Genomic DNA, 65,338 nt, shown 5'->3' on the forward strand with positions numbered 1-65,338 from the left:
GGGAGTTGACGCTGGGGCCGGGGCTGGGGCAAGGTTCCTCCATCCTGGCTGAACACCGTGGTTTACTGCAGTAACCAGGCCGTATCTGGGGAAACCAGTTTGTCTTGCCAAGAAAATCCAGCAGTGAAGCTGGGAGAAATGCATGCTAAGTAGGACACCGCCTTAACTCTGCCCAGCAGAGTTACCCGATGGCTACGTTTGGACAGTCCTGTTCAGAAGGGAAAATGGTGGAGTTGAGGCTGGTGATTTCTACTTGAATTTCTCTCGACTTCCAGCATTTTCAAGCGTTTGAACTGAAGAATCTGATACTTGAAAATGCCTTTTAGGAAACTAAAGTGCATGGAAAAAAAAAGATAGACCTTCATCAGATTGCTATGTGACTGCCAGCATGGCTATTATTTAAAAAAAAAAACAGCAACCAAAACCCCCTTCTAACCACAGGAAAGGTGTAAACCCAGCCACACAGTCCAGAACACATTAGGAAATGCATTCCTCTGTAACTTTCTCTGTTAGTGCTTGCCTGGCTACATAAAGTTTAAATATGCTGAAGGGGGCACCTTACACTTGGGCGAAGGAAAGCATTGCTATGTGCCTTTACCATAGCTCCATGCAGGAGCAGGTGTCATGCCTCTTTTCCCACAGAAATGACCAATACTACTGCATGTGGTATTGAATGGAGCTTGTAGAAAGCTCTTTTTATAATTTCTTCATAAAAGTAAATAAAAACAGATGGATCTGGACAGGCTGGATTGATGGGCCAAGGCCAATTGTATGAGGTTCAACAAGGCCAAGTGCCAGGTTCTGCACTTGGGTCACAACAACCTCATGCAACGCTACAGGCTTGGGGAAGAGTGGCTGGAAAGCTGCCCAGAGGAAAAGGACCTGGAGGTGTTGGATGACAGCCGGCTGAACATGAGCTGGCAGTGTGCCCAGGTGGCCAAGGAGGCCAACGGCATCCTGGCTTGTATCAGAAATAACGTGGCCAGCAGGACTAGGGAAGTGGTCGTGCCCCTGTACTGGCACTGGTGAGGCTGCACCTTGAATACTGTGTTCAGTTTTGAAAGACAAGAAAGACATTGAGTTGCTGGAGCGTGTCCAAAGAAGAGCAACAAAACTAGTGAAGGGTCTGAAGAACAAGTCTTATGAGGAGCGGCTGAGGGAACTGGGGTTGCTTAGCCTGGAGAAAAGGAGGCTGAGGGGAGACCTTATTGCTCTCTACAACTACCTGAAAGGAGATTGTAGCAAGCTGGGTGTCGGTCTCTTCTCCCACGTAACTAGCGATAGGACAAGAGGAAATGGCCTCAAGTTGCACAAGGGGAGGTTTAGATTGAATATTAGGAAAAATTTCTTCACCAAAAGGGTTATCAAGCAGGAACAGGCCTGGAACAGGCTGCCCAGGGAAGTGGTTGAGTCACCATCCCTGGAGGTATTTAAAAGATGTGTAGACCTGGCGCTTAGGGACGTGGTTTAGTGGGACTTGGCAGTGTTAGGTTTACAGTTGAACTCGATGTTCTTAAAGGTCTTTTCCAACCTAAATGATTCTATGATTCTGTGATCTATGTTTTGCCCCTGCAAGCCCCACAGTAGTTAAGAATATATAAAACCTGACTCTGCCTGAAATGCTCCCTTCCCCTACAGCGCTCAATGGGACATTATATCCACATCTTGAGGGCACAGTATTCTTATTTGTATTTTTTCTGGCCAACTCAAAGGTAGGAAGAAAAGCAGAATCATTTTATTTTCTATTTAATCAACTCTGTTAGGAGGAAAAAAGGATTGGTTTTCAGCATTTATAATACAGATGTGTCCAAAACAATATCAGAGAAAGATCAGAAGAATGGAGAAGCCATTTATAAACATGCTGTAGTAGAGCATACCTATGAAAGCAGCTGAGAGTAGTTTGTTTTGCTCTGAGGTTCTGGTTTCTTTACTTTTGTGTTTGTTTTACTTTACGTGCTTTGTGGCAGGATTATTCAGATAAGACTGACATTCCTGTTCACGAAAATAGAACAGTGTGTTTATTTCCAACATTAACTGTGTGACCCTTAGCTGTCCCCACAGGCTTGTAATATTCCTTAAATCTGCTCGCCTTACAATTGTACCGACTTTACTCTCGCTATTTGAGTGAAACATCACCATTGACATTATTTTGTTATTTTACATTGAACAAGTATCTCGGTCTAAGATCTAAGCATTAGTAATAACTTCAGAAGTACCTCAATGACTTGTAGGGTTAACGCCTACTCTTAAAAGTCATACAGTTTTAAGGCAACTGAAGGCATTTGAAAGTTGTGTTGCCTTATGCTAAATAATAATAATAATGTCTTGCTCTTATTTAGCACAACAACAGTCAGTTCCAGTGCTGAGCATCTGAAACTGCTGGGGCTTGGGGAACTGCTCAGATGGCATGCGAGACCTGTGGCACTCAGGGAGCGAGAAGGCAGCACATTCTGGTGCTGTATCCATCTTGTACAAGTCTATCCAAAACAGAGTTAACATTCAGTAATTAGCACAGTTAGAGATATGTGAGTGTTCACACAAATGAAAAGCAGAACATAGGCAGTTCTCATGTGCTCCCCTTGTACCTGTCTTTCAGTTTGAAATATATGCCACCTAACCTGGTTGCTTTGAACTAAATTTAAAAAAGGGAAAAAGTGCTTCAAATGGCTATGAGTGCTAAAACCTGTATGGAGAGCAGGGCAGAATGAAAAGAAGGAAATCTCTTTCAAGATCCTTTTGCCCCCAAGGTGTTAACATACAGCAGTCCCCTTCCCCTTATCCTTTTCCTTTATTTTTTTCCATGTAAAAAAGAGAGACATGATGTAGGATATTCCAAATGAATTCAAAGAGATAAACAAAAAGAACAATCTTTTCATATTTCGAAGGATTTGCAGTGTTTCCCTAAATAACGTGGACCTGTTCTAATCACTGGAAGCTTATTCCAGACCTTGGTTTCCTCAGACTTTAGACTGGACGTTGTGATCTGCACTGCTCAAGAGGTAAGCAGCTGCCCCACTTGTTGGTAGACTGAAGTTTGGTCTTTAGCATACCCATGGCCCAATACATTAACTGCTTTGAATGTCAAACTTAAAAAGTCTTAATAGGCTCTAGAACCTGACCTGGAGCCAGGACAAAGAGCTTTTATAAGAACATTTAGACAAGAGTCCAAAAGTCATTATCTACCCTACAGAATAACTAGAAGGTCAGATGTGGGACCAAATAATTTATACAGAAAAATACAAGATTCAAGTCTACAGCTTATATTACCTGCAGTTAGTAAGGTTAATATATCATTATGGTTTTTCCAATCTTAAAAACAGATCAGCCAAAGCTTCTATGGAAAGTTTTGTTGAAGCAAAACTTAAATATTAGTATTTCATAGAAGGCTCTATTATGAAAGCTTATTTATGCCATTATTTAGAAATCTACCTGCTAGCAGAGGAAGGATAAGTATTTCAAAGAATCATATGGGATTTTAACATAAATCTTGTCAAAATTAAAGACAATTTTATTGTTAAATCTTTTCAAAACATGGCAGTACAGAAGCCTAAGTGTCCAATTTCCATAAGAAAGCTTACTTTTTCTCTTAGCTGTTTCCTAGTTTTGTTTCTGTAGGCAGGAAGCCTTCTCCTGAACTGTAATTGGAGCCATTACACAGACAGTGTTTTGTATTAATTATCACAAGCAAGAGGATAAAATGGGGATATGACCACACTCTACAAAGAGCATGAATTTCTTATCAGCCTTGTTATTGCCAGCTTCTGAATCTGAGCACCTGCTTGTCCCTCCTAACTGAAAAGGATGAATTTTAGCCAATATACAAGTCTGAGAGCAATGAAGTGGCCTAGTTCATTATGGGGCTCATTTCTGTGCTTTTCACCTATGTACTGATGCTCTCCTGCATTTGGGAATAAAAAGCCTGACAATTTAAGACTTCTTTGAAACAATGAGTCACTTAAACAGCAACTGTGAGAAAATGTGAGAGAAACAGCCCTGCAGACACCCAGGTCAGTGAAGAAGGAGGGGGAGGAGGTGCTCCAGGTGCCGGATCAGAGATTCCCCTGCAGCCTGTGGTGAAGACCATGGTGAGGCAGGCTGTCCCCCTGCAGCCCATGGCAGTTATTGGTGGAGCAGATATCCACCTGTAGCCCGTGGAGGACCCCATGCTGGAACAGGTGGATGTGCCCTGAAGCCCGTGGAGACCCCATGCCAGAGCACGCTCCTGGCAGGAGCTGCGGCCTGTGGAGAGGAGTCTGTGCTGGAGCAGGTTTTCTGGCAGGACCTATTGCCTGTGGGAGACCCATGCTGAAGCTCTCCATTCCTGAAGGACTGCATGTTGTGGAAGGGACCCATGCTGGAGCAGTTCGTGCAGAACTGCAGCCCGTGGGAAGAACCCACGTTGTAGTAGTTTGTGAAGGATTGTCTCCCATGGGTGGGACCCCACACAGGAGCAGGGGAACAGTGTGAGGAGAAAAGAGTGACAGAGATGAAGTGTTACGAACTGACTACAACCCCCATTCCCCATCTCCCTGCCCTGCTCGGTGGGGAGGAGGTAGAGATGCTGGGATTGAAATTGAGCCTGCGAATAAGGGGGGTGGGAGAGAATGTGGTTTTAGTTTTGTTTTTGTTTCTCACTACCTCTATTTTTAATTGGCAATAAAAGAAGTTTAGAGTCTGTTTTGCCCGTGACAATAATTGGTGAGCGATCTCCCTGTCCTCAATGAGATAAGGAGCTTTTTTGTGTATTTTCTCCCCCTGTCCTGCTGAGGAGAGGAAGTGAGAGAGCGGCTGGGTGGGCACCTGGCAGCCAATCAAGGCCAACTCACCACAGAACTATACTGTTCACCCATTTCCAGATGTAAATCTAACAGATATATTGTACAATCTTGGAGAGGACAGATCTGCAAAGTGTTATGCAAAGGATGTTCTCTTTCTACCACTACCACATGCTTTACAGTGCAAATTCTCCAACAAGGGTTTCTCCCCCACACTACGTACCTCATTTTCGACCAAATCAGTTTGTTTTCCTGCATGATGATCATTCTAGTCATTTTGTTATTTACACATGAAAATAAAATTTTTAAAAGTAAATAATTCTGAATGTGAAATTCAGCCCTGCTGGCAATAGCATAGGCTCTGCAATCACAGTTAAGATGCAATAAGTTATCTTTTGTGTTTTTTTTCCTGAGATGTGTTCAGCTCAAAACCTGACATTTCTAAACCCACGGTCCCTTTTCATCATCTTAGAGAGGCAGTAAAACAAGTTTGATTAAAACCAAACTTAAAAAAATACATCATGGTTCAAGGAAAAGATTTTATTTTAGGGCTAACAAGTTGATAATAAATAAAGGAATATAATAATGTAATAACAGATGTTCTCATGCACTTAACACATACAATAACACTGGCTTACACTGCTGTTTCGACAAATTGAGAAGAGGTATTTGGCAATATTATAAGTTTGAATAGGTTACAGATTATAGAAGAAGAAATTCTTTCCAATGTTTTTACATTTCTTTTATACAAATTCAAATAAATATTAATACATCTGTTTTTCCTCAGATTTTGTGTTCACTTTTAACATGCCCGATAACTAAGCCACAGTAATATACAACTGCCAAGAAAGAGTATTTATGAATTATACTTATTAATATTCCTAAAAATGTATCATATTTATGTCATATTGTGCAAGCTCTTTAGGTAAAATTAGATTTTAGGAAAAATTGCAGAAAATTTAAACTCATTAAAACATATCCAGTGCAAAGGCCAGTCTAGTCCACACATTATGGTACTGTAATGTAAGCCAATATAATTTAAATAATAAAACATGCCTATATGATTCAGAGGAAGCTGAATATGTTTTATGTTTTAAAGATCTGACATCTAATATGCAGATTCTGCAATATCAGACATTTTTCAAATCTTCGTGAGATGGCAAAATAACGTTAAGACTTTATAAGTAGGCTTTTTTTGTTCTTTTTAGGATAACTCACATTAACAGTACTACAGTGGCCAAAAAAGACAAACTATTATAATAAAAATCAATCTGATTAAAAAATTAAATATTCCAATTAACACTGAAAAAGTGTTTGTAATCATTATTTACAATTCATCAATGATACCAGTGTATAACTCCACACAGTCAAAGTATACCACTTTCCAAGCAGATACCAATCCTTGTATCCCCATTCAAACATTCGATAGTAGTATGTTGTTTATGCGCAACATATTAGTTTAAAGAAGGAGATCGATCTGTGGTCCAGAGCAATTCTATATATGGCCATTTGGTTTGCAAGCAGCGTTTTACAGGAGTGTCGTCGGTCTGTAGCATTGGTTCTTCAAAACCCATAACAACTGCTGTGCCTTCTACGTACATGACCTGTCAAAATAAATCCAATTATGTCAGTCTATGTTTGTTTAAAAACTGTAATATGAGATGATTTTTTTTTTTACTACAAAAATCAAATCCATGAAGTTTTATATACTTTTTTTTTTTTAAATGAAATGAGGTATGAAATTGAAAAAAACTAATCTCTTAGACTCAAGTGCCTGAAAACCCTGATCAGGCCATATTCATTTGACTGTTTACTTCAATAGACAGTAATGGCCAAAACTGGGGGAAAAAAATCTAGGAAATGCAATGCAAGATTTCTGTGACAATAGATCTTCTACTACTGTTGCAATTGCAAAGTTTGATATTGTTATTTTTGTAAGGACAGCATTCCTTAGACTTAACTTTATGGAACTAATTTCCCATAACATGGAACTTCTGTTGCTAATCAGCTCTATTCATAAAACAATATTTAAAATGGTATAAGCAGAATCCTTTGAAAACAAAAATTTATTTAAATTTTCTTGATTATGTATATATGTTCAATAGTAAAGATAAATGCATCTTTAAATGCTTTTGCCTACATTTTGGGATATAAAACTGCTGGAGATTTCACAGGGGTAATTTTAAGGACCTAACTCCAAGCTATTCTGAAGACTGAGTATATACATTTTCTCAAAGAGTCTTCTTACCTGAAGTTATTTTTGTTCCCTATGTCTATTAATGCCTTATACTCTTCTACCCTAAATGCTAATTCAGGAACTAACTTAGAAGCAGTCACAGCGTGTCATGTATACCCCTCCTTCCAAGAGAGCTGAAAATGAAACAGGTCATTTTTGTCCCCCACTACGTGGTTCCAAAAAATATTGATTTCTGATGCAGGTCTGGAGTACTAAAATATTTCAAAAAAAAAATCCAAACATCTCAACGTACACGTAGGGTTACTTATAGAAGTTGCAGTTTGTCCATGTTACATCTCCATTGTCCTTTACAGTTCAGATTCTCATGGGAAAGTATGAGAAGTGCTCCATTCAAAAGGCATAGCTTAAGAGATACGGTCTAGCCAACCGATCCAGTATACTAGCTAAAATTTGACCAGGAGCACAAAGCAGTTTCCAATTCCAAATGTATAATTTTGGAAGAAGATTATCGAAATAATCGTTTTTAAAAAGTCTGTTTCAAGTTAAAGTATTTTGCCTCTAACTATCATCAGTTTTACAATTTAACACAGGGAGTCAGTTCTGCATATTAATTGTTAGTAAGGCTAGATTTATGTTTCTTAAATGTTACCTTTTCGTTATAGTTAGATTGCTTCAGTCCATTGTAATGGTAAACAGTGAATGACTCTGAAACCCTAGAGTCCTAGTAGAAAGAAGACAGTTAATTTCATGTAACGTATACAACACTGTGCCTTGATAGTCTCCTCTCTTTACAATGAAACAGATGCATTTAAACAGGAAGGCTCAAGGAAATTGTAAAAAAAGCACAATTTCTTTTAGGTGACATCATCTTGAAGATTTCGTTCATTTTACCTTTCTCATAAGAAATAATAAAAAGATGTCGGTAAATTAATGGGTAACGCCCCCAAGAGCATGTCATGATTTTCTGTGTTCATCTGGTCACTTTAAGCTACAACTTCAGCAGTGAGCATGTAGAAACTGTCCTAATTTTTCAAGTCAGACACCTTACGAAGTAGCCACATTTGCGCGTATTTATGACTGTTTGGATGCTACTAAATTAAATATTTACTAAGGACCAGATCCGATCTCCAACCTTCCATTTGAGAGCTAAAAGGTTATTTATGCCCATGCCTGCCTAACAGTAAACTAATTGTGAAGACACCTGTTCAGCTGAGGCCTAACAGCAGATGTACTGCAGTTGTCAACCTTTACCACTCCAGGTGTTTAAATGCTTTAGTCCTGAAAGGACTGAAGAGCTTTGCATTTCACTGAATCAGTAAACACAAATCAGATGTAATATAATCTCTTTTATGCCTACTGGACCAGGCTCCAAACAAAAGCTTACCCTTTTTTTAAATACATGGAGGTAAAGGCTGGAATTAGAAGAGATCTGCTGAGGTTACAGTACATCTATCAGATTATGAAAAGCCCTCATTCATTTTTCTCCTCTTAAATGATTCAAAACCATTATCTCTGTATGGGTCTCACAGCAACCCAGGCTATTCAGTGGAGGGAGGGTGGTGAAAAGGAAGGTAAGTGGTAACTCTACTTACAGAAGTTGCTTCACAGAAATGAATAAAATCAAGTTTTGCTGGGAAGGAAAGAGGACACTTGTCCTTTTCCCTGAGGAAGGTATGCTCAGCCTGAAGGAAAAGAAGTTCTGCTTTCCAGTTCACATGGTTGTTAAGAATTTTGTGCAGTAATTGTTTCCCAAAAAAAGGGCTACCGGGGAATTCAGGAATCCCCCTCTCCAGGTGACTGCCCTAAGCACTAAAGAGTCAGGCTTGCTGTCTCAGGCTGAATGATCTTTGAATATTTTTCTTCTAAGCCAACAGCTTTGAAAAGGAAAGCTGAGATCCCATCCTGCTTTTGAGATGGAGCTTAGTACTTTCTAGGAGAGTAAGAATGGGAGTTTAAATATTCTCAGAAAAGAAGGAATCAAATCTGGATCTCCTGAGCACTAAGTGATCAAATATTGTATAAAGGGGAACATCAACAATTCCAACCATCACTGGCATCTGCTATTTCCTCACCGTATTTTAAAGACAGACATTCATCTTCATTTCTGCAGAATTTCACTTTCAGAAAGAATTCTGAATGAGGTGTCGATATGGGGAAGGGCTCCTGCTATCTGATCCACAGAGCACAGACAGATTGGACAACGTGTGTGTGCCCTCACCATTCATCCAGTAACTGGTACTGGCAGGTCCCAGTCCAAAATGTGCTGATTGTTCAGACTGTACCCTTAAGGCAGGAACTTCCCATGTTTTATACTGGAGACAGCGAAGGTTCAACAGCACAGGCAAAACTGAGTGGTGGGGAATCACGTGCAGCAAGGAATTAGTACTTGACGGACAGGCATTGACTTGGGGGCTCCAACTTTACAGCAGGTAAAGAGTTCCTCCACCAACTCTCTAGGTGACCAAGGCGGAGATCTGCCCATGACTCCACTATGCTTCCTTCTCCAGCTGCCCTTCTTCAGTCAGTGATGCCCTTCAGCAACAGGCAACAGAGGCAGCAGCCACATACGATGGCCATTTTCTCCTCCGGCTACCTATGGCCCGCAGTACTGGACAGTTTAGGCACAGCCAATTATGCAGGCTTTCTGAACTTCATTCTAAGCATCTGGGGCCTAAAATTATGCAGTGGAATCTTCCAGATTTGCAAGTGTAATATAATTCTAAGAAACAAGATTAAATTGTATTCAATTGTAAAGATATTTCCACTTCTGGATATACAAATGAAAGGAAGAAGAAACAGTTGGCAAATACACAATGCAGATGTAATTCTGTAAATCCAGAGAAAATGAACACTCTAACTCCTTCTTTTTCCTCTAGATGATGAATCACCACTTAATGATGTGTTCGGTCCCTACCATCTTTGGCAGTGCAGTTCTAGTGTCTGCTGAATGACCAGATTGTTTCATAGTACAGAATACTACACCCAAACAGTGCTGCACAACCCTTAAAAAAAAGAGTCTTGCTGAAGGCATTTTAAAAATATTAGTTTCACATTTCCTTGGTTGTAAAAATTAAGCCATATAGTTTCAATGACATGTTAAGCCACAAAAGCCTCTGAAGAAGTACTCCTGTCAGCCCTTCTCTTGCCTCACCAGCCTATCTTTCTGTCACTGGGGAAACCCTCTCTCTTCTGCCAATACAAGCATTTGCATGCCATGGAACAAGTCTCCATAAACCTGCAAAGAGAGCTCTCATTCGGACCAGTTCCGTTCTGGTTTACCACATATCTGTACAAAGAGGTTCCTGGTGGCAGGAGGGAGGCAGCAGGAGGGCAGGAAAATGGGACCCAGGGCAAAGGGAGAAGAGGACAGCAGTGCTAGGTTAACACATGCTTCACAGTGGTGGTGCTGTCTTAATGAAGATATGGAACAGATTAAGAGTTTGAAAATAATTTTCCATTACCTATCTGACTTCCACATATGCTAAACATAACCCTATCATGACTTTTTGTTAAACTGTCAAAAATTTTACATTAGTAGAGATACACATAAAAATAGTTTTAAATATATTTGTAACCTTTTCCCATTTGCTAGTGATTACAGCAGACATTTGTAGTACTGATAGAAACAGTATGGTCATTTATTCTCAGAAAAACCAAACTCAGATGAACTTTCTGAGTCGGGAACCAGTTCAATTTCATATGCAAAACGATTATATATTTCCTAAAGTTAATTTTAGAACTTGTCGCTACAATGGAGTTTCCTTCCAGTGTAAAGCTGACAAAATCATGGACACCTTATGCAAAATGGAAGTCTACAGTTTGTTGTGTAATACAAGAAGTTATTTGCTGGTCAGCTGTGTCAAATGAATGCAATACTTACTAAAAATAGCTCTGTGATATTGATGGAAGTGTTTAATGAATCTCAGAGCCAAGCAGAATGGACAATGCTCTGCAGCAATAAAGCTATATTGGATTACCTGCTCAGGGAAAAATTCTTGCAGAAAGGGACCCAGTAATATGATGCCCAGGCCTTCTGGGTCTAATTTGGTCTTCATGAGGTTTACACTATGACAAAAACATTGAATATAAAAGTATGAGTAAGACATTTTTATTCTTGCATGACTAAGTTATGCTGTGCTACCACAGTACTGGCTGCCAAGTATAGCAATACTATTCTATTTTTAATCGTAAGGGACAACTGCACCAGAATGGCATGCAAGTTGCCAAAACATGGTTATTTTTAAATAAAAGTAATCTGTTATTTTAAATTAAATAAATGATAATTCTGAAGGACCACCATATTTGGTAAAATAATTTGAAACCCATATAATCTAAAACCAGGTTTACAGCCCAAAAGGCGTTTTGCTGTCTTGTAAGCATTCTTGAACTTAGATAAATAAAAGTCATCTTTTAAATACAGCTCCGTAACTGCCAAACAACCTGTTTTTAAATGGAGATTTGAAAAGCCTTCAAGATTTTCTAAGTACACTGAAATAAAATTAAGTTTAACAGATACATTTCTTGTTTACATCACGTCCTTGATATCAAAGAAGCCGAAAACAATAAATAATGAAAATATTAACAATGCTAATCTGAAAGCCTTATTATATGAATATGGTATAATTTCAGGTCACTACAAATGAATGTCAATTATAACTTTGTATTTCTATTTAAGCAATAAATTTCTACAGGCATCAGATCACTTAAACATTTATTTGCATCTACCTATCCTTTTGCCTAAGTTACAAGTTGTACCGTACACAAGAATGTCCTCATTGGGTCAAATCAACAGAGCGTCTTGCCCAGTATCCTGTTTCTGACATTGGTCAGTAGTGGATGCTTTAGATAGAGTACAACAGGGCAAACATACAGTGATATCCTTAGTTTACCCTCCCCAATTCCAGCAGTCTGCTGCTCAAAGACATCTTCAGTGAGAGGCAGTATCTAAAACACAAAGATATATATTTTTTCTTTCCATGCACGTGCCTAATTGGCTTTGAACCCATATACAGTTGTGGCATTTAAAAAACTCCACTCACAAAATTAAAATTAAACTATGGATTCTGGGAATAAGTATCTCCTGTTTGAACCTGTCACCTGATAATTCAGTCTGATGACACCTCATTTTTGTATTGTGAGAAGCAATAAAAATCATTCCCTACCTATTATGAAAGTCCTGATTTTAGAGACCTCTCTCACATGCCAATGGTTGTCTCTCTTTTCCAAGTCGAACAGTCCCAACCTACTTCTTCCTTGTACTAATGCCATTCTGTACCTTCAAGTAGCCTTGTTGCCTTCCTGATAGCTTTCTACAATGTTCTTTTTTAAGATGGAGTGAAACGTCATGCATTTATACAATGGCATAATTCCTAGAAATCCCACTCCGTATGTCTGTCTATCACTGAGTATCAGTTTAAATCTAAGATCTGTTTCCTGAATGGTAATACCTAGTTCACAGCCCAACAATGTGTATGTAAAATCAAGATTGTTTTATCCCATGTGCAATCAATCTACATTTACTGTATTGAGACTTCTCTGTGACCCCCCAGTAACTTCTGCTGCTGTTCCACACCATTTTTAATATCTTGAATGCTTTTGTATCAGCAGCTAACTGTCATATTAACCCCTACCTTCAAATCCTCACCGGTGCCATGACAAACTTCACAGATCTAACACAAATTCCTGTAAAATTCCTCTAATGATCTCCCTTCATTAAGAAAAAATGACATTTTTATCCTTTGATCAGTTATTTATCTACAAGAAAACCTTCCTTCTTATCCCATGTTTACACATAAAACATTTACATGTGAATTTTCCCCAGATTGGCCTTCAATTCCTTTTCTAAGTAATGCTGTCCATTTGTCACCTTCTCATTCTGGTACTGTCTGGTACCAGGACAGTTTACAGTAGTATGTAACTTAAAATAGTTCAGCAATTTCATTCTGATGTTTCTTCAGAATTTTGGGGTTTTTACTTATCTTGACACTTCAGACTCTTAGTTACTCTGACCACCCATAAAAAGGCTTAAGTGTGGAAACCTCCCTGGAATCTTCCGCAGTGAAAATGAGAACTAATCCCTGTTGTCTTCCTCAGTGAATAGGAAGAGGAATTCACTACACTCTTCTTACTGACTTCGAACACTTTTTAATATTGGCCATCACCTATCAGAACTATAGACCTCTTGCAGGTCTCCTGGTTCTGATGGGCGTAAAAAAATACTATTAACTTTTGTTTTATAACTTTGCGGATTAGTCATGAGAAGATTTTAACTCTGCTTTATTCTCTGTTTACATTTAATGCTCCATAAATGTAGATTCTTCCCTATTTTTTTCATGTAGGCACTACATTTTCCTTTCAGAAGACACAGTCTTAGCTTCTCATAGCTGCCTCTTTTTACCACCTGCGCTTTTAACCACCTAGTTCTCTTTTGTTGGCGGCTACAGGCAGAAGGTGTCTTTCTAAGCTCTTCTTGATCATTGTTGCATGTAAGATTTTATCCTTTTGGCTACCACTTATGCGTCTTCATTTTTAAGTAGCTTCCTTTCTTGGTCCTAACATAGTACTAGTAGTAAATTATTTGGCTTCTTTTTTTTTCTGCCTCAATACACACAAACTACGCTATGCAATTCTTAAGAGAGTGGCTCTGTTAAGGCCCTTGGAAGAGGAATTTTAAAATTCATGAAACTGAATGTAATATCCTATAAAATACGTTAATTTAATATCTAAAAAAAAAATTTCACTACTCAAGTGAAACTACAACCGAGGATTTGCAAGATACTGGACTTTAATTCTTCTATTGCTCGTTCTTACTGCTCTCAAAGTACAAAATTTAAGATATTTCAGAAGCTGTCTGAAACCTGCTCAAATTCTTGAAATGCTGTAACAGAGTTCTAAAAACATTGTGTTTGTAAATAGAACCAAGGCAGATTTAAGTAAAGATAATTTTGAAAATGCACTTAAAATTATGTAATAAAATTAAACAAGCTATATACTCACTAATGAAATACAAGAACTGTTTAAAAATGCAGAGCCATACTAAGTTTTTAAGTATGGTCAGTGTACAAAATTAAATCAATTAAGCAGGAGAGGAGATTTAATAAAAATTGATTGCTGTATGTTTCAACTGAGGCTTTTTCATTCAGCAAATAGCTGACGCTGTTCAACATTACTGATATTACAGCAGAGCTACCAAAATAAGTGTGCGTATCTGCTTCAGTCACTTCAGTGTGAAGTCTAGCATCTTAACTAAAGAGGTTCTGAATGTTGGGGTGATGATACTGATGGCCTTTGTACTGTTAGGGCTGAGAAGTGTGTGGGGACAAAAGCCTCCAGCACTGGTCAAATAGGCAGATATGATAAAGTGTTTTAAACCAGCTAAACCTAGATTGACAGATGTACTCAAATCGGTGCCCTAAAGAGTATCAGATGGTTTTTAGAAACAAACGGACAAAACAAACAAGAGAGCTGGGTTCTCAGATGTATTTACTAAAAGACTAGAAAATTTTACTAAAATCACATGCAATGGTGTTCAGTACTGAAATGGCTAATCCACCTTGTTAATTCATGTCTGCTCTGCAAAGTTTTCCCCTCTATAATTCTTAAACTCTAAGCAGGTCTGACCGTTATTCATCTTGAGATTCTGAGAAGCTTAAAGCCTTGGATTAGATGATCACAAATAATTTCCATTTAGTTCTGGAACTAAAAAGTGTAAGTAGTACACTTGGAAACAATGCCTTTAATTTTACTTAAAAACAAACAAACAAAAGCCAACCAGAAAAGCCCGCATGGAGTTTGAAATGTGTTATTTTTACTTGTATTCCACATTAAGTAGACAGGACATCTAGAACCAAAACAGAGTAGGTCCTCAAGACAGTAATATTAGACAACATTTTTATTTAAGAAGAGATGTTTCAAGACTGAATATCCCATGGTTTGATCATGGCTTTTCAACATAGCAGACCTTCTGACTGGCTCTTCCTACATCAATTTATATTCGTTGTGCTATGCACAATAAAATAGGCCAGGGCTATGCCACAAACACCCTGAAGGCCAAAGAGCCAAATGGAAAAACTGCTGAATGTAGAGAGAGGATTTCTGCAGATTTATTGAGGCAGCAGAACAAAAAGGCCAAAAAAAAGCTTCTCAGACCTATTAAACTAAGGCTTTTTTTTTTTTCCCCTTTAAAAAAAAACTTTTGCAGATTTCACCATTTATTGACATGATATGAATGCTAGCCTTTTTGTTTTGTATTTTCTTTGGTTTTAGTTTCCTGTGTGTCTTTCGATTTCAATTTTCACTCCTATTCCCCACAGAGAACAGCTCAGTAAACTTTGTTGCACTTTGCAACATTTGAAAGGACAGAAAGTGGCAACAATCGAATTTCAGATGGCTGTGGTAAGTAAACCTGCAGTCTCCACAGCCATTCTACAGAAACAACTGATTTAGACCCCAATAAACTAGACCATATGCTTACGAAAATGGAGAGCCATCTTTTGGAGATGTAAAAAAGTTCAAGCACATAGCTCTCCTTTCCAGGTTAAGCATTTAGTGGCAAAACATGGTAAGCTTTGACACCGAAGGTTAACTGCTGCCAGTGAATATTAGTCCTGTCTGTCCACGTAAGATCTAAAATAAATTGCCTTTTTCATTTGATAGTTTTATCTCTAATCCTAGGAATCAAGGTGTCACTTCTGGAAACAAATGACAATTATAAACACTACAAGGTACTGAGTGTTGGTGGAAACAAAAGTGTAACTGAAGCAGTTTCAGCTTCAAACTCTGTAGACAGATCCAGTGGTAATCCAATGCTAATCTGCCTCCAAGTACCTTGGTTGTTTGGCTCTTTTGTCACAGAGTTTCACCCTTGTTAACATACAGAAATATATTCACAACTATCTCCTCAATATATAGTAATGTAGTAGGTTTGAGGGGTTTTTTTGGCTTCTAGTTATCACTACCAAAGTTAGAGACATTTTAATTTGAATTCCTCCCATTTAATTTAAAGCTGACTGAAACACTTCAAAATAATTATGCCCAGAATGCACGCTAGAAAAAAATTTAGAAAAAACCCCAAATTATAATTGATATGTGGTTAATTGAATCCAGGAAAAAACCCTGAATTGTAATTAATTAATAATAGATTATAATTAATATGTGGTTAATTGATACTTCTAGAGTATTTAAAGTTCATTATACTTACTATTCAGGATCTGAAACAAGGTCCAGAGCCTTCATTACATCTTCTAGCAGAGTGTCAGGTATAAAACCATTATCTGAAGAAGTACCAAAGCTTCTCATCAGGAAAAGAAACAAAATGCTTTCCAGGAGTACAAATTTTATTCAAAAATACAAATAACTGCGTATCTTTATTTCTAAAATTTGCAAACAAATGGTGGGGTTCTAGAAGGAACACAGTTTTCAAACACTTCTCTCCCACTTTAAAAAAAACGAGGAGTGCAATACAGAAACTGCGGGTTTATCATTCATATACTTAGAAGCTTAATACTTGCTAAGAATTCAATCTCTTTATAGCAATCTCCATTTGATACCACGGAACAATAACTGTACATTTTTTCCCTTTTGATTAGCTAAAATAATACCTGAATGTTAGACATCCTCTGTTTTCCAAAACATAAGAAAATTTTCAGTGTATGCCTCATACATTCAAGAACAAAATTTCATGAGGAATGCAATCATAGTGGAGCAGTTATTTTATGAAAATGTAATATAAGAGAAACCAAATTATATTTATATCAAATTTAAATTTAGATTTAGATTTAATTTTAGATTTAGACTAGATATAAGGAAGAAATTTTTTACAATGAGGGTGGTGAAACACTGGAACAGGTTGCCCAGAGAGGGGCCCCATCCCTGGAAACATTCAAGGTCAGGTTGGACGGGGCTCTGAGCAACCTGATCTAGTTGAAGATGTCCCTGCCCACGGCAGGGGGGTTGGACTAGATGACCTTTAAAGGTTCCTTCCAACCCAAACTATTCTATGATTCTATGATTCTGTATTTAAGCTTTATGTTAACTACAAACAACATTACAAGGTTAAAAAGCTTATGCTCCAAGAACTCTACTTCCTACTGCACAATGTTGTATTCAACTTCCCTTACAGCAGAATTCTCAGAAAATTTCTTCATGTTACTTGTAGATTGACTACTGTATTGAAAACTTCTTGTCTTAAGTACTAAGTATTTCACTCCTCTGTTAATCAGCTCAGGTGTAAACAGCATATTACCCTGGCATGGAAAGGACAATGGATTTGAAAGTGCAGTATTTGGAACAAATTTTAGAAAATAATGGTCCTATTTTTTAAGAGATACCCTACACAATGCAGTATTCATTACTATTTGGAATTTGTCTCTACTGAGTGAGTACATTTCAATTATAAAATCTTATTTCAGCAAGAAGTACAGTCCTTACCCTCAGGGTCATATGTCTGGAAAACCCTTCTAGCTTGTTCTGAAGGCGCTTCAGGAGCAACAAGGGCCATATCCTTAGGGAAAAAAAAAAGAAAAAAAAAAAGAAGAAAACTTTCAGAATATTCTTAATTCAGATACAGATTACTAAGGAAATATTAGCCATACTACACAGGTTTGGACCTTAAATTAATGAAAATTTAAATACAAAAGAAAAATTACAGTAATTTGGCAATATTGCTGATAGTGACGTAAAACCATCAAGAAAAAAGTGAAATTGGTAAGCTATTCATGAGAAACGAAAGGTGGCAAAAAGGGTAAGAAACACACCTATTCAAGACACCCTTTAGTTTAAAAAGATACAAAGACTTGATGTTCAAATAGAACACGAAACTCCAAAATAGTGCTCCAAAAACTGCTCGCTAGGAGTACTTAAATCCTACATCTCCTCTTGCAAATTTATGATCACCTATGTTGTTTTTCACATAGAAAGGAAAATGAAAAACTTGCTCAAAGGGAAACACTGCATTTCACAATACCCCCTCTATAGTTTTTCTTCCTGTCAAAGTGAAAATGTAATGTTACCTGCTATGCTATGAACAGTAAACACAAACCCTCAGAAATAGCAGCATTGACATTACTCTGAATACCCTGGGAAACACGCTTTTGTTCATATTGTATTAAGTAAATTGATATGTTACAAATCAAAAAGTTACCTTAAACTGTTTCATAAAGTAGATATAATTTTTTAATTTCCAGTTCATTTCAACTTTGCTTTCTGAAGATGACAGATTTTCTTGAAAGAGAAAATCACGTTAACATCCTCTCATTATACCTGCATGTGCCAACAGTGAACTTTGGTCTAAACTGTACAAGTCTGTATTACTTCATTTGAAGGAAGGCACAGAACGAAATCAGAAAATGTAGAATTAAAAGATGCATAGTGACCTACTGTTCTTTTATCAGGTTAAGAAAACTGCTTCAAGAAAAGAACAGAAACAAATCATACATTTGACCAGCACTCCACTCTTAACCAGTTTCTCTTAATTGCTGACTCCAAATCAGTCAAGAATTCTAAGTATACACCTAACGGCATCCAGCATACACTTAAAAACTTTCCTGAATGAAAGCCAACTGCCTAGGACACACAAACAGGGATAACATGGAACACAACATACACTTAAAAATAACAGGCAACAGTTTTACTTTGAACACATGAATGATACAACTATTACTGGCATAAGGTGCATACAGTGGAGGTTACAGAGCTCCCCTCATTTCCACATACAGGAGAGACAAATATTTGATCTCATACAGGATTGTATTAGACAAAAAGCTGGGAGGAGACATCTGCCCTGTCTTCCATGGCTCTAGATCACCAGCCCATTATACTTTCACTCCTAAGGGCTACTCCATTGCCACTTGAGCACAATGCAAACATCTACATTACCAAGCGATGCCGCACATGGAGTGAAGGATTGGGGTTCAATTTGCTGTGATGTATTAAGGGGCATCCACATCACATCTTTACTGGCAATGAAGTTTGTGCCAGACGTCAGTGTCCACACTGCAGGCGAGGCACTCTGAAAGGCCTCCCAATGTGCAACTTCAAGTGTTGGCTCCACCAGGAGAGAAACAGCTTTCAGCACATCTCTTGGACACTTAATTGTATGCAGCAGGATTCCAAGTAGAGATGCAACACAAATTTGCACCAAAAAGAAGCTCTCCAACATGCTAAATCACTAATGTAGATGGATCTGGTGAATCACGTCTGCTGGAATTCTCCTAGTTCCTGAGACGCAATAGACTTACCAGGACTAAATTGCTTCTGGCTCTGGCCTACTGCCTCCCTTGCAGCACAAGTGCCCCCTTTCACTGTGACTGGACTGCAGAGCCCATCTTTAGGTCAGAAGCAGGCCTGCCTGCAGATAAACTAGAACTCTATGCCTCCCATACTATGTGACTTCTCCAATCACCCTGTACCCAGGTACTCCAAGTGAGAAAGCGTACAGAAGAAACTAATTTGGGAGAAGTCCCTTTGTCCTTCTAGTCTCTCCTAGTGAGAACAACTTGTAAATTGCTTGCTTAATATACTGGAAATATAAAACCTAGATTTTTATATTAATTCAGTATCATAATAATGTAATTTTGAGGATCCATAAATATGACGAATTTGGAACAAACCCACTATTTAATGAAAAATATTCCAGTGATTTTATAAATGAATGATAACTATTACACTTACAGAAAATCAATGCTTTAACAGTGTATCTTCATGTTAAGTTCTAAACTTTTTTTAAAGTACTTTGCAGACAAAGAGACCATACTGCTTTAATAACATCTATATCTCAACACAGTTAGTTTAATGATGCCAAACGATGTATGAAGATGTGCAATTGTTGAGTATATACTGTTATAATGGGTAGCACTTACGTGATTATATAAAGTAATGCAATCATCAGGCACAGCGAACATGGGTTTACAAAGGAAAGTCCTGTTTAACTAATTTGATCTCCTTCTATGATAAGGTCACCTGCCTAGTGGATGAAGGGAAGGCGGTGGATGTAGTTTTTCTGGATTTTAGTAAGGCTTTTGATACTGTCCCTCAGAGCATCCTTCTGGACAAGTTGTCCAACTATGGGATGAGGGGGTTCATGGTGCGCTGGGTGAAGAACTGGCTGAAGGGCAGAGCTCACAGGGTTGTAGTGAATGGGGCTACATCTGGCTGGCGGCCAGTCACCAGCGGTGTTCCTCAGAGCTCAATTCTAGGGCCAGTTCTGCTCAATATATTTATCAGCGATCTGGATGCAGGAGTTGAGTCCACCATCAGCAAGCTTGCTCGTGATACCAAACTGGGAGGTGCTGTTGACTCTCTTGAGGGACAGAAGGCCTTGCAGAAGGATCTAGATAGATTGGAGCATTGGGCTGTGACTAATGGGATGAAATTTAACAAGTCCAAATGCCAGATTCTACACCTAGGACGGAATAATGCCAGGCACAAGTATAAATGGGGAGAGGAGTGGCTGGAGAGCAGCCCTGCAGAAAGGGATCTGCTGGGTTGCATCAAACACAGCATAACCAGCCGGTCAAAAGAGGGGATTATCCCGCTGTATTCAGCACTGGTGTGGCCTCACCTTGAGTACTTTGTGAAGTTCTGGGCCCCACAATTTAAGAAGGATGTGAAGGTCCTTGAATGTGTCCAGAGGAGGGCAACAAAGCTGGTGGGTGAAAAGGCTGGAAGGAATGTCCTATGAGGAGCGGCTGAGGACTTTGGGCTTGTCTAGTTTGGAGAAAAGGAGGCTGAGGGAAGACCTCATTGCTCTCTACAGCTTCCTGTAGGGAGGGGGGGGGAGTGGAGAGGGAGGTGCTGATCTCTTCTCCCTGGTATCCAGTGATAGGATGCGTGGAAATGGTTCAAAGCGGTGTCAGGGGAGATTTAGACTGGACATTCGGAAGCATTTCTTTACCGAGAGAGTAGTCAAACACTGGAACAGGCTCCCTAGAGAGGTGGTCGATGCCAGAAGGCTGTCAGTGTTTAAGAGCCATTTGGACAATGCCCTTAGTACCATGCTTTAACTTGGTCAGCCCTGAATTGGTCAGTCAGTTGGACTAGATGATCATTGTAGGTCCCTTCCAACTGAAACAGTCTATTCTATTCTATACATACACTGTAAAATTTGATAATATGTGACCAACTCTTAAATAATTTGGAATACTCCAGAATTGGAAAAGTTTCATTTTTGGGGGTCAGTATTACAAAACATGTTAAGCAGGAGTAGATTTCACTATCAGTGAATTACAGTACACTATTGCAATTAGTTCTCAGCTTAAAATAGATGATGCCATAGTATATACAGCTTATTAACAACAAAATGACCGGTGATCTCTATATTCATGATTTAACTCTAAAGAGGGGATATTTTTATGGTAGATTCTTGTTAATGAATTAGCAGCTCATGGACGCAGTGTAACAAGGGAGAACTCTTTGAAATTTCCATGGTTTTGAAGGATATCACCAAAGTAACTTCCAACTGCACAGACATATTATTTCAAATGCAAACTACATAGTTCTACTTTGGTTTATGAGTATGCAGTTCTTTCCATAAAATCTTAATGTAATCCACAAATAAAGACTATCATTTGTGTTGCCCTCCCTCCCCCCAAATTATCTTGTTAATGTTGTACTTTCCACAGTTTCATATGACGCAAAACAGATTTTAAAAAATAAGTCTCCTGCAACTACCAACATTTTTTTTTCCTAATAGTCCAATTGCAAATAGCGTGTATTTCTGTTGGCATTTTAATTTTCCAGGTCCTTAAGTAATTTCAGTGCATGTGTATATGGGAAGAACTTAAGAGAATAAGTCACCGAATGCATTACTCAATACTGAAAATTCTCCATGTCTTTTAACTGAACTTTTAAATATGGTAAAGCTTCCCAGTTATTACATATTAACACTTTCTATTCATTAAATGTGATTTACTGATGCTGTAAGGAATTCATTTCAGGAAGAAACTTAGAAAAGTTACCTGCCTTGGACAGATGACTGAAAAAAACCCCCCTTTTATCTTCAAAATAGTTCTAACCTTTCACTGAGACTGTTATCCTATACATAGTTAAAAATGCAAGCTTTTAATCCTGTATATACAAATCCCATGCACCCCCTAACTTAGCATGTCATTCATTTCCAGTATCCAGAAAACTTTACAAGTTCAACTAGTCCATATATTTGTATCTAGGGAAAAAAAAAGTAACATACCTCCTTCATGCACCAAAGCTGAAAACGTGACAAACATCTAACAAAAACGTAGTTCAGCTGCCCAAGCCGATATTTCAATATATGTGCCAAAATATATCCCCCACCCCAGCCTTATGAATTGTATTTTGATGTATCCCATGCATTGAAAGTTCCATATAAGGGAATCCCATTAACAGTTAATTATAATAATTTTTTCCAATACCAAGTACAACATGTCCCAAAAATCATGTTTCACTCCTTGGCTCTTGTGATACACAAACAAGTCATTTTATGTTACTTTGAAAAGTTATTCTCATCAGTAGTACCAGCTATTTTAAGATCCCATGTTTACCCTCAGAGGCAAAAAATATTCTTCATAAGTTTTAATGAAAACATTCCAGAAGTTTTCATTCTACAAATCAAGAGCAAATGGCTAAGCTACGCTGACATCCTGGCTATGAATTTTTACAAAGATCCCGCCCTGAAAGACCTGTTGCCCTTGAAAATGAAATCTGTTCACATGCGGACTGCTTTACAGTTCTACACTACCACTGTTGAGTGATATGTGGAAGAATTATGTACTGTAGTACTAACTTTCTTCTTAAAATTTTGCCTAAAGACAATAGAGAAACACTGATAATTTATCAACGATTTAACTTGCTATAATTTAATCAGTTCTGCAATAATGAAGATTATTTAATACAGTCTTGTATTACAGATAAAAGTGTGTATTTTTCAATGCTATAATCAGTGGCTTTCAAGCCAGCAACTTTTCCAAAATGGATTCCTAAGAAAACAAGGTTGATGGGATCTCTGAAACCGACTCCCATTTCTCTAGCTGATTTCTGAATCCATTGTCCAATTTCATTTTTATTTGACAGAGGGAGTGGAATCTCACAATAGGTTGTTGAAACTGGAAGCCAGGCAGGAAGGAAACGTGCAGGTTTGTGTGCCCACCGAGGGAAGGCAGAACCCTGCTGTGAATCACTGTGTTCAGCAATAGGTAGACAACCATTCAAACACCACAGGCACAAGCCCAGACTTGTGACTGCGTGCCTGGCTGTTGTTGGGTGGACCATCGCAGGAGATAAGTGGTGGGTTACTGTAGCAGGTATTTGCATGTGTGGGAGAGGGAGAAAAGAGAGGTGCAAGGCAGAAAGTTAAGAAAGGGTCTAGGAGACAAGCTGCTGGAAGACAGGCTTCAGATGGTTTGCTCTTTCATAACATGCTTTGACTTAGAAGCGCTTCCGTATGTAGTTTTACATTAACATGACTTAAAGTAGTTGTACTGTTTCACTAACTACCCAGGGGAGCAACCTTAGATTTCTTCAAAGAACATTGCTTTATTAAGGTTCACATCAGTTTTGGGGGCTTCAGAGATGGCAAAACATTTGGTGAAGACAGTTCTGACAGATGTTGGGGAGGGAGGTGGCAGGAAGAGACCAGACCAGAAATCCAAAAATCATTTCATAGAAGCATAGGTCCAACAAAGAGTAGAATAATGGGCTGACTCAGTATAGACTTTCGCTTATCTCTTTACTCAATTGAAGTGGATATTCGAAAATAATTGCAGTTGATGTGGAAGGAACAGATTGCCGGGCAAACTAAGATGAAATTTTGATCTACCTAGGAGGGTGGAAAAGAGCCTACACATTCCTATTATTTATGCTGGAGAGGAACAGAAGTCCTCATCCAATGACAGCCATCAACAATCCAGTGTTGTGAAGATTTTTGAGTCTGGAGGGATCAGATAGTTTAATCACAGTTCCTGGTCCAGATGTAATGGTGGGGACTCTGGTCAACTTACTGAGGTCCTGACAACAAAAGTGCCCCAGCCATGTCAAAACCACTAGAATCCTGTTCTGTTTTACTCTCAGTGGGACTCAAGGGACAAGTTGAACTGGGTGGAATACAACATCTGTCTCTTCAACCATGCATGCCATGAGAAACACAACTAAGAAAGAAGTGGCAGTTTTTAACAGTATGGGAAGTAAAAAGATAAAACTCAGATCAATCCTAATACTGTGAGACTACCCAAGCAATACCTGATGCATGATGTAGAAGCAAGAATGTCATTCACTTAATCTCACTGTGGAGTTGGTTCAAAAAGAAATGTGATTTTAAATGTCAGTAAGGTTCTTTTGGAGATTATCTTTCGAAAGAGAAAAGACACTTCATACAGTCCTACTGATGTACTATGTAACTGTATCATTATCATTTAGATGCATAGGTCTTTCACACATGATCAGAATGCATTTCAAACTGGATAGTGCTCTAAAATAAGAATGTGAAGCTTCAGTTCCTCCTGTGGCTGTAATCCATTTGCAACGAATCTCCAGATCCACAAGATTCACATCCAATGTCAGTACCCCAGAGGACAGAGACACCCAGAGAAGGTTTCTTCTTCAAATGGTTAAGGGATCCTGATACCAAAGCCAAAACTGCTGAAATGCTCTTCACAGCCTGAGACATAACAACCCACTTAACTGAGGGAGAATAGACTGAATGCAGCTTTATTTGGAGGCAAGGAGTGTAAGTGTCATACATAGCACCACATATACGAATGAGGTTATGTGTCCTTAAGGTGTCAGATACTGATTTACTTGCAGAGACTGGCTAGGAAGTGAACCAAAGAATAAAATTTAACATAGACTGGTATCAGTTCACAAGTAGGAAAGCTATCATCATTACAGAAGTAAAAATAGGTTCAAAGTCTTGCAGTGATATAAAATTTAATTGTTGATTCTCACTGAGATTGAGAAGATTAAACAGAACCTGGGCATTGCTTGAAATTAAATAACAGCTTTCTTTTAGGTCCTCCTAGGAGCTAAAATCAAGGAAAGAGGGAGAGTCCTTAAGATCTGAAATGGGAGGCCGCTATTACCATCATACAAAGATGGACAGGTATGGAAAGGCCATAGATCTTGTTTCCTCTTGGGCACCACTGAATAGATGTTGAGATTGCTGAGGTATGCAGTTATTGGTTCTAAAAATACTCACCAACATAGCATCTACTGTCCATTTAGGCAAACTATTGTGAAGAGTCCCTGAAAAGGGACAGAGTTGGAGAATTATGCTGTGGCAACAAAGCAAATCAAATCCTAGAGTCCTCACCTGTAACGTCCATACTAAAGAATTTGATGTTATTTGACATAAATGTAGTTTGAAAGATTACCAATCTGGCTCTGAACAGAGAGATGGCCAATGAAGACTAGTTCAAGACTCCCACTTGTGTTCAGGGATATCATCTGCACCAATAGTTTGGAAGTGCCACTGCCCATAGTTGTTGCAGTGATGGAAGTATCCTCTATAGACTGCTTACAATGCTTTTCTTGTGCTGGCTGGTGGAATATGAGATTGCTCTGTGGCATATTATCTTCTATGAGAGAAGGCATTAAAAAATGTCAAACAACTGGAAAATATCCACAGAATACTTGAAGGAGTAAAAGATTTTCCTGCTCGAGAGCTGTATACGGAGGAAGTGAAGGAAAGGTCCTTGACTTAGCTGTCACTATACAAGAGCTCTGCAGCCACGACTGTTTCCACTTCAGAATAGCAGATGTCAAAGATCATATACTGTATCCTCCTCAGCCTTGAAGAGCCAAAAGAAAAACCTTTCCTTGAACGAGAGAGGGAAAAGACACAAAAGGAAGCATACCACTCCCAAGGCAGCAGAGTTCTTATCAAAGGTCAGAAAATAAAATACAGGCCTTGTAATTCAGACTGGTAAAAGATGACACAGTTTATCTGAAAGTGTTCATCAAGGGGTAGAGGTGGTGGTGGAGGAGAAATATTCACAGTAAGCAATTTGTTTCAACAAGGTGGTTGAAAGGAAGCAAACTGGCTCTAGTTGCACTCTGCCTTGTGAATAAGAGTGAAAGGATTGCATTTACTCTACAGTACCTGCAGTACCTTGCTGGTACTGCAAACGGAAGAGAGTTCTCAATAGGGCAGAAAGAAAAGTTACATATAGACAACTACTTCAAATCCTTTTTCACCTTCACCCATACTACCCAGACAGAAAAGGGAGCCTACTTCACCCATGGGTGGGGTGAGGCTGTGGAGGAAAAGCAAGCACAAACCAAAGAGCAAGAATTAATTACAGAGAAATCTACAGTGAGCACACTGTCAGCCTACCCAGCTGGAAAGCAGTGCTTCTAACATGCACTCAACTAAGTTATGGAAACCACAATATATGCTCCATTCCTGTGGGAGAGAATGGTTTAATGAGACAGCCAACAAAAAAAGCCACAGCATTGCAGTTTTTCAAAAACAAGAGAAACCCAAACTACAGTGAATACACGTTTAACAGTAACTTTGCCACAGATGTTGGTGTTTTAGTTCAAAACATTACAAGAAGGCAACAATTCACTTGTTGACACACAAAAAAAAAAGAGCTTCTTCACCATGTTCCCTGCTTTGAAGGACACATTACAAGAGATTACTGTAAAACAATAAAGATTAGGTATATAGTCTTTTTTTTTTTATTCACAGTTACTACTTGTTTTGCTTATCATCACAGAGCAAAGTCTTTGTTTCGAAAGCAAAAATACATTACTGGAATTACAGACCAGGAGTCAGCAAATTTGGATTTCCAGGAATTCTTTTCTAATTACTAAATTACATATTACCCTCCAGCCACAAGTTTAATCTGAAAGGGCAGCTTTTCAAATTACCTGTTGTCTGCTATATTCAGACAGCTTTTTCTTTTTTTTTTGGAGGACAGAATACAGTGCTACACAAAAGCCAAACTTTATTCCCAAGACAAACCAAACTGGAAGTGGGCAAATTCCATGGTTTATGACTTCCCAAAACGTCACAATATCATTCAAGATGAATGGTAGCTTCTATTATCATGCTACTTTTTTTCTACTTAAAAAAATTAATATCTGTATTAAATACTATTTCTATATCTAATACTATTTCAGCCTATAGACATGAAACGTTTGCTATACAAACCATGGTGAGCATTAACATATTAACTCTAATTGGCAATTACAATAATGAGGTGGGAAATGAACAAGTCTAACAGGAACATTCGATAGCAAAGTTCAAAGCCAGTGAAGATGTACTGCAGAAGTTCAAATCTTCCTAAATACAGTTTGCACAGTACTGAAAGCTGCACTAAATGTTGGAAACCAGCTTCAAGTGTTCAGTTTCTCACTTAAACCATATAATTCTCTCTTGGGATGATGAAAACCCTCTGGTTTGCTTCAATTCAGAAGGATGAAATGTTTTTGAAAATGGATCAGATTAATTATTTTATAACTCAAATACAACAAAAATGTTTCTAAGGGACAATTATTAGCCTGGTTAATTATTCTAACAGTAATATCTTATGGCTTTATATGTGAAATGTATGAGCTCTATGAAGTAGTTAAGAACACAATATATTGATAATGCCATGTAGTCCACTGTTATTTTGTACTGTTAAGTAGTATTTTAGGGAATCTTTATATGCACATGGGTTGATACATGTATGAAGAAAATACTACATATTCACAAACTTTACACATTTTCACATATTATAGAAACAGTATCACCTTTTATGTTCATATTTGAATTTGGTATTTCAGGTAGCTAATTCCAGTAGTAGCAGAATAGAGCAATTAGCTTATATGAAAACCAGTATGTTTATTCCTTTAATTAATACAAAACTTGTGATATTTTTCTCCTTAAAGCTGTATTATACAGTAAAGCCCATCTCACATCACACCAATTACATTCATTTTCTTAATTATGCAGAGGCAGTCACTGAACCTTTTTTTCTAAGTACATCCACACTGTCTCAGTATTTCCATACCAAAGTGACTTTAACTTATTCAAGTCTTAGACTGACAGCTTTGGCACCCCTCCGTAACACAAAACAGTTATTTTTAAAGTACATATATAAATGTATATGCATATAAAGATTCCCTAAACTATCAATCGGTAGACCAAAATGGCATTGGACTCCCTATAATATAAATTAAAATGAGAAAATATATTAATATATTTCATACCCTTCTTAAGTAAAACAAACCAACACTGGAAAAAATGCACTTAAATACTGAAATGAAGTTACTTCAGTTTTAGAAACAAATATATTATTCAGATAGTTAATCAAATGCGACTTCTGATGTTATATAAGGGGTGAAATAAAAATAGAAAATTAAGGTATTGTCTTAAATATCACTAAACATGCTTCACCTCTGCTAGGAAGAGTTAAAAGCTTCCTCCACCATAGACAGTCCCCCCCCGCCCCGCCTTTTTTTGTATTTTTTTCCTCCGTCCACATTTAGACTTTCAATTCATTCACTCATTCACATATCCTAACCTGAAAGTAGAGCTGCCTTATCAAAAGACGTCAAAGATGTTATTCTGTACACAACAAAGTTGCTATCGGTATGAAAGGAGACAATAAAGGGATGAAAAACTCATTTTTGAATGCTTCTCAAAAAGTGGTTAGAAATGGATTGCTAAGGGTATTTGTGATTGTACTTGTAAAGGATGAAATCAGACGCTGTATACGGATTCACTCTAATGCTCCCAAGGATTCAACAGCTGTCACATGCATTAAAGTTCTGTGGATCAAACAACAGCTAAACTGATTTCAGCCAGGTTCCTGCCATTTATAAAATTACCTAAAGTCTCCTGGAAACATACAGACTCTTTACACAAGTTCAGTCTGCCATGTCATATGTTTATTAGGCAGTTGGAGAGTTTTGCAAAAAGCAGAGTTTGGCATAAAGTTCCAGAACAAGACTACAACCGTTACTATTTTAAAGAACATTTTTATTATTGAAGCATATGTTGTCATGTTGGCAGTCTCGTTTAGTGTTTCTAGTTCCCTGCATCTATCCCAGTACGGTTTGGGAACATGGAAATAAAGCAGGCTGAACAGAGAGTAAAAAAAAGTCATCTTCCAATTCCTTAGGATACATGGTGCCCTGTTCAGAAAGAACATCTGGTCTTCAGACATTTTGGAGAAAAAAAATGCAGAGCGAACAAAAATGGCCACAAAGTAATTTCCTTGTTGTTTAGCCCAAGAAAACTTCACTTTAAAATATCTTTAATAGGCATTCAATAACTGTATTTAAAATTATTTCATAAGCTCTGTAAGACATTTATGACTTCAGGACATTTTTCTTCTTCAGGAAGAAAAATTCTAAGGGGAAGAAAGAATCTGAGGAATCAGTCTAGAACATGTATTTATAACAGGCGAGCACAGATTAACAGCCATTCATATAGATTCATTTTCTCAAACAGAAGACACGATGGGTGTACCATCAGTTCATATGCTAATTCTGGAACTGCCATTTGGTCACATAGTGAATACAAGATTTCCAATTCTAAGTCTCACTAAAAATGGGTAAAATAATACTCCCAATATCATTATCTGGTAAACAATTTCTGCAGTTAGTAGGCTGTAATTAGAAGATAAGATAAAATAAAAAGGAAGGTGGCTTGTAGAGCAAAGAATGAATGGTGTGAGCCTGGCACTATCACAGTTAATGATTTCTACCTATTACCTCATATAAGGATACATGGAATATGGGGAGAAGTTGTTCATTCTACTTACCTGTCACGTCTCTTCATTGTGATACTACAAGCATATTAAATTTCATATTTTGGAAGACAATGGGTTAGATTTTGGGACTCATAAAAAAAATTGTGTGGAAATGACTCAATAAAATTTCTCTTTTAAAATTCCATTTTTGGAATGATTCCATGAAGATAACCCCTGACTACGAATATACTATTTGCTGTCCTAAATTGGTTTATTTACTGACCTGCATTGGTTTAGAAACTTTGACAATCATGCATATTTACTTGTTGAAAAAGCATGGAAACTAAACTCAGCTTTTTTCCTCCTCCATAGGCTGAGGCTGCATCTTATGACTGGAAAAGCATCTTTTACCTCTGCCTTATCTCTTTCATAAATACAGTCATGCCAAAGCCTCATGCGAACACTGGAGCATACCATTGCATTTATATACTTTCTGGAAAGGAGCATTCTACTGCATGAAACTAACACCCTTCTTTCCATTCTTCACTTGATGCCAGAATAACTATTAATAAAACTAATATTTTCTTCCTAATTGTTTGCATACTATTCAATGATTTGTAAACCAGCAGGAAATGAAAGCGCACTAAATTTATCTAAGTCAAAGCTTTTGGGCTAAGACTTTAGAAGGTATTTACGGGAATAGAAGAGAAGTTTATGCCTCTCCCCTCCATCTACTCACAAATACTGAATGAACTACAAATTGATTAGGGTGTAATAATACCTGTTCCACTATCAAGAGTGCTCAAATAAAAAGGATAGTTTTATTATTTTGGGGAAATTTGAAAAATATCCAAATACATGCAGAAAGCTAAAGTGTAAAATAATTTTGAACACTAAAAAGCCAAGGTATAAACATCCAAACAAGAAAAGGGCTTTTAAAGCAGAGTTGTATTTTTCAGGCCAAGATCTACTGTGAGCTAACAATTAACACATACATAACTTGGAAGCCATCAGACACCAGAAGGATTCTAAGTTGTGCTGTATAATATTCAGTAGCAATGACCCAACAGAAGGAAGGGGTCTGTAATCAATTACACAAAGACATATATGTAAAAAATACCTGATTTCAGAATATTACCAGCAGGCTGGAATAGCTGCAAACATAGCATGTGCCAAATGGACAATCAAGACAGCAACTGGTAAGCGTTAATGCATTGAGTGAGGTGGATATGCTTTGAGACCAGCAGAAAAGAAAAAAAGTAATGCAACATATGAGAGCACATTATATTAAAAAAGGTGTGCTTAAGAAAACTTCAGGTCAGTAATCACTGGGTGGCTGTATCCCAATGCATTGCTATGTGAGCAATAGCATAAACAACACTCCACTATTTAATATAGCTGAAAACAGAACTAAAGTGATAATTGTGGCAGAATTGAGTAGGACTTGTACCTGGAACAGCCAGTGCACCTGAATAGTGGAAGAAGCAAATGATGGAGGAAAAAGCCATAAGCATTTTGTTTTTCACTTCGTTTGGAATTAGGAATAACGATTTTTTAATGCAACACGTTTCTGTACATATAAATTTGATTGATATTTAAAAACTGCAATACTATTAAAAACTCCATCAATTTATTAATCATATTCTAATAATGAGCCAGGATGCCTATTCCTCCAAATTTGAAAAACGCAGCATCTACCCGTCATGTGATGACTCAGGCCCAATATCTTCACTATTGTATCAAATATAGCTGGAACCAACATTGGTTTCACACCTAAAGGGGATACAGAATGATACAATGATGTTCTCAGCCCTTGTTTCTATGCAGTATGTTGACTTTCAGAATTTACTCGATACAGTGACTTATAAATTATACAGTTGCATTTAGCAATGTCTTTGATGCATTTACTATTTGCAAGCCACTCTGCATACACTACCAAAAAGAAAGAAAAAACTAAAACGTGTTTCTTTAAAACTCAGCCTTTCATTTGATAGGCTAACATACATACAAACTAGATGTTGCTCATACCCTCCTTCCTGAAACAGGAGGCTATAAATCCTTCTAGATGCTAATAAATACTCTTATGGGGTAGGATCCCATTACCCATCCAGTCCCCAATTTCAGTTTACATATGAAAGACATTCATTCTAATATGAGGAAAAGGAAAAAATACTCCTCAGGACTCCTCTGCCTACAAATGTACAGTAAATGAGCCACCATTTCATACTGCTTTGTGCATTTTTCACAACAGGTGTTTTACACGTTCACCACTACAATCTATTCCACTAAAAATATTGCTATCTAACTTTCAGAATCAATGTATCATTTAAGTTATAGTCAAAATATTGTTTCATGGAGATGACATTAGTATCAAATATGTTCCCATAGTCTGCTAATCCTTAAAAATCAGGCAAAAATTTGTTTCTTAACCAGCTGAAATGCAAACTCAGCAAACGGAAAGTAAATGGAGTATATGCTTTGAAGGGAACTAGGAAGTTGGAAAACTGAATAAATAGATGACTACTAAAATATCTTTTCTTCCTAACTGTAGTTAAAAGAGAGTTGAAATGATTAAGGAATACAATTTTTCTAAAAATGGTTAATGTGATATTCGTGGTCATTACTTAAGCATATTTTCTTTGTAAGTTTTCCAATTTGGAAGTGCTCCTACAGTATATTAAATTGAGAGCGTAGCAGTTCATGGGAAATTCCTTCAGTTTTCATTTGTGGATCTAGAAAAGTTTCTCTTCATTGCTCTGCCTTTCCTTCCTTCCTTCTTTCATCCCTCCTTCCTTCGTTTCAAAGGGCATCTCATGCAACAAGTGATAGGGTTTTATTTTGAATTTTTAGATCTAAATTTTGCTGGATCAAAAGTTCCTGTTGGAACTGCTAGAACTACTCCTCCTGCCCCATTTTACAAGTTTTCATCTAGGCTTGGAAACAGCATGCAAGGAACCAGTACAAAGTCATTCTCTCATCTACCTCAGCACAAAACAGTATCAAAACGTGTAACGTTTCAGGAGAAAGAATTCAGTGACACAAAAATTGGAACAACTCAAACAAACACATGAAAAGTGATATAATCTAAGCAGCCCTACTCTCAACTACTTCATATATAAAAACTGAATCTTCCCCTCTGAAAGAAAACAGATGGATGGGAAGTCTTTTCCCAAAAGGAAGTAATTTGCTGATTTGCTTAGGGGCATATACAATTACATTTCATGGTTTGTATCAGCCAACCATGAACGATGTTCTTAAATGATCACTGTGAAAGCTGTATATAATGGGATGAATGTTAAAAATTTTCTAAAACTTTAGAGAACGTATAGATATGACTAAATGGCTGAAATTAGTCAGAGAATTGGGGTAAACACAGTGAATACAATTCTTCTACGATGGTAAATCCCAAATATTTGGGTAGATTAATATTCAGAGTCTTACATCTCTGAGTTTAATGACCTCTACGTTACAATTTCTGTATCTCAACTCTAAGAACAAATAATGCAAAACCTCATGACTGAGTTACCTCTTTATGATCTGAGCCGTAAGTCCTTGTAATTGCTACTCATTATTATGGGATGCACAGCACTTCCGGCAAGAGCAATACAAGCATTACAGGACCTTGACCTAATTCCTAAATGTTCTCACTTCAGAATTTTTGCCACAAATTGTCAAAAGGCCTACCACTGCCCAAAGATTCATTTCTCCCGTGTCCAAAGACATCAACTTCTTTACCACCCAACCTAAGGAACTGGAAGACCACCCAGAATGCTCTTTAATACTTTTCACATGCAATTTCCTCAACATATATGAGTATAATATTGTACTCCAGTCTTGATAAAAGTCAATCATATGACCTTAGATTCCATGGTTATGGCTTTCTCTTCCTAGCTCCACATTTTTAGTTACTGTACTAGGCTAAAAAAAATAAAATCTGTATACCTGGATCTCCATTTCAAGGCTTCTTTATAATTGTGTGGCAAGGACTCAGACCACACTCCATCCTTCTAATAATACCTGAAAGACCCCAAAATCCTGAGTAACTAGAGTCCTACCTGACTCTGGAAGATGGAGTGATGATCCCGTATCACCAACCCTAAAATCAGAAAATCCAAGTCAGGCCCACTAAAATCCTGAAAACTTTAGCACAGTCTTTTGACTCTCTTTGATTTAGGATGTAATTATGTATGTCGTAATCAGAGTGTTTCCAGTGTACTGCATTAGAATATGATTTGGCCTCTGTAACATCTATTACTGGATTTCTTATGGCACAATGATCCATGATTCCTAACCTTCTAGCTCTGCAGATCAGCCCTACCTGCCTACCACAGACATGTACACCTCAATCTACCCACTCAACCTTTCTGTTGTCCTCTGCATATCTCTGCTCTTCTTGGAAGCCCAGAGTTCTCAAAGACATTTTGTAGGCCTGAAAGGATGTCCGGGAGGCGGCAAAACCAGAATTAGTTCTTTATCTCCTGGATTGGAGAGGGCATACTTGGCTTCTTCACAACCTTTTGTTCTTTCCCAAACCTTGTGCAAGACATGAAAAAGAACATGTCCTGTAGAAAGTTGGTATAGCCACTCTGAGGAGCTTTGGTTTCTCCACTATTTAAAAATTATTTTAGTACAGTTGAAGCACAGACCATCAAAAACTAAGAGGAGACAGAAACATCTGATTTTTCCTTGCAGCTATCACAGTTGGCTGCTCATTCCAACAATGTGGGAAACGGGAAAATAAAAGGAGACACAAATGTTTCTCCTGAGCAAAGCCAAAAATCATGATGGCCAAAGTTTCTCATGAAAGCTACCTCCATTTAAAGCCAAAACTATATTTCTAATGAAAAAATTAAGAAATAGAAACACAGAGACTTCATAAATGACAGTGCTCCAGATTGGTTATCTTTAGAGAAAATAAAGCCACCATGACTTTGGGTAAACTGATGTCATGAACTTGTTTCATTAAAAACAAATATGCCACCAAACACTGTTGCATCACATATAAAGTCTGTTTTACTACAATGAAAAGTTTAGACAAAATCTAGAAGTTACTTGGATAAATGCTGGTGTTTCACAGTTACGCTCTGTGATCTTGCAAAGCTAGAATAGGGTGGATACCTTACAGAAGTATTTTATTTTGAGGTGCCCCCTGCCAACTATGAGACCATTATTTTCAAGAAACTTGGCCTCTCTGCTAGGAAACTTATTTGGACAAAGCAACCTTTATGCACTACTGCATTATTCGGAACAATTTAAATTCATTTAGCAATAGCATTTACACTATGAAGCTTAAACCAACCAGTAGAGTAACTTCAAATCTCTTTGGAGGCCCACAGATCCCACAGGAAACACCCTGCTCTAACATTCATTTGAAAAAGGGGTCTCTTCCTGCAGAAAGGACTCTTAAATTAACAGCTAATGGAAATATTTGAAGATTCACTGCTGATTTAGCCAGGTCAGAGCTATTGTAAAGAACGGAGCAGCATTTGTCTCCCTGCTCTTAATCATCACACAGAAAATTTAAACCCCACTTTAGCCCAGAAGTTATTTCTGCAGTTGCCTCACACATCTATACCCTTTCTACGAGATATCCAATCAGACTGTCTCAACGAGAACCAATTCCACTTACTCATGGAAACTAAAGACTCTGAAATCACATGCTCTGTAACCATTTCCTGAAGTGGAATTCTTCAAAATCTGATTTTGATTTCTTCTCTGAAGAAGAAAGACTTTTTCAAAATCTGATTACCTGCATTCACTGGTCATGAGAGCAAAAAACAAAAGAAGGGCGTAGATATTTTTCACTACCTTCCCAAAGTAGAAGAGCTCCTAAGTTAAAGGATAAGTATAATTTATTTGGATATACATAGGTTACTTTTGCAGAGACCAGAGTTGTTAACACTAGTAATGGTTGAATTTTTACACATGCATCCTATTTTCTTTCATGGCCATTGACATTCGCTGTTGGTGTTCTGAGATTAAATACTGCACCCAGAAACACTCCCTCTTAGCCCAGTTCTGGTAAACACCACTGACCAAAATTCAGGATCTCCTATAGCAGTGTCAGTGTTTGCTCAGGTGTCCCTCTGTTGAACTTTGATCAAAAAGATTGTTTAGGAAGAGAAGTGGATGTTCTTTCTTCTGAGAGACAATACTATCAAGGATGCTGAAGAAAGCCCCTGAGAATATGTAGAACAGGTTACACTGATCAAAGTTAGAAAAATAAAAAAACGTAATCCGAAACCATAAGTACAGTCCCAACACAGCAAAACAGGCACACTTTCCTTGAAAAGCAGTAATTTGTAACTTATTCAGATGTCTCAGCCAGGAGTTTCGTCTGCTTATCTGATTCTTCAAGTCTAGAAATGCTACAATGCTGTAATTGAAAATGGATAGCCGATTCTGTTGCGGCCTGTGTGCTCCAAGATCTGGGAACAGACTAAGGAAGTTTTTGAAAAACTTACACAGCTCTGAAGTGTCTCCATGGACAGTTTCAATCACCTGAAGTCACCAGACAGACACTCATTCCATGCTGCCTTTTCACTTTCAAAGAGTCTGAATTCAAACTTCCAGACCATGTGAGTTTGCATGCCAGCAGATAGTATTTAGAAAGCAGCTTGTTCTTCCTTGTTTGTTCTTCCTATTGTTTGCACTGAAACATTTTCTTGTTATGTTTCACGTAACATTTCACCCTGTTGGTATTCTTTTATACAGTGTCTGACCACACTCTGACATTCCTAAAAGTTCTGAATCATCTCAGCTTGTCATAACTCCCTATGTTACGAGTATCATAAAAATAACCAAGAACTGACCATGCAGCATTTGATCCAAAGCATCACAGCCTTATCCCTACATTAAGTAATTTAGAGCTGCCCCTCATTTTCTCTTTTCACTACAATAATAATAATAAAAAAAAGACTGTAACTCTAAAGTTGATTTTTAGAGGACATTTACAATACTGTCTGTTTGCATCAGCACAATCTGACTAGAGCATGCAGGGATACTTAGTGTGTCAGATGAAAGCTTCCTTGTTTATTTTTTTTGGCCTGAGGCCATTTGAAAGTTGTCTTGTTCACTGAAAGCAAGGGAGGGAAGGGAGAGGCAGAAATGACGGCTGCTTGGATTTAATTGCCTACGAAGAATCTACATACTCACTTTTCCAGGGAAAATCCACCTTGCGAAGTCCAATGACCACTAGGAGTAATAGCCACTCTTATTTTTTCAGTAAATGTTGAATTTGGATTGCTTAGCATAAACAAACTTTCTGGTCTTAAACACACACAATTGTAATTGATAGAAAGAAAATATGCTGGTATTAATTACGGTTCCCTGCTAACATTTGCCCCCCGCCCCCCCAACTATTCACACTATTATGATACACATAAGTATCAGAGTTCTGAAAAATTAACTATTTAGGTAATACAAATGTTCGTATGTCCTTTCCAACTTCATTACATACTCATCTGCAGAACAAGCTGTAGTATTTTTGCTCAATACAGCCTAGCTTAGAAATTAAAATATGGAAGATGTGAGGTGAAGCTTCATTTCAGATGTTTCCAGATTCTATTTTCTTTCATCTAGAAGGAACGCTTCCACTGAAGTGGGTGATAGCAGATCAAAACATTGTGATGAGTATTCTCATGTTTCCATGTTTTGCATAGGAGATTATCCACTGCATTTCAACTTGTTGTGTCTGCATGGTTGCCTCCAAAATATCTAACTGTAAATAACTACTTGGCTAGTGACAGGTCAGCTAAGTCCCAGGAAGAAAAACTACTGATATTTTATATTCTCTTCAATAAAATGTGGTTCAGTCAAAATTGCTGTTTTAAGGAAGAAATTATTTCTTAAGTAATTTATTTCTACCTCCAATTCCTTGTAGTAAAATGAGGTTAATAATATTTCTGTACATACCAAATCAGTTTTGACAATCAAGATGTGGAAATGAAGACCATGCAGATAGAATAAAATCTCTATTATTTTAGTAATGGGGAAAACCGCTGACCCACTTGTAGACTTTTGTTAAAACTACGAATTGACTCAGCTGTCACTATTTAAGGCTATTTCATGCAGCAGTAGTTACAAGAGAACTTAAGCCCAATTACATGCTTTAGTTCATTTTTTTATTTTCACTTTAAGCTGTAAGTGTGATCTTCAGCCCAAAGATGCTGCGCTGCATTTTGTTCATTCATTAAAATCCACTGAAAATGTAGAAAGTTTTAGAATGGCAGCTATGGACAGATTTATTTATTTTAGAAAGTATGACTGAAAAACATTTCTCTGAAGGTCACAGCTACAGCAGAATGGTCCACACTTAGAGTAATGCAAATATATTCTGGCAGACAGCAATAGATGTCTATAGTATTTAATTCAAAATGTTCTGAGATAGAAAAGTAAGGTGAATGATTTTTCATTCCACAGTTAAGAGGACGTTTATTGCTGTACTCCACATCAAATGTAAAAATCTGAGTGAAGCACCTGAGTATTAAAGAACAGCAGCCAACTTTCTTTCAGTAGGGTGGTATGCAGAATTTGAGTATGAGAAATTCGAGAAAAGTCCCCAATAGCAATGAAGATTCTGTCCCATTCAGTAATTTCCCCACACTACTTGTCCATAGTGCCAGTATCCTAGGAAGATTGCTTTTTTCTAGGTTTCTAGGCCCAATTAGTCAGCTATATGACAAAAGTGACTGCTATTCTGCTTAATAATTGCCTAATGCTCTTCTATTTAAACATAAGGGTTTAGGCTCCTGTAAATCATATACAGCTTGAAAGACTTAAAGCTGTATTTGTTTTTTTCAAACTTAATCAGCACTGCTTTTGGCTCCACAGTCCATTTTCCTCTTTCCATTCTGAAGATTTCTTTCTGATGTAACCAAACTCACTGTCAAGCTAGAAGTTACATCCTTACATCCTCAGTATCAAGCACCATCATCTAGATGATGACACACACTACTTTAACAACTTGCTGACTAGTCATTGGCAATGAATTCAAGTTTCTTCCTGTAGTTTTTGGCATGTAGCTTCAATTGATAAAAAAACTGATTGCTGACACAATTCATATTTCCACGGTAGCTGACACCTCTGCTCCACCTGAAATGCTCACAAACCTTTACTTTAGAAAGGGTGAGGTCAGACATGCAAAGCACATATTCAAGGACTCTTGGAACTTTAACACACCTTCAGCTCCTACTTCTTTTCATCAAAAAACTTCTAGGACATTCTTTGCCAAGCCTATGTTGCTTCCCTTTCCTGCTTTTTAGTTCCTAAGTTATTAATCACAAGCTGAAGCTTTCCACAGCCTAAGCGGAGTTCAGTGAAGAAAGAGGAACCAAACTGTATTGGAGGCACCAGATGTTGATGCCCAGTTACTTTAAACCCAGCAAACAGCCCTCAACATCCTAAAAGAAAGAGCATTAGAACTGGATTTCTATCTGGAAATGGTCACAGTAAACACAAAATATTAGAAAGTGTAGTAACATTCTGGACAGGTACACTTGACTTGTATAACAGAGTGATTATGCCTATTTGCATCAGACTGCTATCTATACGACAAGGTACTGACTTTAATGGTATAATTCAGAAAAACTGTACATAAAATTTCAAAATTGAAATCAAAAAACTTTACTAGGAAAGACTGTTTGGGGAGAGAGTAAGGCAGAAAACAAACATTCAAAGGAGGATAAGGATTTTTCTATTACCATGGAGTAGGGAAGAAAGAGCATTTATCAGACACAAGGAATTCAGGGAAGTTCTAGTATAGCATTTACACCAGAATCTGCAAAAAAAATATTCAATGCGCAACATAGACTAATTAATTTAAAGGATTTTTTAATTTAAGTTTAAAAGTAAAGAAATACTGCTACACATAAACTTCCAATGTATTGCAGGGGTTTGTTTGTTTGTTTTTATAAAAAAAAAAATCTTAGTTTTTGTGTCCTCTTTTTAAAGATTAGGCCAAAGTTTTTCTTACGGAAATTCAACAGCTCAAGAAATTATGGCTTTAACTTTGTCATATGTTCTAGTACTTATTTTCAAGATTTATACCTAAAATATTAATTTATTTGTTACATATTAAGTACAGAAAATTTCATTCCTAATAAGCGTTAATAAATATACTAGTAAGTACCATTTAAAGTTTCGATAAATATTTTTAATCAGAAACAAGTGTTCTATAGAAATAAAAAAAAAGTAAGGAAAACAACTTACAAACTTCAACTAAAGAAATAGAAATTGTCTCCTCAGAAAATTTGGTCTAAGATTTTAAACTAAGAACCACCTCAAAAGCGTTTTATATGTTCCACAGATTACAATACTATCTGATAGAATAAATATAAGGAATTATCATAACAGTCCTGATATCTACTTTTAATCTAGAAGAAAAAACTATGGTTATAGATTAAAAATTGTGAAAGTACTGTCAGAGAGATTAAACGACTAACAGGCACCTACACATAACTATTTCCTTTTTATATCTCTCTTGCACTATAGAAATTTAAGACAGTACTTATCCCAATTATGGTGTTCTAAAGCTTACCCTTCCCCCAGCTCAATAAATTAAGCTAGAACCGAAAGACTTCACTAAAATTTATGAGATATCATTAAACCATTTGAACAACTCTGCCTTCAAGGGAAGGCTTAATTAAAAGGTTTGGTGACTACATTTTTACATTAAAGCCACATGAAACTCACACTGCAGCAAGATCTGAACTTTGAATTATGTGGTGTTTATCTGCCTGAGGTTACCAAAAATGGTATCTAACATACCTTGGCAAAAAAGACTGTGAGGTGTGTTTCACTGCCAAGTATCCAAATGGGAAATTTTGGAGATTTCAAATAGGAGCCAACCTAAAAAGGTACAACAAAATCAGAAACACAAAGCAAACCCAGAAAACTCATCTAGTCGGTGATCAAGTTAATGACAATTCAGTTAGTGAAGTCCCAACTGCCCTGAAAACTAATATAAAATGTTCAATTAAAATGACAAAACAGTGTAAAATACTTACATTCTAATTTTGATCACTGATTCCTGTTTGACGTGGTAAACAACATAGCTTATGATAATTAACTGAAATAAGACATCAGTGAGAAAGTGATATCAACAATATCCCCTATTTCAAACTTGGAGACATGCTTCAAACACTGCACACGAGTAAGTACTCCTATGCTTAACAATACTATAATGAGCTAAATGAGGTAGAAGTCTACTTGACTTATTAGCTGGTTTTGGACGAATCAATTCAGAGTTGACATTTGTTTAATAAATGAAGGGATAGTTAGTTACAGTCAATACACCAACGTTCTGCAAACTACATAATCCTCTTTAACCCTAAGTTAAATTAAAGAAATTCAATAGAGATTGAAAAGGAAGCAAAGAACAACCAAGAAGCCTTTTGAAATTAAAAGTATTAATGCTGTTTCAAAAGTCGTGTTTGTAAAGTACAAAATTTCTCAAATAAAAACCTTAAATCCAGAAATTCTGTGTCACAAGAGGAAGAAACAATATGGACTAGGTTGCACTTCAGTTACTTTCAAGATGTTCACAGATAAAAACATAAAGTAACTTTTAGGTCTTGAATATATTATATTCAGAATATATTTACTTAATAGTAGTTTTACCATTTTTATTTAAGGCTATTTATTTTAAATGGAAGACAGTGATAGCATAAAAAGAGAACAATAAAACTGCAACATTCACAATAGCAAGCCACTTTGGGACTTTGCAGTTTTACAACCGTCTACATAACTTGCATTAAGCCTTATTTTAGTAAAAACATAAGCTTCTAACTAGCTATATTAAATTGGTGCAATAAAGTTCTAATTTAAATAGCATCAAACAACATTTACTCAATAAGGTGCATTTAACAATCTTATTAAAAATAACGGTTTTAACATAGTATTATTCTCCGTTTTAATTTGAAGTTGAACATACTTCAGAAGTTCCTTAATATCTCCAGTTGTACACAGTGAAGATTTTAGTAATACTGTGAAAGAAGCCCACAAAACCTTAATGAAAGAAAAATTTTAAATGATGCAGAAAACTTACTGTAAGCTTACCTTACAGTATCTCAGAGATTCCATCAATGTCAAAAAGCCTATTGTTGCCTGTTTATGTATACCAAGAAGTTCTGTTCAAAACAAAACACAAAATTTATTCAAGAAAAATCTGCAAAGCCTCTTTTAAGCCATTTTTCTTACTTTCAAAATTGGTCAAGTAACAACAATTTTTTAAGTCGTGCAGTTTTAGCAACAATGGCAAATCATCAAGGTATAGTCAAAAACTACAAAGGTTTAATAATTTCCCTCTCTATAAAATAAGAAGAGCCAAATGGATGGTTTTAGAAGTTTACTGTTGATAGTCTCTTTTCAAAAGTTGTTGGATTTATTAGGAGATGAAGTACTTTAACTTACACCAAAATTATTCTCAAAAAAATTTACAAAAACAGCTACCTTGACGGGAAAAAAATGTATATATGCATATATGTAGTTTTCTTTCCTTCCCTTTTTTTTTTTTTTAAAAAGAGTTCCCTGGCTATATTTATCTTAATAATTTCACATTCTGAATAATAAAACATAATTTTGCAAATAATAGTTTTGTTAGTAGGAAAGAAAGCATTCACTCAATTTGATTTTCTGGACTGACTTCCACTTAATGTATCATACAGCTTTCAAACACACACAGCTGTCAGGAACAGCTGAAATATTTATGTACTACTGATTGGAAGAGCACTTCCAGTGCCTTATTTGAGGCTCTCTAATAAAGAATGAGAAAGTACTTCAAAATTCAACCTTAGAAACTAGTTATAAGGATTTGAAGAAGCTCTGGGCTTACATATACATTATCTCAACAGCACAAGTACTGTCTACTTGAAACAGCTCTGCTAGATCTCCAAACATTGTCTAAACAAAGAGCAGCACATACCTGATCCTGCAAATACACATGGGAACATACACCATGATCAATTTAACAAGAAGATCTGTATTTCCTTTTTTCAGAGAACACTGACTTTCATATTTGAAAGTTCCTTTTAAAACACTAATTCTCAACTACATTTTTTTAACACTGATCATTCATGTACAACAGCGTAAAACTATGACGTCATTATCCATGGGCTAAAGCCTCAGGACCATTAGCAAGTGAAAGAAATTATTCTAAATTTAAAAGATTTCTGGACTTCAGAAATCACCTCTGCATTTCATTGCAACTTGCAGTGCTAGGCATGGTGTGCCATACTTCCTTCAACAACTTCAGGTTTACCTCACTGAATTTTGCAACAGTGCAGAACAGTTATTACAGTAATGGTTTAACTTTTTCCTCTACTGTTAAGCAAAAAAACCCGCCAACTCCAAAAAACAAAACCCAAAAAACTTTCAAACACTAGCTTGTTCACTACCTTTGTGGCCTGGAAGTACAACTCCTTCCTTGCCGAGTTGTCAGCTATACATATTAAAAGGTTTTCTTTGCAGTGCAGAATTCCTTGATCTGAAACTGTGCTTTCAAGAATTATCTTCAAACTTGCTTGGAATTAAAACATTTGGGGGTGCACAGGTAATACTTTGTAGAACCTTATTACCTCACTGACTTATAGCTGTGTTGCTATAAATTGCCATACGCTGAGACAATTCATCCTTTCTTTGAGCCAAGGGCAAGAGAGCTAGTCCAATTAAAAAAACTAGTGAAGGATCCTTCAAACAAAGGGAGATTAGCTGCCCTAAATCAAAGTTCATCCTTGTGAACATCCTCATCCCACAGAAGGAAAACACACCCCTGGAAGAGATCTGATAACACCAGAGATCATCTAAGAAAATGCATATGTATGCCTCTTGTCAGAAAGTTAGTTTCTCCTTTTTTTAAAGTACTTTTGCAATTTACTCAAATTTCTAAAAAGGGAGAAAACCTGAGCCCTTAAAAAAAAGTCAGGCCCAAGCTCATGATGGTTTTAAAATGTAATGATATTGTTACCAACTGTATCAGAATACTGCCACCCAGTGACAACATGAAACACCACAAATTCTTGGCACTACTTAGAAAAAGCAATTACAGCATTATTTGTATTCATATTAAATTGCTACACTTCATGTAAGAATAACAGTCTTTAAAAAAGGAGAAAAAAAAAAGATCTACCTTCCAATATCTTCCTACTGTGCATAACTGTGGCAAGAAAAGAGATTAGAATAAGAAGAAAGGTTTAAAGGGGAATATGTAGATAGTCAAAGAAGAGGGATCATTTCACTGGTATTTGTACCAGCGGTGGCCAAGAACAATTCCAGTTAATAACTCCTGCCCTATTTGGAAAATATGCAATACTGTAAGAGTCAGAGCTCTGAGTATAATCTGCAAACCACCTGGTAATTCCTCAAGTTTGTAATTCAGTATGTTCTTTGTCACTGATAAAATTACTGACAGTAACTTTAAAATGGCTTTAAAATAATTTTAAAGATTTACTTATTAATTAAAAATTGCTTATCTAAACAGCTGAACAAGAGGTAAAGTGGCTTTACATAACTTCTGAATAAAAATGTAAGGCAAGTGCCATTCTGAAAATTCAATTTAGTTAATGTGTTTACTTATGATAATAGCATCACATATCTAGCATTTTTCCTGTTCCTGCATTGCGGCTGAAACTTCTCACTGTTGGTTCATTGCTGCCCCTGCAAAGACACCATGAACTACATCACATCCACTGCTTTCTGCAGTTCTTTAGCACCACCTTTCCCCCATGCCCAGGGATACATTTCCTGCCCCTCAGTTTCAGAAGTTGACCTACTGATCACACCTAATCCCAGAAGTACCTAAAATCTCTTTCCATTATATTTACACATGGAAAAATCAAGCAGCACTGGCAGTCAGCTCTGTACAATACTAATATCAAACCTTCTGAACTGTAGTCGCTTGACCAAAGGAATTTAAAGGCAAGTGACCAGTAACGAAACCAGAAAAACATACATAAAGCCAACTTCAGAAAACAGTCAGCAAACACATTCAGTTCTTGTTATTTTGCAACCTGCAACCCTTCTACATGAGAAACTCATAGCATTGGCAGAAAGGAAGCTGAAGGCTACAGCCAAAAAGAGTCAAAATACAGGAGAAACGATCGAAGGAGAAAAGAAAAGATGACAAAAAGGATTGATAGATAAAGGAAATGTGACAATGTATCCAAAATTCAGTCTTAGGCGCCTAAGAAGCTGTGAACAGTACAAGCTGTTTGTTGTCCTTCTTTTTGATAGGCTACACAAATCACTTTGTAATAGATAATGATTATAGACTTAAGACCATGAATAAGCTGGTTTTGACTGTAATTATCCCAAGGACTTGAAGAAAACAGAGGACTCCCAACAGTAGTTAAGTCCAGTTATTCGATTGGTGAAAAACTAACAGGATACATAATACCAGATTCTCAAGATACCCTAAAGATTATTTTCTGCTCCTCCTCTCCCCCAAAAAAGAGACAGCTGTTTCTATGGGAGTTCTGGTTCTGGATTTTTAGGGCAGAATTGATTGAGAACCTAAATGTGGAATATTACTGTGTGAAAAGAGAATTCAGTATTCTCAGAAAAGAAAAAATTCCAACTTGGATAACTTCAGAAAGATAATCTGAAAGACAAATGAGGGAATGAACTGCAAGATTTCAAAAAAAGATACAATAAATTGCAGAACAGCAAATTATCCCAATGTAAAGGAAAGCTGCAAGAACAATTCAGATTCATCATAATCTAACAATTCAGATTGATAAATCATAATCTAAAAATCAAAAAGAGAAAATTAAAAATACTGAAGAGAACATATGGATAAAACCAGAGAGGCTAATTACAACAAATTTCAGTTAGGAAGGGGGGGGATAAATGACAACAATGTTCTATACATGCAGCATGAATCAGGGTAGGAATTGACTGATAACACAAAAGAAAATGATACAAAGAAAATACAAGTAATCAAAGCCATCTTTGCTTTAATTCACAAAAAAGTAAATGATGTCATATACTCAAGATTAACAATGAGATAATGGTGTCAGCCGTAAAAAAATAACAAAACTGGCTAAAAAAAGCTGTAAATAAGACAGACACGTTCAAGCTTGCAGATCCTAATGAAATTCACTATATTACACTTAAGTAGCTAGACAAAATAAGTCTGAACCATTAATGATCACCTTACGTATCAAAGATAAAGGAGGTGTCAGGAGACTAGAAAAGGGAAAACAGGGTACTCACCCTAACAAAAACAACAAAAAAGCTAGAGGAAAAACCCAGGAGAAAGGATGATTTTAACCTCCAAAGGGTCTTGAAACAAATTACTAATCAATTTGCATGCACTAGAAGGACCAAAAAAAAAAAAAAAAAAAAAAAAATCAAAAAAGTAGCCAGTATAGACTCATAAATAATAGACTGCAATAATCCAATCTAAACACCCTGATAAGAATTCTACCAAATAGGGGTGAGAAGAGTTAGATACAATATCCAAATATCATTCTGATAAGTCTGATGCTGAAGTACAGCCTGTATGGAATCATAATCAAGTGGAAGTCTAAAAAGTCTCAAAGGAGAATATAGTACTTGTTCATTGTCAAACCAGAGCATTTTGATCCAGGTCTTGCATGGATTTGTCTTGAACCTCAGTTCAAGTCAGTATTTTCAGTGATGACTTAGATGATGGAAAATCCTTGTCAAAAGCATGCTGATGAACCTGAGATGGACTTTGCAGCAGTGGCAGAGAGGATGTGAACACTTTCAGAATTCAAAGTGTTCCTGCTTGCGGATCATCTTTTCTGCTTATAAGAAGAATGCGAAAAACACATGAGCGCCCTAATCATCTTGGTGGCCCTCCACTGGACTCGCTCCACTATGTCAATGGCTTTTGTGTACTGGGGAGCCCAAAACTGGACACACCACTCCAGAGGTGGTCCCACAAGTGCCAGACAGAGGGAAAGAACCATCACTTCCCTCCACCTGCTGGCTACCCTCCTCCTGATGTAGCCCAAGATGCAGCTGGCCTTCTTTCCCAGAAGGGCACGCTGATGACTCATGTGCAACTCACTGTCCACAAAGACCTCGAGTCCTTTTCTACAAATCTGCTTCCTAGCCAGTCAGTCTTGCCCTGTGCTGTTGCATGGGCTTATTCCATCCCAGATGCGACTTTGGTGAATTTCATGAGGTTCCCGTCAATCCATTTCTCTAGCCTGATGTGGCTGCTCTGAATAGCGGCCCTGTCTCCAATATATTGACCAACCTTCCCAACTTGCATAGACTGCACTCCCTTCCACCACCCAGGTCATCAGGTACCTTATAATTTCAACCTGTAGCTGACAATCCTGTATTCACTGATATTAACATCAGAGATTTTGTGCAAGTATGTTTTATTTCCATTTGAGGTCTACTTAGATCAAAGGACAGTAAACAAGGAGACTGTCAAAACAGAAATAGAGCATATTCCAAATCTGTAGGTCAGCATCTCATAGTATGTAAAAATTATGACAAGCATAAACTAGAATCAACTTACTCATTCCTGAACATTCTCTGTCTCCATCCCACACATTAGAAACAGCATGCCCCGTCAACAGGAGGTTAATCAAACTTTGGCTATATAACAGAAAGAAATAGCCTATTAAAAGGGACATACAATTTATTTCTGAAAAAGTAGTTATCTCTAACAAATGAAAAAATTATTGTATTACCTGAACAGCTAAGCAAACATTCTGTAACTATATTCCTTTAATTAGCATGTATTTGTAATTCAGCAATGCTAATAAGATCTCCACTCTTTCAACCAACAACTTGACATAAAAATGTAGCCCTGAATTTAGGAATTATTCCTCTGAAAATTCAGCAATAACAGAGGCATTCCCTTGGAAGCGATGCACTAAATGGAGTAAGCAATGAAAAAGGTACGCTATGTTAAGTGTTGCTTTTAGCTATTATAAAGTTTTAATTAAATCTTTGTCGTAATGTCAATAATTTCTAAAAGAATGATCAGTTACAGAAACATAAAAAATTAGCCCACTAATCTATTTTAACTCGTAGCAACCATATTTTGCAGCAGCTTACCTTCCATGACCGTAAACAGGATCTATCAATGGCTCAGTTGCATCTTCAATTTCATTTTTTATGTTTTCAATACCCTGCAGAAAAATTATCAACATTTTTGCTCTCTTAAGGAATGAATTGCAACATTTACAACAACAGAATGCAAGAGTAAAACATAAGGAGGCTGATGTTCTTATAGGAATTGATACCTAAACACACTTCTTTTCTTGGTAAAAGATGATATACAAGGAAGGATATTTCTAAAATCTGTAATTCTCCCAGATCAGAAAAAAAACCCACCAAAACCACAACAAACTGAGCTTTTCAAGTTTTTATGTTGGAAATGTACTGCAACATGAATGAAGATACCATTCCATACATTTATCTAGATTTGACTTAGTTTATCAGTTTAGTGTTCACCTTTTACAGAAAAAGGGTTACATGATCAAACTTCCTCTTAACAAAGAAACACACACACAAAAAATACCAAACAGCCTACAAACCTTTGTCAGTATTACAGAATACAGAAAAAGCAATACTCCAAATCTGTTTGTCCACACTGAGTATTGATCCCAAACTGCATCCTTCAGTTCAGGGAAGCTTTTGAATGCTCGTTTGCTAAAGACAGGAAAAAACAACAGAAAAGGAGAATGTTATTTAGATGAAGCATTAGAATAGTGTCACAAAGCACAAACAAGAACTACTAATACCTAACATGAAAATGTCCAAGTAAAAGCAGAGTAAATCTGGTGTTATATATAAAGAATGACACAGCAGCTGTTCTGGAGTTACTGTAACTGCCATAGAGTCATTAGTATTTACCCATCAGAAGAAGATAAATAATTCTGGAGCAATGTGCAGAATGAACAGTTTTTATATGCAAACACTAACCATAAAGTTACATACACTTGTGAAAGAGCTGAGTGGCTTGAACCAGTAATTCTACAAAACACTGTTACTGAAATTGCAAATAGACTGTATGTCACCAAAATAACATTTGCATTATATAGTGTTCTGAAAGCCATTCTGTTCATAAACAGTGGAGAAAAAAAACCTTCCACTTAACCAGGTAAGACTACCTTTCAGTCTTTCGAATAAATTATTACATTTCCCATGAGAATTTGATTTTGTCAGACTCTAGCTTTGGAAAAAGCAAAATGTTCAAAACCATGAGTGGTACATTAACATGTAAAAAACTATCTGGAAACTATCTGGTTGTATAATAGGGCTGCTGCCTGGATGATAAGGTAACGCCAGGTGATCATATGTTTAAAAAAAAAAAGTAAAATAAAAACAGAGGAAAGGAAGAAATCCATCAAGATTCCAGTGAAGTAATACACTTTCTATTTCTTGGGATATTTAGAGCTAAATACTGCTTTTCAGAACACAAACATTAGTTTTTATTGAGTAATTCAAACTAGATCACACTCTCTGCTTATCTTACACAAATTTAGATATATTATTTTCTTTTTGATTTCTTGCACGCTTTTAGTAAGTCTTGTTTAAAAAAGAAACAAACATCTGCAAAAATATATCCATAGATGGCTTGACTCTGGCTAACACTTGAGATTTTTAAACTAGCTTTCATTATCAACAGAGTATATAAGGCATACAAAGTATGCAAGGCAAAGTCAGTTCTGAAATCCATCACTCGGCTTGCTCTAAAGGCATATGCCAGAGCATTCATTTCCAGTGAGAAAGACTGAAAAAAACTGAAGTGGGTACCACAAGTCTAAAGATCGAGGGGGTGAGTGGGAGGGCAGGAAATTAGTGCTTTGATCAGATAAGGTTACAAAAATTTTCTATTCTCCTCTTTCTTCTTTCCTCATATCACAATGGGTTTAAAGAACAAACTACAATTACTACTGATACAATAACCAGTAGTTACTTCAGTTCTAATTAGTAACATTTTCGATCTCAAGTGTTTTTTGAAATTCTGTTGCTCTTTTTTCCTCTTTGGGGATTTATTTGTATAACAATTACAACTGTTCACTGTAAAAATAACAGGCTGTTACCTTTAAAGATAAACTCACTAGAACTGTAAGCTCTGTATTTATACCCCAAAAAGAGAACAGTGAAGTATGAAACAAAAATCAGTCTTGTATATGAAACATTTTTATAAATGTTTCTTACATTGTCTCAAATCAGGAAAAATACTAGATGACAAATTTTTTTCAGTATATATATATCACAAGTATTTCAGATAGAATCACCTGTGAAGAGTGTGTATAAAAATTGAGGATTAACATCTTTAACTTAAACGTGAATCTTAATTAGCTGTGTTCATATACTTGAAATGCACAAGTTATTCAGCCAATTTCGCACATTACATTGCTCCAGTTTTAATGCTTATGCTCAAAATAATATTCCATTTTAAATGGTAAAATGCAAAGAAAAACCACCAAAACCCCCAAACCAAAACCTGAAATCCAAGTTTAACCTGATGTGTAACACACAAAAAGTTCCTCAACATACCCCTTTCAGGGCTGTGAATATTAGTGTAACTTCAAAATATTGTATTTTAAATGTTCCAACATATTACTTACTGAATTAATGCATGAAATCGCTCAAAGCCAAGCTCTTCGACAGCCAAGGCAGCTATACACAAGAGACACTTTTCAGCACTACACATGGCAGAAAAATGACACAAGATACACACAGCAAGCTAGTATACTTTCAAGCTTTAATTATATTTTTAATTTTTAATCCTCCCTTGACATTTAACTTTTTAAACTGATTAGTATAAACTAATTTACCGCAACATTGAGATTCCATCATACAAATTAGTGAGAACATTTCTATTTGGACTAATCAATTTATTAAAAGCACAAAGCCACTGGAGTGTGTAGACTTGAAAATATTTGTCAAATACTAAGCTGTTGATTTTGTACAAAATGTGGCTGTCACGAAGTCATCAAGCATATGCATACTATAGATATAATTTTGCAGGTCAACAAGAAGTATTACTTCCTAGAAAAGCAAGCATGATTATTTGGATCATTTTATCAATGTAGGTAAGCTGTATTTTTTCTTCAAATACACATTTCTGTTACTGAAATTTTGGGGGTTTTTTCCCCTTTTGATGCTTATTTATTACAAACAAACGAGTAGAATTATTCTACACAGTGTTACACATCTTGTTTTTAAATAAATTCTCATTGTTTTCTTTTAATAATGGATAAATAGCCTTTCAAATAAGTGTCACATCCAAGACAGAAAAAAATACAGCATTAGTGTCTTCCCAAGTTCAACACAGGCTTTATACCTTTGTTCCCCTCACAACATTTCCAAACCAAGGAGATGAAATGAATTTTGAAAATCAAATTTTCTTTTACCAACAGGAAGTTATACTCGCCAGTTGTGTAATTATCAAATTCAAATATTAAGACTGTAGCAGTCTTTCGTGTCCTCTATGTCCATAAGGACTTCATCTTCCTGCTAGTAGACTAATATACAAAACAGATAGATCTGCTTTTTGATAAAGGCCACTTAATGCTGAATATTTAAATAACGTCTGATCATCTAGCTACTGAATTTGGCTGCATACATTTCATTAAAGACATGAAGCCATTAGGGCTAATACTACTGATCAGTTCTTCCCACAAGAATTCCACAAAGGGCTTTTTATGCCCTTTCTGATTGTATTTCGAAAGATGCACTTGATTTGCCTACATGCAAATACAACTGATTCTCCAGCAATAGAATACTTCCATTTTCTACTTCAGAAATAAGGCAGCAGTAGTCTTAAGAGTGTTAGGTTTTGTCTTTTGAAAAACTACAAGGAATTGCTAAAATTAGGTTACCAAGAGCAAAACTAGACTTAAGAAAATGTATTTTTAAGACATTTTTTAAAAATATGAAACAATGACTCTAAATTGCAGAAAATGCTACAGAAACTAACCCCGCTCCAAGAACATTTGTTTTTGTAAGCAGAAAGTTAGAGGGACTAAATCATATAAAGCAATCTTTGAACCTGGGAACTTACACTACTAAAGCCAATGCATGGCCAACAAGTCACTGGTATACACCACAAAAGCAGATGAAAAATGCTATTGCATTCAGTAAGTGTGCTCGAATCCACCTTTTGTTCACATAGCAGGATGATAGGCAGTTTCATTCTGTTACTACAGAACAGAGCGAAATGGTAAGAGAACTACTATTTCAAACAAAGGGAAAGAAGTAGAAATCCTAACGAGAAGTGTAGCTATACATAACCCAAACAAGGCTAAATAAAGACAGTGCTTAGTGGAGAGGAAAGAACGCACAGCAATAGAACATGAGCTGTATGAGAAATACAATTGTATAGAAACTCTTTAAAATGATACTCTATCATGCTGTGTCTAATCCTATTTCATGGTTTTATTATAAATATATTCCCATATTCAATTCCCAAATAGCAGTAGCCTGCCATGTGGAATTGTATCTGTAATACTCCCCCCCCACATAACTCATCTCTTAAGTCCTACCAACTATGACCATGCCTGTTTCTATTTTTATTGATTACAGCAACCAAGCAAGAAATACATTTATTCCTTTGCACTAGCAGTAACAGAAGTCTGCATAATTAACAATACCTTCTTCTCCACATCTTTGTCCCCAGCCTAACCAGGCAAGAAGCTGGTCTATAGTTAAACAGCAGGACAGAAAAGAAAAAAAAAAAACAAAACCCTAACAAATATATCTTAAATCAGGAATGTATTGCATTATACATATAACGTAAAATACTGTTTGAACTGTAGAGTACATACAAGAGGTACATTCAGTGGCTAGCAGGGAACGTAGAATACGAACAATGAAAGAGATTAATGTTGCTCATGACAAAAGCAGACTGTTCATGGCAAATGTATCCTGCTCTTCCTAAGCCCATTCCGTGGTATTAAGGACAAGTCAAGTAGAACTTGTAGACTCGTACAGAAATATGAAAAATGTAGATATGTAATAGAATGGATTAGTTCATTAAGTGTCAGTGCTGAGGCTAATTATTAATTGAGCATGTGTTTAAAAAGACTATCTGCTGAACATTTTCTGAGTTAAAAGTTCTTTAGAATAAGGCAATATATTAATAAACAGGACAGTAAAAGCCCATTGATAACTAGGCTCTGCTTCACTTTTTCTTCAAAGGAAAATTCATAATATGAGCAAGAGCTTCAGAGACAACTGGAAAATCCACACCAATTAGGAATTTCAGAGTTACAACTGCCGTATTATTATCTTGCAAAGATTCTCTTTTTTTAAAAACAGAAAAGTTGTATAATATTTTTCTTAATTAAAAAAAATGCTCACTTTGGAACTCTTATGTGGTGACCTTCTGTTTTTTCAATTAAGTAACATTTTAATTATTATTGTTTGAGCCTTCTAAAGCACATGGAGTATTTGATAGAAGCAGATGAAGATGATTTATAACATAAAGAGCTCCAGCACTACTAATTTCTATAGCTAGCTGTGCACGTATAAATCTACTTGTACAATTCTTACTTTGTAGTTATGCTACAAACTGCTGAATAACATATTCCTTCCATCAAAAGATGGCACCTTTATAAGCATGTTCTCATGTGAAGAGTTTTTCATACTTCTTAAGGGACACATTGGAAACAAAAACTAAAAGAAAAAGAAGCTTATCTTTTAACACATTAGATATCTCCTATTAAAAGATTAATAAATACACATCTCAATGATCGTGTATGCACGGACAAACTTTCCATGTCACTAGCTCCGCAGCAGTTAGATATTACTGGATGCAGTATCTTAGTGCAACAGATGATGTTCACTGGATCGTTGATGTCAGTAACTAATGAAGGAATCATTTGCAAAAAGCAGGTAACTGAAAAATTCTAACCTACAAAAAAATTCTGTTAATCTACTAGAAGGTGATTTGATTAAGCTGTTTTGGTACTGCATAGAATCAAACAAAGGGAAAAAGGCTACTTCTCCATAACAGGGAATCCAGAATATTTTAGAACAGATAAAGCTTTGCAAAATTTCCTACAAAAGCTCTTCTGAAATGAAGCAACATGTGACAAGTTAAAATATTCCTCCAATGTTAGGAAGCATGTAGATTTTTCCAAATTAAAGACACATCAGGTACCAATAAATTACAAAATAAAACTGAAAAGATTATGGAAATTGCTCAAATTCAAGAGAAACATGTATGTTAGAACTCCAGTGATAGATAGCATATTCCTTTTGACAAAAAGGATCAATGCCTCTAATTATAACAGACAAAAATCCGTCTATTGCTAATGGAATCACAAAGGCAAAAACCCCATCTGTGTAATAATAAAAAGCAGTGGCCCCTCAAAAACAATGTAATACTTCACTAAGTGATGGGTAATTTAGCATAGAAATACATCTTACAAGGTTGTTCCTCTTGACGACTAGATTCTGCAGGACTTTCAGAAATACTAGCAGTTTCTTCCGTTGTTTTTCCTCTTATCCAAGTTGCCAGAGAGTACGACTCAGAATTATCAGAGCAAGCCATTTCCAAAATATCACATAATGTATGACAGAGAAGGTTCTTCTGCTCCTCTTCTGAAAGATCAGAAACCTAGATGAGTTCAGTTGCTGCTAATCAGTATCTTATATAAGCTACTAGTATCTTTTTTACACATTAATGTTATCTAAATAATTGATTTTATTACTTTTATCTTATGAATTATTAACGTTAATTGCTGTTTGACTATACTGGACCAAAGAATTATAAAGTTGTCTTTAGAAAAATGTGTTTTAATATGATTTCTAATCCATTCCCTTTCCTAATAATAGATTTCAATCAAATATTTATATAACACAGAAGTACTACGGACAGGCATAGACCTCACAAATGGGAGTTTAGAGACATGTAGTATACATACTGTATGCCTCATAAAATGGCATGGGAGCACACTTTAATAAAAAGAAAGTGTAAAATATTTTAAATTCTTTGTACTAGGACATGCTTTACAAATAATTAAAACTGAAAAAAGAAAGAGAAAAAAAGAGGTTTCAGTACCTGGACAGTCTCTCCAAGTAGACTTTTCGCTGGTAAAAAGCCTCTTCAAAAGGAATGCCTTTGTTATCAAAGCATAAAATAATATTTAAATACAAGACAACACCAACTTTTACATTATGTCACAAGTTCTATACCAAAGCATTTTTGCATGTTTTTGAAGGGTTTCAAGCTGCTCATGGTTCAGCAAGAGACCGCGAGCCTGCACTGTCTACTGATTTTTCCCATTCAAACTAACTACAAAAGTGGCCTCATACCTACATTCAACATTACTGACTTTGAACCTCAAGCACACTTCAAATACACAGAGTGCATATTTACATAAACATCTCCAGACTCCAGGATTGCAGTAATGGAGGCACAAATATTTTGCAATATAACTGATGAGTAGTACAAAACAACTCTAGTCACTCAGACAAACCCCTTTAGTAGTTAAAAAGCCCACCTTTTTTAACCATTGCAAACCATAATTCGCAGATCAGGTTAAAGAAAACCTATGCATCTCCATATCCCTGCTTTATTTTCCATCAACACTAATGTTGCAATTAAAAAAAAAGATATGCTCTAAGTTACAGAGAAGGAACAATGAAAGAACAAACTTTGGGAAGCAGACTCTTGGTCTTTCTATTTACTCTATTAGATGCTGTTCCAGGTATTTGCAGCACCTTAAAAATAGCTGCTTTGATTTTCACTTCTTCCCTGACAGACTCAGCCTGTTCTCCCATCACAGATCTTTCGCACACCTTTTTTAGGAATTCACAACAGCAGTAGGCACTGCAAGTTCTGTTTGATCCCTTCCTCCTTCCCTAGCTGGAACTCAGCTCACTTTTAAATATGCTTTAAATACTTAATTTCAAGGAAGTTGAACTACACATAAATCTGGAAAAACACTGTCTATAAGAACATTTGATATGGTAAAGACTTGTCACTGCCTTTAAGAAGTTGGCTGGTCCTATTCTTTACTCTCTCCACTCCCCCCAAATAAAAGACTTGTAATTCTAACATCAGAGACCAGACACTCTACATCTCGTTTTAAGACCACAGAACTAGGTAGAGCCATGTTACAGAGTGCGATTCATAACAAAATATTTTTCTATTGATTCTTTACAACCTAAACAAGTGGTGCTCCTTCCTGTGGTACAAGTCTTTTGGTGGTACCAACCTTTAGAGTGTCTTGAAGTAACCATAACAGAGGTTTTATGACTACCACATTACACACACCAGAGAGACAAACAATTCCACAATGTCAGTTGCCCGGATGCCTTCCAGTTCATGATCAGATTAACTCTGCTACATAACTTTAATATGTCCCCTATCAGTGGACAAGGCCTCAACTCAGACCTAGACATACCTGCAGAATTTGATCTGTGTGTAAGAGGAGTCAAGACCAGGTTACCAGAAAAAGTAATTTGGCCCATGACTCAATGTCTGCCTGTCTCTACAGGGTGCTCCTAAGAGAATGAAGAGCAATCGCAGATTAGGCAAACTGCTCTAGCAGAACAGGTTGTATATCTACACAGCAGTCAGAATTGCCCCAGAAACAGCATTTCAAAGAGTATGCACATAGTCTACAAGATACAACGGAGTAAGAAAACAAAAAAATGACAATCACAGTTGGTTGAGTGTATCTGAAGCACAAGTGAAATCCTAAGCACGTATCCAGAATAAAATATATTCACCTGACATACTTCAATTATTCTGCTAACTAAGACTTTGAAAGTATAACATTTCTCCTTTTCTTACATAGCAAACTTTGTTAGGTTTGAAAATCGATTAATTCAAGTATTTCTAATAGAGTTTGCTAAAGCAGCCGTTGTGACACAGATATTACCCTTCTTAAGGACTGGGAATTTGAGAGATGAGAAAGGATTAGGATTACATTTATATCCGATCTTTTACTTCTCTCCTTTATCCTGCATTCCCCACTTTTGGTGGAATCCGCTTGGATCAACCTGCTGCACTTCCTCAAACAAATCCACTTCTGCAAAATCATAGTTCAAAATCAGCCCATCTCTGCCTTTTTACTGAGTTTTTTGTCTCCTCCATGCTATAATTATGAAATCAAAATACAACTGATCTGCAATTTTTTCAGTATTTCTTTTAGTTCCACATATAGAGAGAAAAGAACAAATTTTGGGCTTACTAATTTTAAACCATTCCTATAAAAAATGCATCCTACCTGTACAGGTGCAATCACTGCACAAGGGCCACCTTCAAATTGTTCTAATGCAGTTGATTCAGATTCACTAAAGACAAATCCTGTCAAATGAAAAAAGACTGTATTTAGTGAAATATATAAACAAGCACATGTTTATGTATACTCCTTCCCTAACAGAAATGACACTTGATTTATTCACCTTTAAAGGTTAGATAAGTTTTCAAGATTTTTTTCCCCTGGCAGTGCAACAGAATGTGGTTACATTATCTGAAGAAAAAAAGTCACAAATACAGGTGAGGGCACAGAAATGAATTATTTATCTCAGCAATGAAATCACAAAGGGCCAACAGCTAGGGTTTTAAACAACAGGATTTTTAACAGTAAAACTGTTACTAGAGCACATGTGGCTGGATACTTAAACCATAGTTTTTATTTTATTATGGTTTATTTCTTATAAATCAATTAAAATTTATTTGTAGGTGGTAATACTTTGTTTCACATATGTAAAAAAAAAAAATCTCTTTGGACCTTCACTGAACACGCGTAATACATTTCTATTCCCTGTGAAGGGCACAGTATGTCTCCCACTGATCTCATTTTTGGCCTATCAGTGCTTCCTATTAAGACTGAAATACGATGGGTAAATAACTCAAATATTCACTTGTAACCATTGAAGCAAGCCTCTTAATGGTGTTCTTTCACAGAAGATGCACAATATTTACTGAGATGCAAGATCACCTATTTTCCCTCTCCATCTTTAATGTATTTGTATTTCCGAATTATCTTACAGTCACATAATAGAGCAAACGCTGAAGCAATTACTGCAAAATTGTTTGTTACCACCTTGCCCTTAAACTTCTCTTCAAGATACGGTGATTCATGGCTTGCATTTCTCATAGATAAATGCATATACATGGACAATTACCTTGATGAAGCTGACACACGGCAACTTACAGCAATTTGCATTATTCTTTTAAGTGCTGATAAGATTGTGCTGAAGTGACTCTAGTTCAATGCAATCTAGAAACCATGCAACTGTAGTCAGCAACTAACCAGCAAGCACAAGCAAGTGGGGGCAGGGAGAAAGGGGATATACATGCGTATTTTCACAGCAGTGTCAGTCTCAGTGGAAAGAATATCCAATGCTTCTTTCCCACAATTTCTCCTTTTCCCAATTCTGAATCATTACATGCTGCCATATCAAAAGCCTCCCTAACCCCTGGATGTGAATTTGAACTGGGGAAATGCATCCCCCCAGTGCAGACTTCCACACTACTGCATGACAGGTTCATCATCCCAAGCAGCACAAGAGAGGACTACTGCATGTTTTGTAGGCCATATTTCATCACAGAAATGATAGTTGTTCAACAACAATGTGAAATTTTTTATTAAGATGGGTCAATGTAGCCATAGTTCTTTAAAAAATGGGGTTTCCCTTATATCTGTCAGAAGGCTCCAGGTTTTTTTTTAACTGAATGTGCAAATGTTCATTACAAAGACCTAATTTATATCCAAAACCCAGATGCACATCAAGCCTACATACGTAGATCCGGCATCACCTAATGTAGCAACAAAGCTCCATTAATCCGTACTTCAACCAAAGTTTGCACTAGCATCATTTCACTCCCCTGTTAACATGCCCTAATAAGAAATATCACCAGTCCTTTAAACTTTCTGAATTAGTTTGTGCAGGCTTATCATATTAAAAGGTAAGTCTTCCTCTACTGTTAAGCATTACTGCATGCCATCTAAGCACACTGCAACAATAGGTTTTTTTAGTTGTTTTAATGATTTAGCCACTGCAGAAAAACAACATACTTGGATGTGGTACCATTAAACCACACTTAAGAAATCTTCAATTCGTTTCACGTTCTTCAGGCTTCTTATAGAAAGCGTGAACTGTCTCAACTTAGCCCTGCCCTATTTTTCAAAATTGCTTCCTAAAACATAAAGAAAATCGAGTGTGATCCACCAGAGTGAATACAAACTTGAGACAGACAACGCACAACGCAAAATCAATATTACACAGAATTTAACGGAATACATCCATAGGAAAAAAACCATATATAATACCTAAAGGAACACTTCATTTCTTTTTACCTAAATGCTGCTTAATGCTTAATAAACATCAAGGTTCTAAAAGCTGTTAAGGAAAAAAATAGGCTTCAGGGATTTTGGTCTTGCTCTCTTTTTTAAAACTTCTACAAAATCTGAAGTCAGCTCAGGTAAAATTTCAGAAACCAGAGGTCTGAAGTCCAGCTGGGTTCAAGTCTACCTCAGCCTGCAATCGCACCTACTTACCTTTTTTGCCCTCCACAATAATCACATCTTGGGCAATCTCTATAAACACTCATCAACCCCATTATGATTCGTAGGAATGGCCTCGACACCCTTTAAGTTACCAAGTAAGACTAGCATCTCTGATCCAGACTAATTTCAACTTACTCTTAACTAGTCATCTCTATCATACAGCTCTTTTCACTCAAGATAAAATTTCAAGAGCAAAATAGATGTAATGCAGCCAAAATCATCTTTTTTTTATTAATCTGTCTGCTTTTTATCCATGAGTATAATTATCATCATTTACCTATAAGAAACATAAAATAGTATAATTATCATTCATCTGCCTTGTCATTTATAACCTTATTAAATGCTCCATTGACCCCCTTTTTTCAGTATCACTACTGCTCTACTGCTTTAACCTTTCTGTTGGGGGGGGAAGTAGATCTAGATTCCTGTTGCTAATCAGTATATTGCCCAATATTTTGAGTTACGGTGATTATGATATTCCCAAATTTGTCTTTATATCCTTTGTCCACTATTAATGGCACAAACCAAAGTTTTATTCTCCTTATTTCCCCAAAACTTAGCATTTACCAAGGCCCATGTTTCTTTTCTTACACCTAATTCTTAGCTCTTCTACATAGAGTTTGCCAAAATGAATGTACGACTTAGTTATCTACTCTTGTCTTTCATCTAATACTCCACATCATGGTCCAAAGCGCTACAAAACCCATTCATTCTTCTATTATGACCACCCCACCATTTTCCTGCATCTTTTTATTACTTCCCTATTTCTAAAAAATATTTTTTTTTTTATTTCCAAGACACTCTAGACATTACTAACACTGTCATTTTACAAAGAATACTGTATATCTTCAGTGTTTTCACTCTGTGCAAGAACCAATTCTAAGCTGAATGAAAGAGACAAGGGGAGTAGCTAAAGAGCATGCAACATTAATCACATTAGAAAAAAAAACTTGCTGTCTCTGATCCAATCTAGCTACAAAGATGCTGCGCTATTCATTTTTTTGTCCTGTTCTCTGCTGAGCCGGCCTCTCACCATGGAACTGTATTTCTTTTTCTCTTCTGGGATGCAAGAACTGCCTAACAGAAACACTAGAATAATCCATTAAGGTTTACAACACGTTTTAATGTTTCATCCTTTCTCTAGAGCTGAGTGTAGAACGATAGACACATTTTGCGTATGGCTTTGGGTTTTCAAAGCGTATTTTTATAGTAAAATGAAACTTCTGAAATTTTCTGTGGAAAAAAAGCCCCAAACAAATCAACTTTTTCCCACACACAAAAAGAAAGGAGTGTTTACTACAGCAATACCACAACAAAATTCCACTTAATGGGTTGTGGATAAAGAGCCAGGAAGTCCTGGGAGGGTTTGAGGAAAGCATCCAAATTACCTGGTAGGCTACCACTAAATTGGGCAACAAGCTGCCAGAAAACAAGGTAAGATTCCAATGTGTCTGCCTTTTTTCACACATTTGTAAAAAAACCAAGCCAAAACAAAACAGCTCTGTGAAACTTCTGAATTTTGACTGACACTTCTCAATCTGTGCCCTGGTGAGGGCGTTCTATGTGAGCACTGCTCCAGACCTTTTATTTTCTTTAAGCCTGTCAGCCTTATCCAGAGTAAAGAATGGACTCACTAGCACCGCATCCTTTCTTCAAGTAAGGACAATGTCTTTTCAGATATTCCTTTTTGGGCCCAGGCAGCAGCAAAGAATTTTAGGGTTCACTAATTATTTACATAATTATGTTACAGGGCATTTCAAAGTCTTACTGCTCTATGTGTATTCCAACTACATTAGCCACCATGCCCATTAGCCAGAAAATACAATCTTCTTAACAACATGACTTACATGTTCACACCCCATTTTTTCACAGTGAATGGTATCTTCTATTCTCCTTCCAGTTTAACAGTGCTGAAAGGGCTGTTACTTACACATAATGACACAGACAGTCCCTCAAAAAACTGTATTTCTGCCCCAAAGCCTAACTTTCCATGCAGCAAGCTTCACAAGAGGTTTTGCATTCTTCAGAATGAATTCATTATTTTAAGACAACTCTGAATTACGGAAGTACATGAAATAAACACTTAAATCTCATATACAATAGAAAGGGATTTGACAGTCTGTCTAAAACAGTAAGATATGGCTATTTTGTCTGTAAAGACAGTATCACTACTCCAAAACCAATATGCCACTCCAAGGGAGGAAAGAAGAAAAAAGTCTACCACCATAAAATGGAGAACAGAAATTCTTCTAGAGAAGGCTGTTAGGTAGCTCTTCTCAGCAGCATGTCCCTGCTGTTTTTCCAAAAGCTACTGTTGTCTCACATTTAATAGTAGTTTGGCTTGTGTTAGCAAGAAAGACCACTTCCTACTGGCAGAATTAGCAACACCTACTTAAACTGAAGCAACATCTTCTACTTAAACAGAAGCAACGTCTTCTACTTAAGCAGAAGCTCTAAGTCGGTAGTAATCAGTACATTTTTGTTTGAAGACCTCAATATTTTTTCCACATGATGTGCAAATTCCTGGCAGCAGGTTTGGCTTCTAACTTCTTACTTAATTTTTACAGATGCCTTAAAAGCAGTCCACAGACCATGACTTGAAGACCACTCACCAAGGTTTACTTTGCTAAGTGTGACCGGCATTGGCAAAGCAGAAGCTTCAAAAGCAGTTCCGCCAGAAGATTTGAAGAGGCAATACTTAGCGCAGACAAGCAGCAACAAGTAGGCAGAGGTGGGCCAGTAGGTGTAATTTCCTCCAGCTGTTTGCACAATCCACACTTGCCTATACCCTAACTGTGAATATTAAATGAAAAATGCTTTGCTTTTCTTCCTGATTAACTGTTTGCACTGAGTAATATGGAATTCAAAGAGACAGAAAGCAGACAAATGCAAATATTCTATAAATCATAGCCATCAAAACATAAAAAAAATTATTACATAGATACCAATGACTATTTCTCTCCCATCACCCAAATGAACTAAAAATTACTAAATTAAACTCAGAGGAACACTTCTCAAATTGCTACTTCTGTTCAAGACTTTCAAGAGTGGCAAGTGTATTCCTTCTGTTCAAAATGTATCTGCCTGTCCGGTAAAAAAATTATTTCCTTGTAACCCTACCTTGATGGTGGTCAAATAATATTACAGCTCCAATGACTTAAAAACAATACTATAGGATCTAGCTCCTCAACCAAGGATGTAATAAAAGCCAATCTGGTGATGTTTAAACATACTAGACCAGAAAGAGCGTTCCAGGCATGTTCTTTACAGGAAACCTGGAAAGAATAGGGGAGAAAGAAAAGGAAAGTTGTCAATCTACTCACCCAGCTCTCAACCTGGAAGCTAGAAGAGGATCCAGATAAAATGGACCTTTTTACATTTTACGTTATACATATATACACGAACTGTAGTACTAATACCTTCACAGTATGCTTTTGAAGTTAAATAGTTGTTTTGAAACGACTGTCCCTTATCTTTCTTTCCAAAGACCAGTGAAAAAACAGCTTAGGTAATTCTGAAAGGATGCTGCGCTCAAACCTGCCAGACATTCATAGTTGTGTAGACCTGATGCTGCATGCCTTAGGGCTGATCTGAAGAGTGGCTTTATGAATGGAATTTGCCTCTTGGATCAATGAAGAAAATCACTCCTAACATGGGTATGTTTCTTTAGGGTTCAGTCCTTCTCCTAACTCCTTCCCAAGTCATCATATCTATGCCAGGAAACACCGAAGTGCAGACTGAGTCTTTGCACTACATTCCTCTGTGTCCACTTTGAGGATTCTGGTAAATGGGATTTGCGAGGTTCAAACCGCAAATTCTGCTGCAATCATAAAGAAAGAAAAAAATTCTATAAAAAACCCAACACAAATACACACAAAAACCAACACACGCAACAGTTTTGCAGCCATGCCTTTGTTAAGTCAGGAATCAAAACAATATATTTAAAGTTGCCAATGCAGCAAACTGAGGAAATTGCTGTCACTAACTTCAAACAGCATATCCACATTAGCTAGGTCAGTTCTGTTAACTGCCTGCAGATCTGTCTTCAGTTTTGACCAAACAAATATGATGGTTAATGAGTTTGGTGCACGACAAGGATTCCCAGAACATTGCTATCTTTACTGAGAAACTGACTGGTTCGAGTCTTACATTCCTCAACACCCTCCCTACTCTCTACTTTTCTTTCTAAATGTAAATTATAGTTCTCAACTTCCAAAGGGTTTGAGAAAAGATCAGGCAACATTCAGAAAGTATCTGAAATAAATACCAGTGCGGGCACTACACTCTAAAAAAAAAACCAAACCACAGAAAAAAACCCAACACCAAACCAGTTGTTTAAGCAAGCATCATTTATATTTCTTTGATACTTTCTGCACATATGATGTGAAACAAGGGTCTATCTTTTAAACTTTGAAGTCTTTGGAAATAATAAAGCTTGATTTTTATCTTTTTTTTTTTTTTTTTTTTTTAAAATCTTGATGAGTCAGTGTTGACAAGTTTCCTTTGCAGTAGGTAAATGGTACAGAACTTTTTCAACAAAATAGAAACTGAAAGTTGGGTAAATGTATTATGCTGCTACACAAGATAAGGGACTTAGACTGACACTTCTGATTCCCAGCACAAGAGCTCCAAACAACACACTAAGTTATTGTCATGTGGTTTTACTACACAAAAATTGATTTATATTGAAGAGGATATAGAGAAGGGAACAGATATACTACACAGTAGAGTTACAGGACCTTCCCTAAAGACAGATAGGAAATAATAGCTCCTTCCCGAACACAAGAGGCCTTTTCCATTAATCTTTCACAGGATCACAAGTGTGGGGCATTACAACATACATTTCAATAGATTTTGAAACTGCTAAAATTTCATATACAAACAAACTATCTTGAAAATGTCAATTTCAGTAATCTAACTCTACCAGTTAAAGAAATAATTAAGCTTTTTAATACCAATTCTTTTTTCTAACTTTGTAAAAACCTTGTACTGAAACAGCAAAACTTAAGAGATAATATTAATTTCTTAAAAGTAATTATATTTCAGAAAAGTAATTATATTTCAATAAAAATAATCAATTCACTAGGAAAAGTAATGGCTTTACTAGGCCTGCTTAAATTCTAGAACTTAGAAGGAATTTGGCATTTTTTCCCCAAATATTTCTCACTGAATTATCTGAATGCAGATTAACCTAGGGAAAAAATACGAGGGTCTGTGAATGCACTGTGTCCTGTGACAGGGGAGAAGCTGTGCAGCTCCCACATCAACATCACACATGCATCCACTGAAATTATGCAGATGACAAAACTCGTATTAAAAAAAAGAAGGGCAAGGAACAGAGAACACTAAGAACATCCTTTTGTTTCAGCCAACTTTACCCCGAGACCTAAATGCATTACATTTTTTTTTTTAAAATCTGTAAATTCCACTATCATTTGTGAATTTTCTCCAGGAATTAGGGATGTTGTTATTATGATTTTCATAACCATTACTAGAATTCTTCAAAGTCCACAGTAAGTTATAGAGAAGGCTATTATTCCCTTCTTTCAGCCAGGACAGGTACATAGATTGATTTCTTGCATATCGTTTTTATTGGTAAGTCTCTGTACTACCCTTGCAATTGCAGTTTTGAAAGAATACCAGAAAGTCTCCATCAAGAAGAAACTATGTGTAGGTTGCATAATTTAAATATGGAAAAAACATCTTACAAATACCCCAGGTTCCATGGTTATTGTTGCTTCATCTCTTGCCACATCCTAAAGATGGTATGCACCTGCTTCAATCACCAAAGAACCACTTTAAAAACAATCTGTGGGTCTCTGTCCCAAGCTTGTCCCCACTTCTAAGAAGTCCACTTGTGACTCCCATGTTCCTTGCAGAAAAAAAAAAGGCAACTTATGTTCATGTTTCTATGAGCTATGTAAAATACTGGCGCAAGATGCTGTTGAAATTAAGAAATACATTTCCTTCCCTACTCAATTTTAAGTTCCTTTGCAGATTTGGGGCAAAAGACGACCGAGCTGCAAAAAACGTTATTTAGCAAGTGAAACTGCTGCATCATTTTTGCCGTGGGCCACACGCTGGGCTGCCGGTGACACAGGAACACGAACGCAAACAACTATCGCTGTCCCCGTCCGCAGACGCGCGGAGGGGCCCCTACCCCACGGCGCGGCGCCTCCCGCCCCTCACAGACACACGGACACGGACAGACAGGCGCCGCGGAACCCCGCGGGGGCGGCGGGG

At 36.7% G+C, this 65,338-nt stretch overlaps 1 protein-coding gene across 1 annotated transcript; it reads right to left on the bottom strand.

The window, feature by feature from the left end:
• Window positions 1-5,296: 5,296 nt before the first annotated feature.
• On the bottom strand, window positions 5,297-58,619 carry FAM188A (family with sequence similarity 188, member A). The gene is made up of 15 exons (XM_009573076.1): window positions 58,604-58,619; window positions 56,807-56,886; window positions 54,631-54,688; window positions 53,997-54,170; window positions 50,189-50,240; window positions 48,146-48,260; window positions 47,664-47,737; window positions 47,119-47,198; window positions 41,682-41,752; window positions 40,392-40,472; window positions 17,401-17,473; window positions 16,172-16,244; window positions 10,950-11,037; window positions 7,622-7,693; window positions 5,297-6,379 (listed from the first exon to the last, which is right to left on the bottom strand). The coding sequence occupies exons 1-15, from the start codon at window positions 58,617-58,619 to the stop codon at window positions 6,230-6,232; spliced, it is 1,257 nt and encodes a 418-aa protein (XP_009571371.1). The 3' UTR covers window positions 5,297-6,229.
• Between the last annotated feature and the right edge of the window lie 6,719 nt (window positions 58,620-65,338).

Source organism: Fulmarus glacialis, unplaced genomic scaffold (assembly GCF_000690835.1).
Source record: "Fulmarus glacialis isolate BGI_N327 unplaced genomic scaffold, ASM69083v1 scaffold28632, whole genome shotgun sequence".
In the NCBI taxonomy this organism is placed as follows: Eukaryota; Metazoa; Chordata; class Aves; order Procellariiformes; family Procellariidae; genus Fulmarus; species Fulmarus glacialis.

What these genes read in the sequence shown, in the direction of transcription:
- FAM188A (XM_009573076.1), bottom strand. An exon ending in TACTTGGAGAGACTGTCCAG is followed by an intron (nt 54,171 to 54,630) that starts GTACTGAAACCT and finishes CTGATCTTTCAG; the next exon opens with AAGAGGAGCAGAAGAACCTT. An exon ending in CGATTTCATGCATTAATTCA is followed by an intron (nt 48,261 to 50,188) that starts GTAAGTAATATG and finishes TCCTGTCTTTAG; the next exon opens with CAAACGAGCATTCAAAAGCT.